General features: G+C 53.9%; 6 protein-coding genes and 1 long non-coding RNA gene across 10 annotated transcripts in view; 4 read left to right on the top strand and 3 right to left on the bottom strand.

Moving 5' to 3' along the window:
• Positions 1-3,153, top strand: part of LOC119112071 (ATP-binding cassette sub-family D member 1) — a 30,824-nt gene extending 27,671 nt beyond the window's left edge. Inside the window, exon 12 of the mRNA XM_037236055.1 lies at positions 3,062-3,153. Within this exon, the coding sequence (XP_037091950.1) occupies positions 3,062-3,072 (11 nt within the window). The 3' untranslated portion in view covers positions 3,073-3,153. The remainder of the gene's footprint in view (positions 1-3,061) is intronic.
• Positions 3,154-4,160: 1,007 nt separating this feature from the next.
• On the bottom strand, positions 4,161-7,548 carry LOC119112072 (DEP domain-containing protein 1A). The gene is made up of 5 exons (XM_037236057.1): positions 7,477-7,548; positions 6,761-6,930; positions 5,801-5,980; positions 5,185-5,349; positions 4,161-4,844 (listed from the first exon to the last, which is right to left on the bottom strand). Exons 2-5 carry the CDS (start codon positions 6,821-6,823, stop codon positions 4,695-4,697), a joined length of 558 nt encoding a protein of 185 aa, XP_037091952.1. The 5' UTR covers positions 6,824-6,930; positions 7,477-7,548; the 3' UTR covers positions 4,161-4,694.
• A 908-nt stretch (positions 7,549-8,456) lies between these two features.
• Positions 8,457-12,084, bottom strand: LOC119111470 (DEP domain-containing protein 1A). Its single transcript, XM_037235287.1, has 5 exons — positions 12,003-12,084; positions 11,343-11,521; positions 10,280-10,695; positions 9,298-9,474; positions 8,457-8,501 (listed from the first exon to the last, which is right to left on the bottom strand). Exons 1-5 carry the CDS (start codon positions 12,059-12,061, stop codon positions 8,457-8,459), a joined length of 876 nt encoding a protein of 291 aa, XP_037091182.1. The 5' UTR covers positions 12,062-12,084.
• Positions 12,085-12,930: 846 nt separating this feature from the next.
• On the bottom strand, positions 12,931-15,064 carry LOC119111743 (uncharacterized). Its single transcript, XR_005095600.1, has 3 exons — positions 14,971-15,064; positions 13,392-13,461; positions 12,931-12,964 (listed from the first exon to the last, which is right to left on the bottom strand). It is a non-coding gene; the product is annotated as an uncharacterized LOC119111743 (long non-coding RNA).
• Positions 15,065-15,209: 145 nt separating this feature from the next.
• Positions 15,210-25,050, top strand: LOC119112007 (leucine-rich repeat-containing protein 42). 4 transcript variants are annotated; one of them, XM_037235937.1, is made up of 9 exons: positions 15,226-15,265; positions 17,093-17,190; positions 20,194-20,319; positions 20,900-21,150; positions 21,623-21,777; positions 22,901-23,019; positions 23,530-23,609; positions 24,284-24,458; positions 24,947-25,050. In XM_037235937.1, the coding sequence occupies exons 3-9, from the start codon at positions 20,202-20,204 to the stop codon at positions 25,039-25,041; spliced, it is 993 nt and encodes a 330-aa protein (XP_037091832.1). In that variant the 5' UTR covers positions 15,226-15,265; positions 17,093-17,190; positions 20,194-20,201; the 3' UTR covers positions 25,042-25,050. The 4 variants fall into 4 exon arrangements, 3 of the variants coding, with proteins under 3 accessions (XP_037091832.1, XP_037091830.1, XP_037091831.1); XM_037235935.1 differs by having other exon boundaries at positions 15,242-15,303; XM_037235936.1 differs by having other exon boundaries at positions 15,248-15,280.
• Positions 17,870-19,317, top strand: rasp (protein-cysteine N-palmitoyltransferase Rasp). The gene has a single exon (XM_037235934.1). The coding sequence runs from the start codon at positions 17,936-17,938 to the stop codon at positions 18,935-18,937; it is 1,002 nt and encodes a 333-aa protein (XP_037091829.1). The 5' UTR covers positions 17,870-17,935; the 3' UTR covers positions 18,938-19,317.
• Positions 25,051-29,337: 4,287 nt separating the features above from the next.
• Positions 29,338-39,819, top strand: LOC119111469 (zinc finger protein 345). The gene is made up of 10 exons (XM_037235286.1): positions 29,338-29,343; positions 29,664-29,803; positions 30,685-30,952; positions 31,244-31,401; positions 31,815-32,021; positions 33,349-33,457; positions 34,150-34,278; positions 34,816-35,703; positions 36,198-36,302; positions 39,712-39,819. Exons 1-10 carry the CDS (start codon positions 29,338-29,340, stop codon positions 39,817-39,819), a joined length of 2,118 nt encoding a protein of 705 aa, XP_037091181.1.
• Positions 39,820-64,456: the final 24,637 nt, after the last annotated feature.

Here is a 64,456-nt window from a genome sequence, read left to right as displayed (position 1 = left end):
CACCCTGCTGACCGTCACCCACCGGCCCTCCCTCTGGTGAGTCAATGGTCAACATCACCCTGCTGACCAGTCACCCACCGGCCCTTCCTCTGGTGAGTCAATGGTCAACATCACCCTGCTGACCGTCACCCACCGGCCCTCCTCTGGTGAGTCAATGGTCAACATCACCCTGCTGACCATCACCCACCGGCCCTCCCTCTGGTGAGTCAATGGTCAACATCACCCTGCTGACCATCACCCACCGGCCCTCCCTCTGGTGAGTCAATGGTCAACATCACCCGCCGACTCTGATGAGCTGCATCCGCACCATCACTCACCGGTCAGCCGTCCTTCCCCTCTGGTGAGCTGCGACCTCGCCGCCACTCGTCGGCCCTCCCTGTGGCGAGGTTCAGCCCCAGTGATGCCCATTAGCTCCTCTGGTGAGTTACATCATCACCAGTATCCATTGGGCTCCCCCTTGGTGAATTACAGCCATGGGTAACCGATCCTTTTCCCGTTTAGCCAGTTGTGATGTCGCCACTATTTCCTGTCACCGATCTTCCCCTTTTAATGAGCTGAGGCCAATTTCACAAAAGCTGCAGCTGGCGTGAAAAGGCGAAATCGGGTTGATCATGCAGTTGTTATAAATAAATACAAATGGTTGTGTTTCAGCTCAAAGGAAAACGTGATCATGGAGGTCCAAATGACGTGCGAAACCACATGCCTATTGATGCGATCACAAGGTTTTTATTTCACGAATCAACGGGCCAATGATGGCCCACAGGCCAACCAATGATGTCGGCGCAGGTTGTTAAAATGTAACTCAAGGTATGTTTAACGGTACGTGTGAATGCATTCCTTCTAAAAAGACGATCCAGTAAAATGTAATGCGGAAGAAAGTCTATTCACGGGTTGTCAGGAGCTGGGGAATTCACGCGCACTTCAGATGAGCATAGATCTGCGGCAGAATATTAGATAGATGTACCCACCTGTACGGGCATGGCAAATGCTACGTGTCGCGGTCGTGATGCACCACAGAGCGCTTGTATGTTTAGCAGGCGCCACGTACGCCACACCGTGCTGTGCTCACTCGGTAATGATGCCGCGCTCACGGCGGTCCAGATAGCCGCGCTCACGGTGGTTCAGATAGCCCCGCTCACGATGGTTCAGATAGCCGCGCTCACGGCGGTCCAGATAGCCGCGCTCTCGGTGGTCCAGACAGCTTGTTAAAGTCGTGTAACCAGTGCTACTTGGTTTTCGAAGTTTGGTAATTGTCAGCATAAGGCCTCTGAACTCGGCAAATGATGAAATGAATAAATGATGGCGAGTGATGCAAAATTGGTTCGAAACGCGCAGCGGGGTCTGAAAATCTGAGTAGGCCGCTCCCATTGAAATATGCTTGTAACGCACTTGCGTGTTTTTGTCAATGCATTTAAAAGTGCTAGTGCATTTAACGGTTTTGCATCTATCTGCGGCTGAAACACGATGTCATCCGTCCGCGACATATCTGTTTTGCCATGCCAAAAATGACTATGATTTTTACCGTTGCATACTCAAATTTGGTGGGATAAACTTTTGACATAAGAAACGTTAGCTGCAGAAAATGTGTCATCTTTACTAGAACATATTATTTCCATCAAATACTCTGCACTCTGGGGATTCCAGTGGCATAATTTTTGGTGCTACACCTGCGACACAAGTTGTTGTACTGAGCAGAAAAACCGGCTCTCCTGAACATTTTTAGGCTTCAGAAAAGCGCGGCGTACAGTTTTTACCATTTGTGCCTCAGAGATGTACCTGTGTGCATGTTCTATGTACATGTGTGTTTGCAGTTTTTATCAAGGTATATGCTTGATCCGACCCTCTTATCCTCTTCCTTGCTTCGTCCTGCATCCTCGTGACGCTCCGCTTGTTCGAAATAGGCTGCATGTGCGGCCACAAATGGGTTGAGAGGCCCCTGGAGGGGGGCCCCGACCAGACGCCCAGCGCGTGGCCCGTAGAGGGGCCCATGCGCGGGCTAGGGTTCGTCGGTTGCCCCCCCCCCCCCCCCAGGCCCGTTTAATTCTTCCCCACCATTATCCAGTCTCCCTCATCCCGTAGCCTCGAAATGATTGTGGTTGGTCGGAAGGCTGGAATCCATGTAATCAGATAACCAACTAAGGTACATGATCCAATGTACAACCAAGCTACAGTTACAACTGGCAGCTTTTCGGATGACGAATTTGTAGGCTAGCTAGTTCGTTATTGCTCATTAAGCTGATCAGTGTTTGGGAAAGGGATCACAAATCATGCGGAACACGTGATGCGAATACCAAATCCTGCTGAACTTTACCTCATGAACCACCACAGCCACACGCCGGCCAACGCCTCCCTCCCTATCGAGATGTGCACCACCGCAGGCTGTTTCTGGCTGAGGTGGTGCCTCGTCTCAGCGAGAGACGCCGCTGTTCCCCCGGTGACGCGCGCCGCCCCTCGCCCGCAGGCCGTACCACTCGCACCTGCTGCAGTTCGACGGCGAGGGCGGCTGGCGGTTCGAGGAGCTCAACACCGAGACGCGGCTCTCGCTTAAGGACGAGAAACAGTCGCTGGAGCAGCAGCTCAGCGGCGTGCCCAAGATGCAGGAGCGGCTGCAGGTGAGGCGAGATACCGGCGGCGGCGGCGGCGGCTGCGCCAGGCCGCCCTGCACCAGTCGGGCTCCGGCGGAAACCAAGTGGGCGAGGTTTGAGGCGAGACAGCGGCGGCGGCGGCGGCTGCGCTAGGCCGCCCTGCACCAGTCGGGCCCCGACGGAAACCAATGGGCGAGGTTTGAGGCGAGACGGGAGCGTCTCGCCAGCGGGCTGAACGGCGGAACACTGTTATGGTGTGATGTTTTTGCTCTTGAGTCTCTGGTTCGGGCCTTGTATCATATAGCAGTGTCCAGCATTCAGTGCGTGTACAAATCTGAGCATCGCACTGAGCATCTGAAGTGTACACAAAGCGCCTCATGGTGAAGTTTTGCCGTGGCGGCCGCCAGCGGGCCCACTGGCGATGCCTGCCGGTCGCCGTCCAGCACCGCGGAGCTGACAGTCCGTGCGCGCCGCAGGAGCTGTGTAACCTGCTGGGCGAGGACTCGGCGGTGCTGGGCGCCGCCTCCACCGACTTCCTGTCGTCGGAGGGCTCCGAGTCCCGCGCCAGGAAAGAGTCGGAGGGCTCGTCGGAGGAGGGCGGCCGGTAGTGGGGAGGTGTCGCCCCTCGGCCGCGCGCACTAGCGGGTGGCGCGCCGGATGACGCAGCGCGGACGCCGAGACACCCGGTTGTGCCCGGCACCGGGGCAGACGACTGTTCAGTTTGAGGATGGTTACTCTGTTGTGATTTTAGTCAGATTAGACCGGTCAAGATCATGCGGGTCGGGACGGATCGCTTTTATGGTCGGAACGGATCGGATGCCAGGGTGAAAACGTAGAGGCTTCCTTGTGATTATGGAAAGTTTTTATTAGCTTTATCACGGAACCATGTGTGCTTGAGTGTCCACGCACGTTGTTCTATTCCACTATCCAACAATGTATCGGCGCGCCCGGAATCAGTGGGCGTCGGGGCTTCCGACGGCTAGAGAACCGAAGGGACCAGGTGACGCAGGGCGAGGGTGCCGAGCCGGCAGCGGCCGGCGCACCCCTATGGACTCGGCGGCGTGGGTGGTACCGCCGCTGATGATCTAGTCGCCCGTCGCTAGTGAATACTCTACTCCGACATTGATATTGGGCGTGCACGCTGTTGTGCATCACTGTGTATGCGTTCTCAGCCAGGCTGCCGCACGAGGTGGGCCTGGTTAGTGGCCATGTTGAGGATCGACTCAGGACACCCATGAAATGACAAGCACCTGCTGTTTGATTGGGCTTTGAGTGCGGTGGGGACACAATCTAGTGCAATGTGCGACGCGGCTACAGCTCGTATCCAGGCATTATGTTTGCGCAGCGCCAGTGGCGGCTGTATTCAGAAGGCGTTTATCGCTTTGCGCAGTGTGATGGTTGTGCCACCTTGAATACACTGGTACCTGGGAAGAACGTCCTGATGCATATGTTGAGCGTTACAAGGGAACCGGGCACATCAAGTGCGTTCCTTCCGTCTGGCACCTAAGCACAGTCTATCCAAGGCAGTACCTGCAACGAGTTTGGTATCAACTATTTCGGAGCAAACAGACCACATGAAGAAGTGATTGTATTGTGGCTCACACTTGCAAACACCCGAAAATGTGCCAGTGCGTGCGGCTGTGATAAACGCAGACCGTGTATTATTGCTAGCAAGATTAAAACCGGCGTGCGATATGGACATGCAAGATCGCGCAGGCCCAAAACCCTGATGACGTTGGATATACACTATAGCAGCACATCGTAGTTGACTCGCAGGCCGAGAGGCCGGTCGCTGTGGCCGCTTTGATCGCCCCGGACAGCCGGGAGCTCAAAGCGGGCGCACAGCACGGCGGCGAGGTGCGCACATCACGGCGGCTAGTGACGCGCGGCACGCGGGCCGGCCGGCACGGCGACTTGTCCAAGCGCTCTGAGATTTCATTGTGCGCCACGCGGAAAACAAGCAGGAATTCGTCCGGATATCATGAGGATGGGCCGCCGCAGACGCTGTCAGCCGGGCATTCCCGGACCTGACGACGCGTCCAGACGCCTCGGCGAGCACGTGCCGCGCGTGACCGGACCACGACACACTTCCGGCGAGCCATGTCGGCCTCAGATGCGGAGCGACTTGGAGCGGACGAGCGAGCTGAGCGATGCGCCCGAGAAGAGGGAGCGCGTGCGGCGCGTGTCGCCGGCGGCCAGCAGCTGCCGGTCGGCCTCCAGCAGCCGGCGGCTGTAGATCTCCGGGTATGTGTCACGGAACTGCGGCAAACGGCGCGCGCGCGCGCGCTCGTCAGCCCGCGCGCCAGGACACAACACACGCCTGGCGGCACATGACCAGCGCGCGCCGGCCACAGGGCGGAGACACGTCTCACGACACTGGGGCGTATGTCACTGCACTGTGGCCCGCACCACATCAGCCAGTTCAGACTGCAGCCACTGCGAAGCGCAACCCCATGTCCCTGCATCCTTCTCACGGCTTACAGTTGCAACTCCGCTCGGCCAACCAGCGCACGAGGCGTGAACAGCGCCCGTTCCGAAAGGCGGGAACCTCCCCTCCCCCACCGGGTCGGCCGGCACGGCTGCCGTCTCTCCACCCCACCTGCTGGAGCTTCTTGCGCTTGTCCTTGCGCGACATGGCCGTGTCGGCGATGATGACGTCGAGCAGGGAGAGCAGCGAGTCGGAGGTGCGCGCCAGACGGTCGCGGCCGTACTGCTCGGCAGACATCAGCTGACAGTAGGTGATCGGGGTCTCCTCGTACTGCACCTGCATGCACGCACAGGTGACAGGCTGAGGCATGGCTGCGGCCGCCTGTCCATTTGCTGCCCGTCAGTCCATCCCTCAACTACTCTCGCTTCTGCAGCCTGTCAGTCCACCCCTCGCCTTCTCTCGCTGCTGCTGCTAGTCAGTCCATCCCTCACCTTCTCTCGCTGCTGCTGTCCGTCAGACCACCCCTCACCTTCTCTCGCTGCTGCTGCCTGTCAATCCACCCTTGCCTTCTCTCGCTGCTGCTGCCTGTCAGTCCACCACTCACATTCTCTCGCTGCTGTTGCCTATCAGTCCATCCCCCACCTTCTCTCGCTGCTGTTGCCTATCAGTCCATCCCCCACCTTATCTCGCTGCTGCTGCCTGTCAGTCTATCCCCCACCTTATCTCGCTGCTGCTGCCTGTCAGTCCACCTTCTCTCGCCGCTGCTGTCAGTCGGTCCATTCCTCACCTTCTCTCGCTGCTGCTGCTGGACGCGGTCGCGGACGGCGTCGCGGATCTGCACGGCCGGCGCCAAGATCTCCGAGTGGTGGTCGAGCAGGTAGCCGACGAGGCGGCGCGCCAGCACAGTATCGCACGCCTCCCGCTCCGCCGGCGGGCTCAGGATGCGACCGGCAAACGTGCTCACCATCTGACAGGGAGAGGCGGGCGGGACGTCAGGCCGCCCGCGGGGGCCAAGTCAGGCGCGGACACAGGTCAGGCAGCCGACCTCGGGCTCGACAGAGACAGATCAGACACGGCACCGGGCCGGGACAGTCTACTCCGAGCCTGATGGAGCCAGATGAGGCACGTAGCCCGACATGGGGTCAGGCCAGACATGGGTCGGGTCAGACACGGAGCCAGGTCAGGTACCCAGTCCGGCCTGGCCGGGTCGGGCCGCGCCAGGCAGACAGCCCGCTGCGACCATCATAATACGCCGGCTGGGGACGTAAGACAAGCCGCCCACTGTCAGACTCCGCGCCTGAACGGACGCTGGGTGTCGACGGCCGCTCGGTTCTGCTCCGGCCGCCACACCACCCGTGGCGGGAGCGTGTTCACCGCGGCAGCGGCGTCTGCCGCGCTGCCCCGACAAACCAGATCCGCATGGGACGGCCCTCCAGCCCCCCCCCCCCCCCCCCCCCTGTCGTCCCCACACGCTGCATTCTCGGGCCACGCCCATTAGCGAGGTGCGAAGAGGCGTGGAATCGGCGCCAGATCCGCGGTGATTGCGGACCGCAGGAGCGCTGCGGAACGTGACGTCTAGGTCCGCCTTCAGCACGAGTGAGCGTCGGGCGCACCAAACGCGCGTCTGCATCGCCAGCGAGCAATGTCGCTCCGACGCCAGCTGAGCCGTAGAGGCCGCCACACAGCGCTCAACCGGGGCGCCGCTCTGTCCAGGGCGGCGGCGCCGTCGGCGGGCCGCCCGACTCACCAGGTCCCGGCTGCCGGCCGGGTGGGACAGCTGCAGCCGCTGGTTGCCGGCCACCTTGTGCATGAACTGGAGCAGCAGCTGCAGCTGGCGGCGGCAGGTGGGTGGCAGCAGCGTCAGCAGCAGCTGCAGGCCCTCGCGGGCCAGCTTGTGTCCCTCGGCCGTCACCAGATCTGCGGCGGAGCAGAGGCGGCCGGCCCGTCAGCTGAGAGCGACGCGGACGCGCCGGCTTCTCAGCCGGGACGCACGCGTCGGTTCGCCTTCGGCAGGTCACTGTTAGTGCGGTATACACATAGCGGGCCAAGTACTCAGCCATCGTCGCAGTCCACACATTATGTGGTCGGTGCAAATTCAAACAAAACAAACAGCCTCACTCGACGATCGGCGTCCAGACCAGGCGAAGCGTGCAAGCGCTAGCAGTAGCAGTGCGTGTCAAGCGAAGCCGGGCCGGGTGCAGCAGCGCAACACCCACCCTCACACCGCCCGCGGCGCATGCCAGAGGCGCAGGCCACATGCCATCGGCCGGCCCAGAGAAGCGCGCGGCTCGCGGCGGGCGGAGTCAGACACAGACAGACGGGCAGACAGACAGACAGATAGACAGGCAGACAGACAGACGCACAGACGGACGGAGAGAGATAGATAGAGGTGCCGTGCGAGCCGGTTACCGTGTGAGCCGTGACCGAGGTGCCGGTGCTGCCGCCGCGGGCGACTGCGCTTACTTGGCGTGGCGCGGAACCGACCCTGGTAGGTGGCGCGCGCCGGCTTGGGCGGCGGCGCCGGCTGCTCGGCGGCCGCCGGCTCGCCGCCCAGCAGGTGGCTGAGGTCGCGCAGGTTCTCGTAGTCGCGGCCCACCACTGCCGACACGCTCGGTCCGTCACTAAGCAGCGCACATCGCTATGGGCTACTGCACATGTGGGGAGGAGGCTACTACGCAGAGGTACGTACGCCAAGCGTCTGTGTTGAGTTGTGGACAACGACGAGAATCAAGGCTGAAATGGCCAGCTGAAGAGCTGCCTGTACCAGCTGACGGTAACAGGCCACGCACATGCACGAGCCGATACGCTACTACGGAGCACTCGTAGCACAAATGGCCTGTGCGGGGGGCACGTTGGTCATACCGATACCAAGCCATGCAAGAGCGATACGCAAACAGAACATACGCGTTGGCGGCTATTGTGAGTGGAAGGCGTGCCTCTGGGGAGAGAGGTGACGCAGTATGGATAGCCTGACGAAGCTACCGGAGTGGCGAAAGTGGGACAAACATGGGACGTAATGATAACTACTTTTGACACCATCGCTTTGCACCGAGCATAATCTCCAACGTGGCATGCGGAATTTTGATAATTTTAGTTTCGCCTTCCACGCCACTCAAACACTACGACTCATCGTTCAGCAGTGTAAAATCACAAACATGATCGTGTTTACGGATATATGCGTTTATAAAGAATACTCGTACCGGCCTTCCTTCATTTTCTATCCACGACCCAAATGTACCAACACTGTCATGCTGTATGAAACATAAAAGGGCACGACGCCGGAAAAAAACTACTGTCTGTAGGTATACGTAGAATGATGGGTGCACTGCCAGCAAGAGGAGGCGTGCCCCTGTGAACTGTATGAGTGTGCACCTGTGAAGTGAAGCCTGTATGCGAGAGGAGGCGGTATGCCTGTGGGAGGGCGGGTGGCCTGCCCGTGGGAGTCAGCTCGCCGCGCGCTCACCCGAGTGACGCTGACGGGCCGCCTGCTGCAGCGGCGACACGGCTGGCTGGCTGACGCGGCTGGGGTCGGCCACGCTCCGGCGCTGCCAGACGCGCAGCGCCGCCGGGCCGCGCCAGGCGGCCGCCGCTCGGCGCGCCGGCAGCGGCGGCGCCTGCGCCCGCTCCACCTGCTCCACGGCCACGCCCAGCAGCCGGGCCGCCTTCAGCGCGATCGGCTGGCCGGCGAACGGTCGCTAGCGACGCGTCCGAGTCGATCGACTGTGAGCGCGAGCGGGTGGCCGCCGGTAGCGCGCCCTCGTCGCTGGCGTGACTCAGGCCGGACGAGAAGGCGGCGTAGTCGGCGGCGGCAGGCGCCGGCTGCTCCTGCTCCTCGCGGCGGCGGCGCTGCTCCTTCTTGTCGCGGCGGCGCTCCTTGAGCCGCTTGACGGAGCGCGAGAGCGAGTCGTCGCGCAGCTGGTGACGGCGGATGGAGCCGGCCGGCCGGCCGCGGCCGTCCACGCTGTCCGTCGAGCCGGCGGTGGCCTGAGAAAGGCGCGAGCCGGGCCGGGAGGCCGGCAGGTGAAGCGCCTCGACCGAACGCTGCGGGATGAGGCGCGTCACCGGGCCGGCCGCGCCGAACACCGTCTCCAGGCAGGTGTCGGCCGGCCGGCCGTGCTCGGACGCCACGCTCGAGCCCACGGCCGAGTCGGACGGCGAGCCAGTCGCCGGCGGCAGCGCGCCCGAGCCGCCGCTGGCGTCGGCCGGCCGCAGCCGCGCCGCCGGCGTGTCCAGCTCGCTGGCGGACGCCAGCGAGAGGCAGCTGGCGCGCGGCCCGCCGCCCGCCGCCAGCCCGGGGGAGAACACCGGCGAGTAGAAACTCGACGTGGCAGACGAGGAGAGCGCCTCGGCCGGCGGCAGGCTCGACGCCGAGTACCGGCAGTCGCGCGGCTCGGGGCAAGACGCGTCCAATGGTCGGCCGCCAGACTGCGTGCTGGACACGGACATGTTGTGACGTCGGCGCTGCGCACGGGACGCGGCGGTCTGGTCCAGGCCGGACTGCAGGCTCGGCGGCAGGTACCCGCTCGTCTGCGCGTCCCGTGGCGACGGGACAGCGCTGGAGTGGAGACTGGACGCCGAGGACAGCCGGCGCCGCGAGGAGTCGATGCTTGACGCCGACACCTGGTGGCCATCCGACAGTGGGCTCGAAGTAGACGGCGCGCGGTCGAAGGGCTGAGCTCGCGACGCGTACACGGACTGGTATCCCCGCCGGCAGCACGGTGGGAGTGGACGGATTGTAGCCACCGGTCTGCGGACTGCATCCCGTCGGCGGCGCACAGCCGACGCTGGGACGGTTCGCCGCCGGTACGTATCTCCCGGGCTGAAGGCTGGACGTCGACACGTACCTGGCCGGCTGCAGGCTGGAGGTGGAGGGGAAGAAGCCAGCGCTGTGAAGACTGCTTGTGGACGGCCCGTGACCCACGGGGTGAATACTGGACATGGACGGAATATACGCTGACGGGTGCACGCTGGGGGCGGAGGGGCCGGCCGCGGCGCCCGCCCGGCTCGCCCCGAACTGACCGTAGCCGGTCGGCCGCAGCGCTGGCGCCGACTGCCGCAGTCCCGGCGGCCCGCCGGCGGCCGCCGCCTCCACCGGCGGCCGGAACACCGCCTGGCAGAAGCGGTCGGCCGCCCCGGTCGGCTCCGCCGCTGCCTGCGCGTCGTTCTCCTTGCCGTCAGCGATGGCGCGCAGGAAGCTGGCGGCGCGCGCGCGGCGCGGCGGCGGCTCGTCGTCCTCGGCCGGGTCGTCGCCGGCCGCGCCGCCCACCCCCAGCCGCATGAGGCGTGAGCGCAGCTGGGCTACGCTCTGGCGCGCCGGCGTGACGGGCGCCGGCGGCGCAAACAGCGAGTCCTCCTTGAAATCGCGGTAACCGCCGTCGCCGCGACGCAGCGCCGTCAATGGCGTGAGGACAGGCTGGCGCGGCGTGGAGGCCTCCGCCGTCGGCGACATGAGCAGCAGCAGGTTCTCCACGGAGCCGGGCGCGCGCGCTGTCGGCTGCCGCTGTCGCAGGCGTCGGTCCGCGTCCTCGGCGCGCAGGAAGGCGGCGACCAGCGGATCGTACAGGTCGTACGGCACCAGCGGGAACGGCAGCGCGGCGAAGTAGTCGCGGATGACGCAGAACACGTCCAGCTGGAAGTCGGCGTAGTCGCTCTCCGGCAAGTCGGCCAGCTGGTACTGCGGCCCTGGTGGACGCACGGACCGACTTCAGACCGACGGGCGGGCATCGCACGACCCGGGCGGTGCGTGCCGACCCCTGAGGGTCTCAGGGGACTGCCAGGAGGCTCGGCCCACGCGTCACCGCAGACTGCACGCCGGACACGTTCAGTCCCGCGCAGCATATCCTGAACAGTCGGAACGTCGGCATCATCTACTTCGTCGCACCAAAAAGGCCGTAAATTTATCAACAACGGTCAGGTAAACGCGGCAAACGCGTAGGGGATAACACTTTACTAACTATATATAACTAGGGTAGGGGATAACACTTTACGCAGGGAATAGCACACGAACTAATTTGTCTCTCACTCAAGGAATGCCTGTTGCGTCAATCGCTAAATCTATCAATACGAACGGTCCAGTTCGCGGAGGTACCTGCTCCAAACTTGCTCGAGGAATACATGACGCGATTAGCGTTGCAATGACAGGCAATATCTCTCCGTCTCTCTTGTTGTGTAGCTTTTACACTGCCTTTTCCCCAGTGGCCACACACAGCTTGGAAGCTTGCCCAGTCCTCCGCTCCCACACTCCACTCCGGCGGCGCACTGCCTCCTCGGCGCATGCCGCCACGGCTCCCAGCGCGGCACGCCGGCCGTCCAGCGCACACGGTACTCACAGTTGGCGAGTGACTTCATGGCGAGCAGGAGCCAGCGGGGCAGCGCCGGCTGTCCGGGCTGCAGGGGCTGCACCAGGCCGCGCTGCGTCACGCGGACCGTGTTGTGTCGGATCCAGGCGGGCACCACGCAGCTGACTGGCACGATGTCGATGACGGGCGCCTCGAGCAGCGTCTCCAGACTGCAAGCGGCCGGCGGCCGGCGGTCAGCGGCGCTGGCCGGCCCGGCGGCGCCCGCCGCAGCGCAAGCTCGCTCGCCACATGCCCACCCTGCGAAGCGGCGCCCGACCCCGGCAGGCTGGAAGGACGCCAACGAAGCCATGGCAGCAGTTGTCTGTTAAAGTAGCCTTGTCCCGCACTGCTCGCCAGCCGGTTTGTGGCACTGCAGCTGGTACCGGCGAGGGCGACTCCCAGATGTTCAGAGAGCGGCACCCTGACACCGCTCTCCCGGTCATGCCCCTCACCCTCCGTCAGGGCGCTTACCTTGCCTCGCACCAGCGTCCGGCCGCTCACCCGGCCCGGGTGTGTCGGCCGCTGGTCTGCGTCGTCGGACCGCCCGTCATGCCCGGGACCCCGTGGCTGACGTATGCGGCGCACCCCTCGCCACGTCCTCGTCTCATGCCGGGCCCTGACCTCGCCCTGGGCCTGAGTCGGGCCACTCACCGTGCTAGCAGTGTGCGGCTCCAGACGGCGTCGACCTCAGCGGCGTTAAGTGCCCGCATCACGGGTCGACACTCGGGGAGCGGCGGCTGCTGCTGCTGCTGCTGCTGCTGCTGCGCCTGCTGCTGTGGCGGCGGCCGCTGCTGCTGCTGCTGCTGCTCCTGCAGCGGCGGCGGCTGCCGGCTGGCGGGCCGCCGGCGCAGCTCCGGGCTGCCTCCTCCTCCGCCGGCGGCGCCGGCCATGGCCGCCGGCTCGGTGGCGTTGCCGTTGATCAGGGTCAGCGCCGAACGGCCGGGCGTGCCGTGCGCGCTTAGTCTGCCGGCAGTCGCGCACCATCAGCTGACAATCGCACTCAGCTGACGGCGACCGCGCGCCATCAGCTGACAACCGCACTCAGCTGACGGCGGCCGCACGCCATCAGCTGACAGCGGCGCTCGCACGAACGGCCCGGTGACCAGGACAGGCGCGCTTGAGGTGCCGCAGCATCAATGCACAATTGCTGACTTGCAGAAAGAGTCGGCTTTGAAACAGAAATTATGAAGACGCCGAAGTAAAGGAGAGCAGAGTAAGGACACGGTGGTGCTGGGGGGGGGGGGGGGGGGGGGGGAGAGATGGAGGAGGAAGGGCGGTACGTTCCAGTCCCAGGCAGGCCGCCACAGCCAGTGCGACGCGTCCCGTTCGCCGCTCGCCACCCACCTGTAGAGCCGGTTGTCGTCGCGGAACTCGGCCGGGCCGCCGCGGCGGCCGCGCACCTCCACCACGATGCCGGCCTGCACGAACTTGGCGAGCAGGCGGACCGTCTGCTGGCGGCTGACGTCGGCCGAGAAGAGCGCGTGGCCGCTGAGAAAGCGCTGCAGCCAGGTGACGGCGGCCGCCGCCGTGAAGCAGCGCTCGTAGCAGCGCAGCTGGCGCCAGTGGCGCTGCTGCTGCATGCCCTCGCGGAAGCCGCGCACCGCCTCCCGCCACTGCCGGTAGGGGGAGCCGCTGTCACCGCCGTTAGGGGGCGCTGCTGTCAGCGATATGTCAGGGGGCGCCGCTGTCACCGCTATACCGGGGGGACTCCGCTGTCACCGCTATACCAAAGGGCGTCACTGTCACCGCTATACCAGGGGACGACGCTGTCACCATTATACCACGGGACGCCGTTATCACCGCTGTTTGGGGCCGCCCCTGTCACCACTATGCCAGGGGCGCCGCTGTCACCGATATGCTGGGTCACCTCACTTCAATTGCCAGCTGTAAATTACAACAATGATGCGTATGAGCTGAGTGCCCCTTTAGTCCATCGACAGAATGTGAGGCACCGGCTCAACAACTGCCAGAATGTTGAAGGATGACATGAGGGGGCAAGGAATATTCTCAACAATGAAAAGACAGACAACCTTCACTCACCAACATCGTTGCTTTGTATGGTCCATCCGCTTCTTTGCTTTCCAGCTGATCTGTATCCATTTTGAGTTGCCTGAAACAAGAGGCATCTCTTCTAAGCAGGTCCTACTAATGCAAACCAAGCTTGACAGCAGTGCCATAACCATTTGTGCCTAGCCCAGTCCTGTCACTTGAAGAAAAAATGTGTAAAACTGTTTTTGCAGCAGATGCATCATCAGCACAAAAATGGTACTACTGGCATCATATCCTAGCATAAATATAACATCAATGGCATCATGTTTTTCACCTTGACCAGCCACACAGTGTGAACAAATGGAAACCATATGCATTGATTTTTTAATGAATCAGAAACTGTAATAGTCAGAAAAATCATCCATGATTAACAGCCATACCTTTTCAGAAGCAGCAAGTAACTGGCATGCATGAGTAAAGAACAACAGGTGTTATCTGTATGCACACTATCTATAAAGACAAAAATGCACATGTGGCATGTGGCATTTTGTTACACACCCCATTTTTGTAGGCTACATTTACATGGAAAATGTCATCTTTTGATGTGATGACTACCCTTTGCACATACAAAATCTTGACAGCTTGATCATGCCTCTTTGTCACCTGACAGTATTTCACTAATGCACAGCATGTCTGTGCAGCTCAGTCTACTGGAGGCGTCATTTTTAGGTTGATGAAAATTATTCCAGTGCCTCAAATGGTGACACTCATGGCCGGGATTGCTTGGGCAGAGATTGGGGTGAACTCCACTGCTATCAGATGTCACATTTGGTCAGCCATGAAAATTGCACAAACTGCAGGCAGACTCTCACCAATCAGAGGACTGCTGGTCAGATTTGTCAATCACTAGAATTCATTCACCACACCTTCCAATGCGGGCTTGACAGCCACTGGGAAATAGACATACAATACAGGCATAGTGGCCTTTAAAATTTTTACCAATCATAGGGAGGTAGATAACATGATTGCCTCTCAAGTGGAGTATATGAATGTCCTTTCCCTGCATCACATACTGTCTGCAAGAGGTGTCTAGAAGCCCAGTTTTGCCATCATTCAGCCATCCAAAGCCAAGAAGGCCCAAGTGACATCAGGTAAAATAGCACTTAAGCCTTTTTGCCTTTTGGTAGATGTGCTGACATCAATGGTTTTGGAAGCTGGGCATGTGCATAAGAAATGGCCTATCAAAGATCAATGCCACAAGCACTGCTCCTAGCCCTTGCCCTCATTGTTTGCAGATTAGTTAAGCCTGAATGAGGGGCTGATGAGAACAATGATCTGACAAAACAGCCATTGTGTGTGAAGGTTAACTATCAGCTTGGAAATATTTCAATTTCACAATTTAGCATGTTCTCCATCACAACACGACAATTTTCTCAGACTCTCTAACACTCATTTTTTAATAAAATGTTGGATGAATTAATGAGCCCGCCACATGTATACAGGGCTTTGATCGTATGTATGCGCCATGTTTGCCATAAAACATTAAAACTTCCCCACATGCTAAATGATGAGGACAACTGGAGCAAAGACATATCTTGTGAAAAGACAGTGACAAAGATGCTGTACTCACCTATTTAGTAGGGTTGAGCAGGCAAGTGCAAATGAAAAGTTCCTGTTACTTCATGACCGTCATTTTCAAACCTGCGCGAATTAGCCGTCAACACGGGATCCGGGCAACCTTGAATGCTGATTGGAGGAAACCGTTCCGGCTCGTCACGTGCTCCTGTACAGATGTCACGTGGTACAGAACAAACTCAATATTTGACGCAACTGATCCGAGGAGTGGCTGCAGGCGGGTACACTCGTATTGGTGTTTTGGGCTCGGCTTGGGGCATTGAAATGCCTGTGCTGGTTTACGCTGTTCCGTGCGAGACTCTACGGTGTGCGTTTACGTCTTTGATGGGTAGAGGCGGACCGGCCACATTGCTTTGGGTTTACTGGTGGCCTGTTGATGAATTATAAATGTGTCACGATGTTAATGACATTCGCGCGCAAGTCAAAATGTAGCTGTCTAGCTTCTTTAGTTAAGGAAACACCAACAATATTAAAAAAGAGTGAAATTTGTCGTTCACCCTTGATTATTGTGTATTCTTGCCCTGTGTCACTGAGTGTTCAGCATTACAGTTGCACCAAAAGCTCCTTGCTCACATCCCAAGTCTCGCCTATTATAGTTGTGTTTTTGTGCTGGTTTTGTTGGGTTTGGAAAGGGGTTTGGTAATCACTTCAAGTAGCCATTGTTTCTCTGATTGATAGTCATGGCATATTCCCTAATGATGAGCACCACTTGCAGCCAAAGTTAGCACTGCAATTAAATTTATTAGACATAGGCTGTGGGTGAAGATGTCAGCTGACATTAGGGAAGTTATGTAACACAGATATATGCATTAGTTGATATTGAAGAAGTGTGAATGATTTCCAATTTTTAAAAAATCACCAAAAGCTTAATGCAATATTCAGGGTTCCATATCCATAACAAGGATGAGGGGCCTGCATTTCATGTGGCATGTGCTATACAAATGTCAGCATTTCATAAGCCTCCCAGAAATTTTGGCCTCAAGTGGATTTATCAGGTGGCAGCAGTTAAATTGGCATTCCTATATGCTGTCACTATTATATTACATTATTTTTTGGCAGGTCCATATGTCTATGTTTGCATCAGCTTATACATCCACTGGTCCTTTGGCGCCACTGTAATCTGGAGGGTAGTGCCAGACAAGGCTATAAATTGCACTGTTTGGTGAAAAATTTGCAATAATTATGATAACTGAACACTGACCAAGAGGGGTGCAGCCAAGATTTTCTTAAGGGAGAGGCATAATTCTTGGTCAGTAGGCATCACAGCAATTTGGGGATGGGATCAGGGCACTTCCCCCTTCCTGTTCAGACCCCATTAGCTGCTCTCGTGGTGGCCATGGGAGAACTAGATTATTTGTGACATAAAATTAATTGACTTTTAATAATTCAAATAAAATGGTAATTGACATACAAAGCAGCCTGTATTGTTGGTTGGCACCAATGTTAGATTGGCACCAGTGATAAGATGAAGCTTCCCATTCTGTACTAGGCACATTGTGGGTGTAACTGGTACTTGCCATCTGGGCATATGTTAACATCTGTTGTGTGGAATGTACTATGCTATTGGCTGTTAGAACCCCATTTGGGTAGGTCAAAAAGTTTCTGAGACTTCACCAGGTGTGAGTTAAAAATCAGCTTAAAGAGATCAGCATTGAGACGTGATGCCTGGTAGGATAGTTTTAGGCATCCATGCCTAAATAGTCATGCTCAAATCATGCTCAAATCATCATGCTTGCTCAAATAATTCTATATGTGTGAGTTCTCCAGAATATGTTCAGTTGTGTGGCATTGTCATACTGGTGTCCTGCTCTACAATGACAATTAGCGATGGCATTGAAGTTCTTCATTTTTGTTTTTGTTTTAAGCAGGAGTCATGATTCAAAATATGCAGGCATGATCCCCACTGGCAAATGTCATGCTTCAAACATTGGCAATATCACTTAATTAAACCATTTGTCATTGCATCACTATACATGTACTTCCTCCTGCTGAAGCAAAGTAAATTTATATTGGCATGCTAGTTGCCAACACAAAGAGTGTTGCTGAACAAACACTATTCCTGCTTCTTTAAAAGTGATGCTGTGGTGTGATATTTACTGTTGCATTATTTATTTCAGACTTCACAGGAAAACTGCACAGAGACATCCTGACACCAATAGATTGTCAGCAGTACCTTGTCAAGACCTATGATATCATAGCCTCCAGGAGGTAACTGGTATGTGAATCAGAAAATCTTGTTGACTGACAGAAGTGACTATTTGACATTTTCTGAGGCATGGTGCTCCCCAGGAAATATGCACCTATGATGCATTGTCAGCAGATGACATATCCAGGTGATCCTGCTTGTGAAGCACCCTGCCAAGATTGGTGACCTGATGGAGCACCCTGTCTGTGATGATGCAGTACCAGCTGCTTCAGCTGGCCGGGTTCCAGTGGACATTGGACGCGTGTCCGTGCTGGAGACAGTCATCCACTGGTTTGGCTGGACCTTTGGCTGTCTATACTCAACCTACAGACTGTACCGAGTCATCAAAGATCACCCTGACGAACTGGACAGCTACAGCACCCCGGGCTGGATTGGCGGCCTGTACGTCGACCGATTCGACGACGAATTCGAGGTTTTGATCAAAGGTCAGCTGCCGACGTACGCAGCCTTCATGACCATTCACCTGGTGGTGGGACACTTCCTACGAGGCCTGGCCATGTTCAAAATACTGCCGCTCTTCCACTTCCTCCTGTCGGCGTGCTACATATGCTTCTCGGCGGGCGCTCGTCGCTTCTTGGTGCTGCTGGGCACGGCGCTGCTGTTCTACGCCGTGTCGCGGGCGCGCAGCCGGCTGCTGTGCTGGCTGCTGGTGCTGGCCGCGCTCCTGACGCACGGCCGCCTGCTGCTGGCCGTCGTCGGCGCCGACGCCACGCCCGACGCCGAGAACCGCTCCTACCTGGCGACGGCCGTGCAGATGTGGGGACTGTGCCGGGCCGTCATGTTCTGCTGCGACCAGGTGGAGCGGCCGGTCGCCATTGCGCACCACGACAACCTGGTCACCTACCTGGGCTTCGTGTTCTACGGGCCGGTGCTGGTGGGGCCGCTGCTGGCGCACGCCGATTACCTGGCGGCGCTGTCGCCGGCGGCCGCCGTCGGGCCGGGCTGGACGCGCCTGCGTCGCCTCGGCGCCGGCCTGCTGCGCCTCACCGGCTGGCTGCTGGTCATCGAGCTCTCCAACCACCTGATCCACTACCACGCGCTGGTCTACTCGCCCGACGACGTACAGCGCCTATTCGGCCGCTGGGAGATAGCGGGCCTGAACTATTGGGCCGGCCAGCTGTTCCACGTCAAGTACGTGTTCTGCTACGGCGTGCCGTGCGCGCTGGCCGCCTTCGAGGGCGTGCGGACGCCGCTGCCGCCGCGCTGCGTCTCCTGGATCGCCAGCTACTCGGACATGTGGAAGTACTTCGACCACGGCCTGTACCTGTTCATGCAGCGCCACATCCACGGGCCGTTGTGCGGTGCGCGGCCGTCACCACTGCGGCGCATGCTCGCCTCGGCCGTCGTGTTCGCGTTCGTGTTCGCCTGGCACGGCCTGATGCCGCACATCCTGCTCTGGGCGGCGACCAACTTCGTGTGCGTGACGCTGGAGCGGCTGGGCGCTCGGCTGGCGGCCAGCCGGCGCGGCCTTGAGTGGCGGCGCGTGGTGGGCGCCGCGTTGCGCCGCCGCTGCCACGCCCTGCTCGCGGCGCCGCTCTTCCTCGTCTCGCTCGTCTCGCAGGTCGGCTTCATAACCAACAGCGGCGAGCTCGGTTGGCTGGCCATGGTCGAGGGGCTGGCGCCGGCCAGCTCGGCCGACATGCTCGTCACGCTCGGCTTCCTCTACTGCGGCGTGCAGGTGTCGTATGACGTGAAGCGCTGGCGCCAGCTGCGCGCCCGACTGCCACGCCAGCAGGACAAGCTGAAGGAGGCGTGAGCGTCACCAACGCGCGACCGAGACGTAATTGGGTCGCGCGTGCGTGGAGGGGTCGTCGCCGCGCCAGCCCAGCCTCGGCCCCAGAGAGACGCGGACCCCGCCGCGAGGCCCGGCCGGGCGACCTCGAGCCGCGCTGGCCGCTGACCGAGCGGGGGGCTATGTGATGTGGGCTTAGGAATGGTCTCTTCCGAACGCCAGCACAAACTACAGTGATTTTTGTGTGGCTTGTTATGTTTGCTGCGTATGGACAGATTGAGTCGTACTCATGGTCAACGTTGTAGAACATTCATCCGTTCTCATCCGATGTTCTTATGGCTCTTTCAGAAGCCTGATACAAAGTTGTCCGGTGCTTTTAGACGCCTAATACAAAGTTGGTTACTTTGTTATAATTCCCGTGTTTTATTATGCAGGAGGCTGCCTGAGCCACAAGTTGGTCCATGCTTTTGTCTGGTATCCCGACAAGCTAACAGCCGCTGAGGTCCGCTAGTGGCAGTCTGCTGCCGACTTGAGACAACCGTCGCCCACAGCAGCTTATCTTGCATGACTTTGGTCCTGAAATAGCGTCTGATAGGGTGGTCTGGCGCCGCACCATCCGTTCTGTGGGCTCTCCGTTTCCTTGGAGCGCGACCGGTGGCACAGTCAGGAGCTGTTGACTCACGCATTGGTTAGACGGCTGGTCCTTCCGACGGAAGCGCGTCCCGATGTAAATGGTATGGATCTGGTTGGCACACCGCCGACTCAGTTTTTTCTTCTCTGTTTTGTCACTTTCAGAGTTTGGTATTATTTGGCACCGTGTTTAGTTTGATTTTTCCTGCAATTGAAATGCATAGGCTTTCAGAAACAACTGGCTGTGAAGTATTGAATAGTAACATATAATTGGAGATGGAATCCCATCGGATATATTCCCCTAGATGTTTATAACAATGAAATGCGTCTCACCATGTCAAAATAATGAACACAGCTGCCATGTTGTCTTTAAGTGACCTCATGCTACAAAGGTCAAATCCCTAACATGATTGTTGGGATCAGGTATGCGGAATTTAACGCCGTTAGTTCCAATGATCCCCCTAAAACACAAACTGAGGCTTGTATTCATGGTCCCTGAGGCTGCCTATAACGTCCGTTCTCCCATCACATGAGTCCGAATACCAGATATTCGTTTGAAAGCCCGCGGTAGACCAGCCTGCACGGGTGCCGCGCCCCCCGCTGCAGAGGCGCTGCAGCGGCGTCCAGTGACGGCGCGTGTGTGCCTGTAGGCGGTGCCATGGAGCCGGAGTCGAGCCGGTTGTACTTCAGCTCGCCGGGCGGAGCCCTGCGGACCTGCGCTGTCCGCCAGTCGACCCTGGCCGACCGATTCTCGGCGGTCGGGTCCCGGCCAGCCGGTGGGTACCGCCCCCCAGGACGCCGGTCCTCGGGGATCAGCGTCGTGCAGCCTTATTCAAATATGTTGCTCAACAGATCGCTGGGCTCACGCCAGATAATAGGGACCTACTGGTCAGGAGCCGAGTGCTTACTGCAGGCACGATTCACGTGCTCTGAACTTATCCTCTTAATTGGGAAGTACTGGGACCCACGATAGAGGAAGTCTGAGGACAAAGATTAACGGTGTACTATCCGACGGCCAGCAGGAAGGCATGCGTGACTTACGGATTGTATAGGGTTGGGTGCGAGGTGCATTTTAGTTGAAATTTGGAAAAATGACCTCAGCAATTAGATATCGCGGGACGTCCTCACCACTCACGAGTAGCTGCAGTTTCTGTTTTGTCTGTGCCGCACCCACTCGTCCCACAAAGACCGTCGGGCCGTTCCATGCTCGTACTGGAGAAGGCAAGGAGCTACGCCTCTGTCCACTTCGTCGAGTGTCATTGGGTCTCACGAGCCGCTACGGTCGTGGTCGTGACTGACGTCACCACTGGAAGGACCGCTCAGCGGCCACCCCCTGACGTCACTGTGTGACGGCAGGCCCTGCGCCGGAGAACCGTGGCGACAGCCCGCCACCGTTGGGCGAGGACGCCGGTCAGGTGGCGTCGCTGTTCGAGCTGTGTCTGCGGCTGGCGGCTGGCTGGCTGCACCGGCTGGAGAGCCTGCTCGGCTTCCCAGAGCTGGTGGGCGAGCAGCTGGTGCGGCGCGCCGCCCGGCTCGGCCTGTTCGACCAGCCCGGGGAGCGCTGCACGCGGGCCCTACACGTGGCCGTCGCCGCCTACCCAGACGAGGTACACGACCGCGGCGCGACCTTCGCGGCTAACCATCCCGGACATGATTTTAGCTAGACAACCACAGATAACAATACAAAATGGAAATAAACCGGGAAAAGATTTGACAGTGGCAGCTATATTGCGCGGCCCAAGGTACGCGACGCCCACGCCTCGGGCGAGGTGCACTGTCTTCTAGTGATGCGGCTTTCGGTCCAAAAGAACACGGGCCCTGTGCATACCCCTCACAAAAAGCACAAAAGTGCAGAGCCCCACAAAAAGTACGGCTCTGGGCCGAGGTTGGCCACCGGCGTGGAGGTCAACGAGGTCACTCCCGGCTAGCCCGTTCTGCACACGCCATGCCCACACTCGCCAGGTGCTGCTCACTCTCACCGGCCGAGTCTGCGTATCTGTGACCTGAGTCTGTCTTGACTCTGTGACTCTGAGACATTCTTGCCCGTCCGTTTCTCGGCTACGCCTTGCCTTCCGTCAGGTGCTGCCGAGTCTGCGCATCTGTGACCTGCTGACGCTGGGCGAGTTCGAAGAGCCGGTGGAGGTGCTCTGGGCCGGCCTGCTGCGGCTGGACCTGTCCGGCTGCCGGCTGGGGGACCGTCACCCCGCCCTCAGCCAGATCGCCGCGCTGAGCAGGTCTGTACACCAGCCGGCTGGGACCAATATTAGCGTGTGGGGGAGGGGGGACTCGCAAAGATCAGCAGTCGTTTCGGACGCAGAGAAATCTGATGCGTGCAGGTGCAGGGCTATGACGCGATACTGTCTTTAAGATGCTGCATTTGCGAACTGTGTATCCTGTGAGACGATGCTTATACAGCAAGAACCGCAGAGATGATTTACTCAGATCAGTAGGATGAAGTTGCGAAGTCTGGGTGTTAACTACAAGCAGGTGGTCGCGGACATTGTTTGTGTGAACTTCATCCGGTTTGTAGCCACCACCCAACTTTTATGTAATTTCTTCTTCGTACATTTTGCCACTATTGCCAGTTGGTGTTACGAATGCATCAGTTTTCGTCATGTTTCTGGCCGGCAGTGGCGCAGCCAAGAGCGGGGGATGCTTATGGGGATTTAGCTCCTTTCCCCTTCAGGTTCGAGTGCAGTGTTTCACCGCGATGCTTCTGAATGTATAATTCCGAAATCTGATGATCAGGGAAACTAAGTTAGTTTTAAATATCGCAGAAACTTGCATGGGCAGCGACCTGTAGAGCTCATCAGTCGTAATTTGGTAACAAGACCAGCGAACAGCCTAGTGAATATGTCCGGCACGCGGCTGAAACAACCGTTTAAGGCATCATGGAGCACACCAACATAGATGGCTCACTGACACGCTAGTTGTTTGTGGAGTCTGCTAGTCTCTTTGCAGTACGTAGTTACTATCAATGTGTCTGGAACTCGTCCGTAAACATTCTCCCCCTCCCCCATCGCAAATCACGGTAGCCCCTCCCGTTGCAAATTCTGGCTGCTCCCCTGCCAGCCGACAGCACTAAGTCAGCTTTGTGTCTCGTCGTGGCCGTGCATCGCACCTCTTGATGTGCGGTAAGCACGCTGCGTCAGAGGGCTGGTGTATTTCGGGTAGGAGTTGCCCCATTGGCGTGCTCATTCAGCAGCATTGACTCATCGGGTGGACTTGATTTATGTGACCTTCATGTGGCCTGCACTGTGATGAGCCGTGATGAGCTGCTTAACCTGCCTATGACCGGGCGGATGTAGCTGCCTAACCTGCCTTGACCGGCGGCTGTGCGCGCCCCGTTTGGGTCAGACTGACGCACCTGTACCTGCGCGGCTGCGCGCTGACGGATATCGGAGTGAGGACGCTGACTCTGCCGGCTCGCATGTCTGGCGTGGGCCTGACCTCGCTGCAATGCGTGGATCTGCGAGGTAAGGGGCCCGCTCCTGCCTGCACGTCCGGGCCGGGCCGCCGTCCCGCCCGCCCACTGACCTCAGCAGCGGCGCGGGGGGCGTGCTGGGGCGGCGCCGGCCAGGCAGCCGGTTACGGCTGTGATGGCATACTGGTCATTGGGGCAGCGAAGGGTCAAGGGTGCCGTGACATACTTGTCATAGGGGTAGCGACCTTACTTGTCATATGTGCGGTGACCATGAGTCGTTTACTACGTTGCTTAACGGCTAATGGACTGCGACCACCTACAGACCGTTAACGGAACACTTCTAGTACTGACAGACTCTGGTGTCTTCCAGTCTGAGCCAGTTTGGAGCGTTTTCCACCCATGATCTGTTTGCCTCATTCCGCACCATGTCACGGTTATGTATGATAGTGCAGCAGTGTGGTGCAGTGCAGTGCAGTGCACTGCCGTGCCATGCCGTGTCGTGTCGTGCCGTGCTGTGCCGTGCCGTGCAGTGTACTGCAGGTGACTTGTGTGTTGTCGCCAGGTAACCAGCTCGGGTCGAGGTCGCTCCTGGCTCTATGCAGACTACAGCCGGGCCAGATAGCAGCCACAGCCCCGCTCAGTGTGAGTTGCGCTCAGCGGTTCGGGTGTCCCGACCTGTCCAACTGAGCTTTGTGTACCTGTCGCCAGTGGGTTGCCTCTTTGTCCGTTGCCAGTTGCTCTGTCTCTATGCTTGAAGCACCAGTTGGTGACAAAATCGCCGGATCAGGCGTATTGTTTTAGCATAAACATTTCGTGGGTGGGTCTCTCGCCAACTGATTGGTCCAGACCAATATCACAAAACTAGCCCAGCTGATGTGTGCGGGATATAAGCCACGCGGGGTGTCGCCAGCTGTCTTCATTGCCGCCATGCGTACCATGGTGTGGCCGGCTGTCCCCACTGCCGCCGTGGGCCCATGGCGACCAGGCGACAGAGCGTCTGATGATGGAAACGCGACAGATGCCCGCGGATCTCGCGTGGCAGGTCTACTGTGACATGGTCTGCCCCGGGCAGACTAAGGGCCTCATTTCAGGAACGTTGCAGGCCTCATAACCCCGGGCTTGTCAACATTGAGTTACATCATGTGAGGCAGGTTCATATCTTTGTGTACTCACCGATATGTATCGTATGTGGTACATGGAATGCCAAGCGCGTACTCGCAACAGCGCAGTTTGTGGCTGTCTCTGTGTTTCAATGTCATTCGGTTGCTGAGTGGTAAGTGAAATCCCCATTCTACTAGCCGCTGCCGTTATTTCAGGAGGATATTCGAGCGAACGTCGAAACGAAAGGCTACCAAGTGGTGGCGCCACTGGCGTTCAGACCAGTCGCCACTGAGGGCTGGCTGAGCGAAGTTGTCGAGAGTGCGTGGAGCTCCTGCCACCGGCCCGCCAAGCGGCCCAGAAACGATGGCTCGTCAGCTGCCGCGCGCTTCTGTAAGGACAGACACTGATCACGTAACCACTCAAACAGCCACATCCGGAGCCATGCTGTCATGCGTGTTTTCGGGCGACGGGTTCTCTCCTGCTCTGACCGCATTTCCGCAGGATTAAGGCCGGACGGCCAGGTCCAGACTTGTCCCAGCACGTGCCACATCGCTTCAGAGGCTCACGCGACCGCTCTGTTCTATCTGCCTCGCACGATCAGCCAGTGCTCGATCATCGTCGACGCAGTTGGCGTCGTCCGTGCGACACGCAGAGGGACGGCGGCGGGCTCGTGCCCAGGACGTGGCAGCCCACCCATCTGGGTTCGCGCTCCGAGCTACAGTAGCCCCTGCGTGCGGCAGTGAGGCGACTGGCGAGGCGCACGGCCTCCGGCAGCGACACATGGATCCCACCCGTGTTTTGGCCGGCCGTGTTCAGTGCGATGCGTCTCTGGATGTTGTCCCGTTGTTTTGTGCGACTCGTGGCTGTTCGTTTTTCAGATGGCCAGCCGACAGTTCTCCCACGGGTGGAGCAGCGCCTGCAGCAGACGTTTCCGCCGCCCGTCTTCCTGCAGAGGTGCCGAGGTGAACCCTAGAGGTCAACACGTGATACTAAATGTGGACTGATGCGGGCTCCTGCGTAACGTACGAGGACTGAACATGATACATACATGACAATATTGGTCTCATCAGTACTGAACGGCTCATACTATTGTGCTTCCTTTGCATTTTTAGCTCGGGCAGGTGGCCTCTTATCTGTCCTGTGGCATAGTGTTACGTTTCAAATCGTGAAGGGCGTGTGTCACAGGAATACACAATACACATGAAGTGATTCGAGGATGAGTTTCCATACATGTTGCCTCCAGAGATCCACAGATATTCCAGCGCGGACGATATCACGTGAGCAGGTCGTAGCAATAGCTGAAGGGAAGGGGCTGACTGTGGCAATGCGCTCACGGTCCCAGCCAACACGCAGCCGGTACGTGGCAAATCAACAGCCCCCCCCCCCCCCCCTCATCCCAGCCAGTCCAAAACTGCCTTGAGACACCCAGTCCGCGCTGATGCAAAAGCAGCCCGCTGCAGTAGTTTCATCGTCCGGTTTTCCGTGAGTCGTCAAAGGTCACACGTCATTACCGGGAGAGATGAGGCTGGCCGGGCCGTGGCTAGCCGCAGAGGCTGGCCAGGTGGCGCCACCGTGCACGGACTCGGGGCGGCGAGTGCGGAGCTCGCTACCGCCAGCCGGCCAGCTGCCGCCAAATGCTTCAGCAGCCGGGGCGCCTTTTGAGGCAGGTACCTGCACCTGATACGCTAGGTAGTGGTATCCGCGCGGAATGCTAAGGGCTACCCACCAGCTATCGAAGGTGACGTCTGGACTGCCGCAATACTGTCGAGCCATGTGCGCGAGCCACAACATGACAGCGGCACGTCGTGGTATATAATAATAGAAGTGTAGACTGACTACAGGGAACACCTTCATGAAAAGGCCAGGTGCCTTCCAGAATGAAAACGCTCAGCCCGCATTGCGCGGCGGCTCCGCTGTGTGTCGGCGGGTAAACCTGGCGGCAGCCACGGCCGGTTTACTCGCATCCGCAACACGCTACGAAACCGGGCCGGCCTGGCGGCCCAAGCAGCCATGTGAGGCCGAGACACGCGTCACGTGCATGGAAGGTAAACACCAGCGGGAGGCTGGGCACCCACAGCATCGTCGCAGGTGCGCCACGGGCCCCCGCACGGGCGGGCTGCTGCGTCGGGACCACATGTGGCGCTTCTCCGGCAGATGGGAACGTTCAGCGCGGACATTGCGGCAGACGCGGCCAGCTTTTATGTCTGTGCGAGGCGGAAGGGCGCACGGAAAGCGTGTCGACTGAACCGTGCTCTGGTTGGATGCGTTGCATCAAGCATGTGTTGAGTGCCCGGAGAGTCTTCAGCTGCGAATAAAGCGACCTCTGACTTCCAACAGCAGTTGTGGTACGGCTCGTCAGTCAGCGCATCGAATGCCGTAGGAAGCTAACTGACCCACTGAAGACGGTGCAAAAGCTGCCAGCTTATCAGGGTGTAATACGTAGGACAAGGGCGTCTGATTGGGGTGGCGGGGGGGGAGGGGGGCAACGTTTAACATCAAGTCTATGACGGCGATAGGAAAGTAACGCCGTTAAAATCGTGTTTGCCCACTTCAACTTTGCATAACAATGCTGGTGATGAGTGACGATGAGTTGCAGGAGCCATTACATACAATGCTGATGCATAGAATGACATCCATATCCAGAGCAGCACATCCTTCCGATTCATAAGAGGGCCTCCAAATCCAGCAAAGCCTCGTCATCTCAAAGCAGGACATCCTGTTCTGGAACTGCGGCCATTTGATGCATGAAGTGGATCTTCTGTTCCAGGAAAGGGCCTCGTGGTACGCAAAGTGCTTCTTCATCAAGAACCAGCGCCTCCTGGTTCATAACGGGGGCGATCCCGAGCTAGCAAGGGCCTCGTTACAATAGCATTGGCTTCCTGATCTAGAGCATTGACCGCTTTATTTATCACGACGGTTCCATGATCTAGAAAGCGAGCACCTGTGCAGAAAATGGCGTTCTGTGCTCGTTTTGGTGCCGTCTAGTAGTCATGGAGCCTACGTTATCTAAATTTGTATCATCTATGTGAGCTACAAAGACTAAAGGTTAGACAAAGGCCTCTCAAAATGGTGAGGAGGCAAATACATGCCCTTGTTTCCCCCCCCCCCCCCCTCTTCATTCTTTCTATTCCACCCCCGCTCATCAGTCAGTTTTCAGTCTTAAATCAGTAGATAGAAAATGGGAAGAAAATGCAGTGTTGTGAAAGGAATTATCAGTAAAGTATACCAGAAAACATTTATGTGCTGACGTCATTAGATGCCGCCAGTATGCAGCATTTGAATAGTGAAACCTTGAACGCCGTCGTCGAATTGTTTACAAACCTTGCTCAGTGTGTTTCCCTTGTTTTTCTACCGCTGTAAGTAGGTGGGGTATGGGTTGGTGGATTTCCCGGGTATTGAATGCTTGAAAGCTTATTGATAGATAGCATTGCGGTGTTTTGGTGTTGATCCTGTGTTAATAACAAGCTGAGACTTGTATACTAAAACGTTACTGACAGGAGGTCATGCATAATGTTTATGTGGCTCGTGATCAAAGTAGGCCGTTTGTAAATCGCCCACGGTATTTGATATGTGTGACAGCGAACCTACATTTACGTGATAGTACTGTGCTTTTCAAAATTAGGTTGCAACGTATCTGCCTTCAAAATATTGCCCTGTTGCTGGAAAGCACATGCGTATGCAGGACATGTAGTGGTGGTTGTACATTGGGTTTCAGAGCCCATGATGTGGAAAAAATATTTACCACCTTATTGTTATTATTCCATTGCATGTGTTGCTGTGGTCTGGAATGAAGGGATGCTGTTCTGTCCTGGGTGAAATGCTGAAATGTTTCTGGTCATCAGGTGTTTCTGGAAGTGATGGGATAGTACTGCGGCATAACAGCTTAGGTAACTTATGTTGTACAGTGCACTTCAGTGACCAGCACACTGATCTGTGGCATGCTCACATTTGAAGCAAAATATTTGTGAGGTGTTTTGTGAAAAAATCCATGCTTATATGGTGGCAAAATGGTGCAGAGCTAAGGTGTGCATCTTATTGCTGGGAAACAAAACATATAGGTTATTTAAGTGCCCCAACTGGCCCTAACAATACCAATGTGTCAGTTGAAACTGTCATTGGGTATTGGTTGTTGTTGGGTGAGGTTGATCACTTGCATGATTTAGTTGTTTTTCACAACATCCTGTGATTCATCCTTTGGTTCATGAATATGATGTGTTGATTTGATAGTTAAAACATGCTATATGAATCTGAAGCATATTTGCTGTAATTTGGCAGCTAGTTATATGGTAGGTCCAATTCTCTTGAACAGACCCTTCCATATAATGCTCTTAAACATATTAATTGTCTGCATACAATGAGACATCTGTTGCGTCAATTTTCCCAATTATCAAAAGAATAGCTAGGCTTAAAATGTCACTAACATGTTTTGAACATATCAGTTGATTTAATATTTGGGACAGCTTTTAGCTGTTAGTTGATTGAAGTGTTCATTGTATGCCCAACATAAAAGTCACTGAGAAGTGAAGATAAAGACAACTAACTAAAAGCTTCAAATTGTGTGTTAACTTCTAAATGCAGGTGCAATGTTGGATTTATTATGCATCAGATTTGTGCTTGAATCTGGATCTGTGGGACCAGGTATGGATTGCTCACAACATTTGGAATTCACAACAGGCTAAGAATGTTGGGAATAGAACTCTAAACCGGCTTTAATTGTGATTTTATGGTATATTGCTCAGTAAAAAACCATTTGTATTGGAGTTAATAGTGAAAGTTCAGCCTATGATATGGACATCATAGCAGCCAATGAAAATAAAAGACATTTTATTTGGTAACAAGACAACTTTGTGGTAATGTGATGTGTGTGGTATAGATATGTCAGGCCTCATGTGCCCAATTACCCACAGTTGTGTTTCATTTGGTTGACTAATAATTTGGTCATCATAGCTCAGGCACTGCTGCAAAGGGAGCCTTAATGGAGTAGATTCTATCCTCCCTATATGACAACTTACTTGAGTCCAGAACTGCCTCTCTGACTCCACTGATAGTAAAGCACAACTCTTTTGCATGGGTGCTTGATATTCCATTGCTTGTGTGGGCACTGCTCCAGAGATGAACTTCAAAACCTTTGCAATAGGTCAATTTACCATAACTGTAACCACAATACTTTTGTGTGACCATAACAGAAAAGCATGACCTTTGTAGATTTGATTGTGTACACCATGTGTTAATGCCATCAGGAAATGGCTTTGATGATACAGATTTCCCAATGAGTGTCAGTACCAATTTGGTCAAAAGCCTCAGTTATGTCATTCATGACTTGGGCAGTATCTACCATGCCAATTAATTACTTGTCAATTGTTTGACAAGGCTTTTAAGTGAAAAAAATTACAAAGGATGGTTTGCTGCATAAGCACCCTTTTGCCACTGACCCATCCTCCTGCGCTATCTCATCAGGGGATGACGTCCAGCGCGATGGAGGAGCTGGAGGCCGACTCGCGTCGCTGCGTGCTGCTGACGCCAGTCAGCGGCAATCAGCTGCTGCTGACGTCAGAGCTGGTTAGCCTGGACGGCGTGCGACTGCTGTCGTCTCAGGCGCCGCAGGCCGCCGCCACCACCGCCGCCGCCGTCCGACCGCGCTGTCTAGTCTGCAGCGTCGATCTCTCAGCCGAACTCAAGTCCTGGAACGTGCACGACACCCGCACCAAGGAGACCAGCCTCACGCTGCACAAGAGGTGGGACCGCTCGTGGCGCGTGGCTGCCGCCTGTGACTGCGCGCACTACGTTCTGGCGGTGGCTCGCTTCCTTTCGTCTGGGATTTCTCTTTCCCTGGAAGACCTGCTGTGACAAAGGCCATGTCGTGCCTGTTATTTTGTGAATGGTTGCCACCTACAAGCTACTGTCGCTGTGGCAATGATCAGCTTTGCACTGAATGAGTGCATTTTTAAGCAACTGATTAAGTATAAGGAAGTTAATGTTGGCATGAACTTGCCCTTACCTCTCTTCATTGATGGGACAAAATGCTTTTACTAGGACTGTCATTTGCAAGAGAATCGACAGAAAGGCATCAGGGGACATAATGTGGATATAAACAGGGGCACAAGCTGCGGCCGCGAGCGCTAACAATGAGATATTTCGCCTGTAGGCTCTGTATTTGGCGTACAAAATATGACTGTGTTGGCATTGGAACAATATTTAAACTGGCACTTCTAAAGCTGATGCTGCAGCTGCCCTCGCATGTAAAAGTATTTAGAACCCGAGTACATATGTGTAATGCAGGACTGCTTGTGCATACTACAGCCAGCTTTATTTTCTCTCTTGTATGCCATGTTGCCACACTAAAGCGTGATTACATTGCGGCTGTTTTCGCGCGGATGGGACTGCTTGTCACAGTGCCATCTACCGACATCACGTGGTGTGGCCAATAGGAAGAACACCACTGTTCTCATATGGTGTCGCCAGATCGTTTACCAGCCAGTTGGTGGCAACGGTTCGTGACCCGTTTGTGTCTGCAGCCGGCCTTTCCTTACGCCATCGTGCATGGCAGCTGTTCCAAACTGGCGTGTATGGTGCTCCTCAGATGCGCATCCGTATTCATGGGCGCGCCATTTTCCAGACTGTCGCTGATACTGAACGAGGCCGTGGACGAGTGCAGCGAGTTCATCTGCGAGACGTGCTTGGGCCTGGTGAACTTCGTGGACGAGTTCGAGCGTAAGGTCCGCATGGCCGAGGCCGACCTGCGCTCCAAGTTCTTGCGGACGCGGCGCGGAACGGACGGCGGCGGTGACGGCGGCGATGGCGGCGGCGGCGGGGGAGGCGGACAGCCGGACGATGATGTCAACACCATGGTGGTGGAGCTCAGCAATCCGTCCGACAACGACCAGGTGGGCGGCGTCACCGGACCGGCACTGGGAAAGGTGCGGTAACACCGCCGGTCTGGATAGGACCTCGAGCAAACACCCGGAGAGGCGGCCGGGAGCGGCAGCCAATGGTAGACCGGCTCCTTCCAGGCCCTCTGCTGGCCGCACAGGTCTCTCAGGGCGCCCGCTTTATCTCAGCACAACCGTGCCATGTTAGCACAATTTTGGTGTGGAGGAGCCTCTGGCTGCGGCGCCTTGTCTTTACGTGTGGAGCGGCGAGACATGCCCTCAGTGCTGACCGTTGGACGACCGCAGGAGGACGAGGCGGCCGAGGACGACTCGCCGGTCGGCTCGGAGGCCGGCGATGACTCGGCCGCGGCCGGCGTCTCGCAGGACGCGCCCTTCCCCTGCAGCGTGTGCCTGAAGTCGTTCTCGACCAAGTACGGCCTGTCCATCCACCAGCGGGTGCACTAGTGAGTACGGCGGCGGCCCTGCCGCACCAGTGCCAGCGGAAGATGTCAGGAGACAGTGGTGCGGCGGAGGACGTTCGAAACCAGCGGTTCTGAGTGGGGAATGGTGGAGCTGTTCTTATTTAGGCAGTGGTGGTGTCCACTGTTATATAACGTGCTCCACGATCAGTACCCGTGCCACGATGAGGGCATGCAACGTAGAAGTCTGAAAAACTGCTGGAGCGCTCTCTGTTTTGTATTGCGCGTAACATTAGGCAAACGGGAGAGGTTGCGGACCTCGTCTGCCTGTGCCAGGCCCATGCCCAGTCTGTCACGTGGTGTGTGACTCGGGCCCGCTCCCACTCCGTCACGTGGTGTGTGACCCGAGTCTGTGCCTATCCCGTCACGTATGTGACCCCGGCCGGGTCTGCCCGCAGTGACGCCAAGAGCAACGTGTGCGAGTTCTGCAACAAGGCATACCCGACGCGCGCCAAGCTGATGAAGCACGTGCGCGCGCACACGGCCGAGCGCAAGTTCCAGTGTGTCGAGTGCGGCAAGCTGTTCCGTGCTCAGGATCAGCTGGCCGTGCACGCCAAGTTCCATAGCGGCGAGCGGGCGCACGTGTGCGACTACTGTGGCAAGGGGTGAGTGCCACCGGCCGCCGGCGCCGTCTGCCACAGCTGACCTAGCCAGGCTAGACGCTCGGCGTCGGCGCCGGGTTCACGCGAGGGTTGTGTAGGAAACAGGACGCTGTTTAGAGGACCCGGGTTTTGTTTTGCGTGCAGTGATTACATGTTCGTTTTGATCCGGCGTACCTCCCAAGCTATGTATTTCGTTGGACCGGTACGTTGAAAAGGTTGCCATTTGCTTTTTCACTTGCTTGTGCGTTGCTGCTCCTTGGGTTGGAATAGTGAGCAAGCCCTTAAGCTTCCGATTTTCGGCATTATGAGTTCTTAAGCTGGTAACAATCGACATACAAGTATAGTAATACCATGAGGTACTGGTTAAACGAAGAGATCAAATAGCATTTCGAAGGGAACGCAAAATGCTTCCAGTAGTGTTCATTGTGCTCAGGTGACTCATGACTGTGAACACCGCCCGACGTTGGCGACTCGTGATCGTGAACATTGACTGACGTTGGTGACTCATAACCGTGAGCGTTGCCCGACGTTGTTGACTCGTGATCGTGAACACCGCCTGGTGTTGGTGACCCGTGACCGCGATCACTACCTGACGTTGGTGACTCGTGACCGTGATCACTGCCTACCGCTGGTGACTCGTGACCGCGATCACTACTTGACGTTGGCGACTCGTGACCGAACACTGATCCGTTAGCGACTCGTGATCGTGAACACTGCCTGACGTTGGTGACCCGTGATCGTGAACACTGCCTGACGTTGGTGGCTTGTGACCGCGATCACTGCCTGACGTTGGTGACCCGTGACCGCGATCACTGCCTGACGTTGGTGGCTTGTGACCGTGAGCACTGCCTGACGTCGGTGGCTTGTGACCGTGAGCACTGCCTGACGTCGGTGACTCGCGACCGCGATCACTACCTGACGTTGGTGGCTTGTGACCGTAAACACTGACACGTTGGCGACTCGTGGCCGTAGTCACTGCCTGACGTTGGTGACTCATAACCGTGATCACTGGCTGACGCTGGTTACTCGTGATCGTGATTACCGACTGACGTGGACTATTGTTTAAAACATTCGTTAAGCATCTTGGTATATTGAAATGTCAGTTATTTCCAGCATCAGAACTCGAAACGCTGTGTGACCTGTAAATCCGAAGAGGCTCCAGTTTTCTGGCTGGGCCACACACATAATGTCCAAAGGAGATCAACCTTGATTTGCGATACGCCGTTGAAACAACTTTACCTTATTGTTGAGTTGGACTTGAGCCTGTGATTTCCTGTACACCCGCCATCAAACAGCGGCACGCTTAATGTTAGACGCTGGTCCTTTTCAGATTCGTGCAAGTGGGTGATCTCAACAAGCACCACCGTATTCACTCTGGTGAAAAGCCCTTCTCGTGTTTGGAGTGCGGCAAATGCTTCAAGCGCTCTGACGAGTTGAAGGTGGGTTTATGTGTGACGTTGCTGAGCGCTGAGTCTGTCTCAGGTCGGAGAGCTCAAGCTGCGGCAGTCCGAGAGTGGGTCGTGAAATGTGGGACTACTGAGGATGTGCTCGTTTGTAGTTTTAATTTCAGGTTCCAGGATCAGGCAAGCGGAGTGTAGATAACCAAGAATGTTTATATGTATATGGCAGATGGGTCTAAAACAGAACGAGGCACTTGTCTTAACTAACTGCAGGTCCGAATCTGTTTGATCGCACGGGTGATATTCCATTTTAGTCACAAGTCTGACATGAATGCTGTCGTTTTCGTGCAATACCCGCGCAGTGCTGTTGACTGATCCATCCGGCAAAATATGATGGTCCGCCACTAAGAATGGGGGGCGGAGTATTGTTCAGGGTGCTATAATGTATGACTGACAATGGCCGACAGATCCGGAGGCTGCTGCTCCGACGCGCCGTATTTTCCCAGCCTATTCTGGTGTCCGACATATGGCGTGTGTCAAAACTTATAGTCGTATGACGTTTTAACAACTATCAGCGGCTGAAAACTTGTCAGCGTTTGGATGCAACTCATCCTCACACAGGGCGTCCCCCCACTGGCTCACAGTCGAGGAGAACGGTAAGGCGCGTGGTCTTGTGTGGCCCTGAGCCGACCCGACCTGACCTGACCTCCACACGTGACCCCGCACCGCAGAACCACCAGCGCTTCCACACGGGTGAGCGGCCGTACAACTGCGAGTTCTGCGGCAAGATGTTCACACAGAGCGGCGACCTGCGGCGGCACCGGCGTATCCACACGGGCGAAGAGCCCTACTCGTGCGAGGTACGGCGGCCGGCCGGGGCAGCCCCTCCGCGTCCCGGGCCGTGGCGTGGGCCCGTAGACGGGGCGGGGCCGGAGTGGCGGTCAGCGCTGGCAGCCCTGTAGCGGCGATGTCTGGCGCCGGCTGTTGCGATGTGCCAGTCACGATTGGACTGTGTTATGACCGGCGTGGCGTGATTCGGATGACGCCGTGAGTGTATCGGTATCAGGTCAGAGTTGGACTGTGTTATGACCGGCGTGGCGTGATTCGGATGACGCCGTGAGTGTATCGGTATCGGGTCAAAGTTGGATTGTGCCGTGTGTGCCGGCCTCTGCTGCTGTGTCAATGTGAGGAGTCTGAGCCGTGGGAGGGCGCCGCCCCGTATTTGTTTTGCCGTGGCGTCGCCAGGGACTTTGACCCCGGCTAAGTCTCCCCTGCCGTGCCGGCGGCGGCATTACCGGACCGTGCCGGGCCGGGCCGGGGAAGGGGGGGGGGGGGGGGGCTGGGCACCCGGCTCAGTCTGAGCAGCGGGTAGCAACAACGCTTGTCCCTGTTGGCAGTTCTGCGGCGTCCGGTTCCGGCGAACGGACCAGCTGCGGGCGCACGTGGGCATCCACACGGGCGAGAAGGGCCACATGTGCAGCCTGTGTGGCCGCGGCTTCTCCTCGTCCGAGCTTCTGGCCAAGCACACCGTCTCGCACACGGGCGTGCGGCCACACGCCTGCCCGCACGCCGGCTGCGCCAAGTCCTTCTTCCAGGCGGAAGATCTGGCCAAGCACAGTCTGGTGCACAGCGGCGTGAAGCCGCACGCCTGCGAGTTCTGCACCAAGCGCTTCGTGCGCGAGGACTCGCTCAAGGTGCACCGGCGCGTGCACACGGGCGAGCGGCCGTTCTGCTGCGAGGACTGCGGCCGCATGTTCATCTCGCAGAGCTACCTGAACTCGCACCGACGCATCATGCACACCAACGAGAAGCCGCACCGCTGCCAGACGTGCGGCAAGTGCTTCCTCACGCGGACCTTGCTCACCGTGCACACGCGCTACCACACGGGCGAGCGGCCGTACCAGTGCGACCAGTGCAGCAAGTCCTACATCCAGCAGGGCGACCTGCAGAACCACCTGCGCACGCACACCGGCGAGCGGCCGTACGTCTGCAAGGAGTGCGGCAAGGCGTTCGCCTCGCGCTCCCAGATGGGCGCGCACGGTCGGCGCGTGCACGGCGGCGCGCGGGCTTTCGCCTGCGAACAGTGCGGCAAGGAGTTCGGCCAGGCGCACGAGCTGCGCGCGCATGAGCGGCAGCACGCGGACGTAGCGCGACCGTTCGGCTGCGCGTTGTGCGGCAAGACGTTCGCGCAGCAGGGCTTCCTGCGCAAGCACCAGCTGACACACGGCGAGCAGCCGGCGCCGGCCGTCGAGCCGATGGTGGAGCTGTTCGTGATGGACCTGCCGGTGGCCGGCCAGTCGGCGGACGGGCAGCAGCTGCTGAGCATGTCGGCGCACGGCGCGCTGCAGCTGCCCGCCAGCCAGCAGCAGCAGCACCCGCAGCTGCAGCAGCAGCAGCAGCAGCAGCAGGCGGCGCTGCTGGAGCAGGCCGGTGCGCAGCTGGCGCCACACTGACCGAGCCCTCGGTGCCGGTCGGCCGGCGACGATGGCGGTGTGCGCTGCGGTCCTACTGTGGACGGCGGGGCGCCACCTCTCAGGGGCGGCCAGCGGCGGCGCTGTGCGCGCGCCGCGGTCACCGCCAGCCAGCGTCGCGGTCACCGCCAGCCCGTGTCGCGGTCACCGCCAGCCAGCGTCGCGGTCACCGACAGCCTGCGTCGCGGTCACCGCCAGCCCGTGTCGCGGTCACCGCCAGCCAGCGTCGCGGTCACCGCCAGCCAGCGTCGCGGTCACCGCCAGCCCGTGTCGCGGTCACCGACAGGTCGCGTCGCGGTCGCCGCCAGCCGGTGGCCGAGGCGGTGATGTTTTCCGTGACGCGCGTCGCGGAGTGTGGTGAACGGGCGGACGTGCAGCTGGTTCATTTCGTCATCCCGGACGGTGTGCGTCCGGTCAGTGCTCCGTACAAGCGTGGGTGGCGCCACGGATCACTGGCATCGCACAGCTTCGCACTCACAATCATATCGTATCCGTTGCGACGTCTGTGCATCACAGCGAATGTCATTTGTTGTTATTGTAGACATCGTAGTGAGCATGCGAACTCGGTGACGGCTATGCAGACACTGTTGGTCCTCAATTTCAGCTGTGTTGTGATTTGACCCCTTACTTGTGTTAAGTGTGATGTTTTCCTTAAACTTTGGAGGAATAATAAGGTGTACTATTTGACTGGGTATGTTGGAGACAAAATTATTCTCTTGATGCGCAACAAAAGTAAGTAATGACGCCTGACGCAAGTCGAATGCATCAGCGCACGGCACCTATTGTCAGATGGGTTGGAGGGGCCCATGGCGCTCACCTCTGAGGGGAACGAGGCCCCTTTGAACCGCTTTCTGTGCCTCAGACCCCTGGCTGTTGTGGCCCCGCCCCTGTGAGCAGTGCCTCGCCTGCAGGCTCTTGCCGCTCTAGCGATGCACGTGGAGTTCATCGGCTCAGGAAAGATGAGAGTTCCATGACGAGCAAGGCTCTGTCCTCGAAGGAGCCACGATATAGAGAAGTTCGCGCCCCAGAGGTCTCTCGCGGGGACTATTCGCCGCTAGTACCACTGGCACTTCGAGTAGATAGGGCCAGGGCTCCGGAACATCCGTCTCCGACCATCCTAACGGCTCCCTGTGCTCTCGTGCTGATGGTTGTTGGCATGGCCAGGGCTGACCGTTCTAGCATTATTCGGTGGCAATTGGGGAGGTCCGGACGTGGTCGTCCGAAAATAGACCTTTCTCTAGCTGTGCCGTCCCTGTTGGGCAGAGCTGTCACGCAGTCTTCAGTTTGGGGTGTTCGCTCCCTTCTTTACATCCGCCTTTGTTGCCCGTCGCATGGAAACAGTTGGCCGTCTCCGAGGGCCTGGTGAGCTCGTAAATGTCTGTAGGAGGGATCGCAACGGCACCACTCCCTCCCTCCGATCTGATAGGCCAGTAGCCCTCGCGTCCCCACAGTATTGTTTAGATAGGTCGCGGATTTCCGTGTATTTTCCGTGTGTATAGTTATGCCGAGTCATCGTAAGACTGCTAGCGGGCCTCCAAGGAAGCGCGAGCCATGGGTGTACAAATGCTTATGATTTATCGGCACCGGGTAGGACTTCCGGTAAGCAACCATTCGCCGTTGCGCCCCAGGCCGGTCTGGCGTGCGGTTCAGCAGCACGCCTCGTGGGCAGCCCGTCGGGTTGTATGACACTTTTCGTCCGCGTTCAAGGCTCAGCGGCGTTTGCGTGCAGCAGTGGCGCCAGCTGACCGTGCGAATGCATGGATTTCTCTCCATCTGTCACCTGGTGTCAGGGGGAGGGGGGGAGGCGTACCCCCGCCATTGGGACAGACCGTTTTGGCACGGACCGGAACGGTTATTAAGATCCAAAAGTGCTCCAAGCGTTGGGGGAGGGGAAAATGCGTGCTGAGGGCCGAAAGGGCGCCTGTTTGGTCTGCAAATATGTTCCGAAGTATACATAGAAGGTATCCCGTGAAGAACAAAGGGACGTCATAATCCCCTGGACTGGAAGGGCGCCCTCCGGAGACGATACGCCCCGAGGGCAAGAAGAACGCTGCAAAGAATAGGCGGGTGCGTCAACCATAGTCAATCATAGAGGGGCGCCGGCCCCCGCCCCCCCCCCCCCAACCGCAAAGATGGTCCTGCGGTCTGAAAATATGCTTCGAAGGCTAGAAGGATGTGCTGGAGTCTGGATGCCCCACAACCTGGAGGGGCGCCCCCGATAGTCAATAGGAGGCTCCTGACGTGTGAAAACATGTTCTGAAGGTGAAAAGAACCTCTTCAAGAACAGAAGTGTGTCCGAATTTCCGAAGCGTCACCACCTGGGCTCCTACAGCACCGGTGAGGTTTTGAAAAATGTGTCTTGATGACTAGAAAGACGTCTTAAGGAACAAAAGGACACAATCTTGAGCACACGTCTCGAGTGCTCAAAGGGAGTCCCTGGGGTCTGGCAATATGTCCAATGTTTAAAAGCACAGGCAATACCCGGACGACTCACCCTAAGATCCGAAAATGGTCCATCGGGCCAGAAGGACACTCTAAAAATAAATTGTGGCCCAAATTATGGAGAGGCGCTCTCGGGGTACTAAAAGGGTGTGCCGGAGGCCTGAATGTCACGAGGGCGATAAGAAGGTCCTAAAAATAGAAGGGCACCGTAAGGATCCCAGAGGAGGCCCTTGGATGTCCTTGGTGCTTCGAATGGACGCCCATGGTGTTGAATAATACACACGTGCTATCTTCGGGAAATTCAGGCTTCGAGACATGCATGACACAAGACACACAAGTTTCAAGACAAGACATTGCAGTTTCATAGGCTCCCGTGCGGCGTAAGGGAACTTGTGGCGCCTGGTATGACAAGGGAAATCGAATACGTCGGAGGATAAAACTCCCGTCTGTGTGCTGTCGGTAACTCAGCTTCATCGTGAACCACGCTGATACGATACAAAGATTCGCTCCCGCACGTCACGCTGAGCCTAACATTCTGGTAGTTCAGTGGGGGAATTCCGTCCCACCACCGCGACAACATGTGCCCTGGGGCTAAAAAATGGCGCATCGAGCATAGCGTGATGACAGAAAGCACACTGCCAGCTCAGGCGTCGCGGGGCTCTCTGTGCAGCCTTTGCGCTTCAAAATACAAAATAATACTAAATGATAACATTTTGTAAAACTTCACCTGCCACCCAAACCATGCGTTGGTGCCCCGGAAGCGGGCGGCGTCCCCCAAAGGATGATAGTATCCCCCTGCCACGGAAAGGCATTGCATAGTAATTTCTATCGTCGCTATCAGTAACGAGCACCTGAACTCTGGCCAGGACTGGGGAGAATGCAGAATGTGACGCGAGGAACCAGGTGGACAGAGCGCGACTAGCAGAGATCAATACTAATCATGCCGCGTCACAGCCCATCATCGACACCACCCTGACGTGTACCCGCCAACACATCACCAGGACAGGACACCGGGACGACGGCTGTCTCAACGCGGAGGAGGAAGAGCCGCCAAACAACGACGGTAGCATCCGAAACATCCTTTTGTCGATCATGCGGCACAGCGACGGCGTCCTCAAAAGACACATTGAGACATCACCAAGCAATGCGACCCACATCTCCAAATATGCCCAAATCGATGTACCTGACTGCGCCGCCACCTGCACCACAAATTGCTTCAGACGAAAGGCGAGAGACAGCTTCTTCAGTGTACTAATGGGTGGAATAACTGACCGAGCTGGATGCAAACAGATGGCAATGATACTTCGGTGCGCATCCTAGCAGGATGGACTTCGGGACATTCACGATGATCCTGTTCGCTTCGTTGGTCTGCTCGAAGAGATTGACACTTGCTGCTCCAAACACGACAACGAAGACGACGACGACGACGACAACGACGATGACGAGAGCGTGGAGGAAGAGGACGATGATGTGTACGAGACAAGATGAGTGAAGTCAACACCAGCAGTGTCATTCTGAAGAACATGCATACCCCGGATTGGTGAACGGCTTAAGGAATGTGATCAGCTGCGGGTTCGGTGGAGCTACTGCCATGGCCAGTCAGCTGTGGGGGCAGCAGCTGAGCTCAAACGCGACAACGACCTCTGCGAGTTTGTCACCGCTTGATGTATGTACTTAAGTCGTGCATCAGTACCAGCTGCAAGCAGCAAGACATTCGAGAATGGCTTGATATCGCAGGAGACATCACCACCTTAGTCATTCACGGAAAGCGCGGCAGAGCCTTGAAGAAGGTCAAGATAGTCGTGCCCAAAGAAAGCCGGGAGACGCTTATCACGCTCTGCGTTACGCGCTGTCTGGAGCGTCACGAGGCAGTGACGTGTATCTGCCAGTTGCTGCCAGCAGTGGCCCATTGCCTGACGAAGATGAGCGCGTTTTTCAGAAGCGCGGAAGAACGCGCAGGGACTGATGCGTGCAACCGCTTCTTCCAGAATTTCTGACGGCACTGTAGGCGCTTGAAGCTGCGACCTCTGTGGTGCGACCAGTCGCCCACGCAGTCAAGGCCAATGGCGTGGACGTTTCGGAGGCTGCAGAACGCATCGTTATCTGCGTCAGGCTCCTCCAAGGATGGAGAGAGAAGCCAGGGGAGAAGTTTAGATTTGTGTTGGACAGGGTAGGTGAGGCAGCTATGTTTCTGCTTACGCCGTGAAAAACTAATGGGATCGAGTCCCGTGGCTTTGTGTTATAGTGAGATCATTGCTAACGTCATTACGAAAAAAACGCTTATGGTCTCCGAGATATGTTTCAAACAATATTTTCAAAGCAAAGAAAAGTTGCAAGACCGCGAAACGCTAAAAAGCTTTTTCGGAGTCCACAAATAGCGGACTGCCCATACGTCGAATTAAGCGCTATGCTTGAGAGCAAGTCTTTTGACCTCGGTGCATCAGCTGATTTTTTTAAAGGACACGTTGAATTATTTATTTTGACTCTGGTGAGCGTGTTGAGCAGTGGACAACGATCGGCCGGTTGTTTTTAGCCCGCTGGGACGTGTGCGGCGCTCTTCTCTTCAGCCGGGCAGCAGGTGCAGCGGCCGGCGGGGCCGACTGGCTGACCGGCCGCCGCCGCTCCAGAGAAGCTGATTCGGGTTATGGCAACGTTATCAGCTCGACCGGCCGCACCGTTCGTCGCTTTTCTAGAGCCTGATGACTGCTCCAGGAATAGCAACGGATTTACTGCAGTCGTGTTTAAGATGTGTATTTGACTTGTAACACGAATGACGCATCGATGTAAAGAGCATTCGATGTAAAAAGCATTCAATGCAAAGACAAAGACGAAAAATGCCATGTCATGTTTGTCCGGGGACGCCCATCTTCTCAGTTATCGACTAGTGCAACAAACTGCATACAAGGTTATCAGTTTGCGCGCTCGCAATCTTAGGAGCAAGAACACCGATAGCCGGGGTGTAGTTTACCTAAAACCGAACAGCATTGGCCGGTGCAGATCATACCAGACAGCGGGCGGCGGGCGCACGAGAACGACCGTCGTGAAATAGTGCTTCCGAAAGTGGATTTATATCAATTCGTTTCCCTTAGAAAATAAACTGGGTGTATATTTCACCGTTTTGATTTGGAGGCTGTCCTCTGAGCAGATTAGCAGTTGTAGCAATACGAAAAATAGAGATTATACCTTTACTCTTCCAGTTTCATCACCAAATTCCAGCCCCAATTCCCGGTGCTAAAATGGCAATCCGTTGATTTATAAATATGGCAATTGCACAGGTGAAATATTCATTAGAATTGCCTACTAAACGTACAAATTGGTGTCTTAAAGCGTCCAACTGCGCGTCTTTCTGATGCGTCATCTTTTTTCGTCCGGTCACTGACCGCCACTTTGTGTTAGCCGAGGGACTGGCGCCGCACGGCCAACGGAGATTGCAACGTCAGGTATCGGGGTTTGTTTGAAGGGGGGATACTTGCGAGCGGGCATGTGCACAGCTATGTTACAAATATTTTCCCTCATCGATTCTGAATAAGGCTGCACATTCCCCAGGCCAGCTTGGGTAGGCTAATAGTGGAACACTTTTTGAGACGACGATTATTTCGATCTACAGTCGTGTTCATGGCGTCATGCGACACCTCTGCAAAACCCAGAATAAAATGTTTGCAAGTTCTTGCTTAAGTTTAAGTTCAAAGTTTAGGCGACTTGGCGACAGGTGGAAGTGTGTAATTAGAACGTGTTTGGGGGATCGGATATCGCCGTGTGCCCGTGTTTTGGCTCTTCGTCGTCGTGTTCTTGCACATAAGCCTGTGCTTTTATATTGTTTACTTGCATTCACCTGCTTGGTTATGGCGCTTTTCTTCTAAGTCTAGTCTAGTTCAAAGTTCTGAGTTCTGTCGGCTTAGAAAGAGTGTGCTCAGCTACCGTAAAATGAAAAGCGTCGGTGGTTTATTATTCAGTCCAATAGCACCCGCTTCCTAGATTTTATTGATTTCAAAATAGAAGCAGCATTGCATGTCCCACGGCTTCTGTTTCAAGGCCAGGTGAGGTCAGGGGGCAGGGTTTACCGTGCCGACCATTGTTGTTCGTTAAAATTTCGTCGAAAAGTTATACTGTTGACCAATTTTACAACCGGATGGTAATGTCGGATAGTTATAGGGAATGTTCCACATTTGAACACGTTGGGGAATTATCATATCAGATCTGATGAAATAATCTCTCTTATAACCACTGGTCTGCTTTTATGTGTTGAAGATTGCTTTAGACAATTTCTATTTAATAAATGTTATTCAATACCCCATCGCTTGATTACGTTATGGAACGTCGTTGTGACGTCATGTCGCCACCAGACTGGCCGTATCAGAATTGGCACTGTAGCCGACTGGCTGATTCACATGTAATATTTCAACTTTTCGAGAGGTGGCGATGTGTTGCTGCAGCGTGTTTGTGGAACCGAATATCGCCACACGCTGTGTTTCAGCTCTTTCTCGTCGTGTTCTTGCATATAAACCCGTCACAAGTTATATTTGCTCGCCCCTTTAACCACCTGCTCGGTTGCAGCGCTGCTCTTAAATTATTCGATCTCCGGTCTTATCTCCGTCATGAATCGTACCACTGCCCAACTTCCCGTAGTACGTAGCACAAAACGTGAATCGTGTTCGAACCTTGCTCTCAACGCATTACATTGACTAAGGGCAGCTGAATCCTCAACGCCAAAAATAGCGCTGGCTTACGCCAGATAACTCGACGATCATATTTGTTACTGGCCTTGAGCACTACATGGCCAATGAGGTGCCAGTATTCACGTAATGATTGTATAGCATCATCCAAGCCTGGATGACCTTGGGATAGCCTGCACAACAGTCTCAACAAATTTACGCGTGTCAAGCTAAGCTACAGGGTTTTCAGTGTCAAGAGGGCAGGGCTCTGAAATGCACGAAATCATTTTCAAAATGGCCATCTCAGTTCAGAGCCCCTGCAGGTGTGGAACAATCACCTTAAAGAAGTTGAATATAAAGGCAAAACGGAAAAATCGCGCCGCTCGAAATCGAGTGGGTCTAATCCGGTGATTTGTTTTTTGGGGAAAAACCCTTTCACTATCAGGGACCCTTTCTCAACCCTGGGTCCCCCCCCCCAATTTGAGTGATTAGAACCAACTGAAAGAAATGCGATAGGCATTGATTTCGGATGAAACTAAAGAGCCGTGGTCGCACCACCAGCGATCCCTGAATGACGGCGATGGCGGAATGGAGAATAATTTTGATTATACTCTAGTCCAGATGACGCTGCCAACGTCTTGCCACAGCACTCGATATATTTATTTCTTGGTAGCATCAGAGTGTAGCCCTAACCTGCGACAGCTGCAACTGTCGCGACTGCCGTCGCCACGACAACTGGCGTCGTCATGACTAGACACAATCCGCAAACTTCGTGTGTCGATTTGGTGGTTCAAACGCGTTGCTTTCGAGCTTTGGATGTACGGCTGGGTACGTGCAAAGACTTGACAATCTGCTAAGGGCTGTCGTCAGCAGCCACTGACTAGAGGTACTTCTTTTCAGCTGTTTAAACCCGCACATCACGGGCCTGAGGGCTCAAAATTGGTACCCCATAGTCATGCATCAGTATGATTGCCTATACTAACGAGCCTTTGTGAGTCCCATGACGAACGCCCGAGGCCATTTACCAAGCATTGCTATGGTTGAGTTTGAGCCAGCGTTGAACTAAAGAGCATGTCATACTCTGTTTCCCAGAGCCAGTGCGTCTCGAGAAAGGCCGCCGTGTTACAATAGTTATTTTATCGAAGGTACATCCACGTAGGGGTTGTTCTGCGTCAAGTTGTACAACAAAAAACCCACACGCAGTACACAGAGATGCACATACTCGCATATGTGAAAGCAGTTTCAGTCAATAAGTCATTGATTTCAAGCTCAAGAATGCGCGCGCGAGGGGGGCAGCCGGTTCCACGCGGCGGCGGCGCGGTGCGGAAAATGCCCCCGGGTGGTGGTCAGTCGGACGCGTGATAGATGAAGCTAGCCGACACCGCCCGAAACAGCCCGAGTTCGACGTTGGGAAGACTCGACACGCCTCACGATGGAGCACCCAGTGTAGTCGGAGATTCGGGGACGTGCAGTGTGGTCGCTGCGGTGGACACCCTCGCTAGCCTTGCGAAGTGCATCGCCCTTTGCACCTTGTCTAGGTGTCGACTCTCGGCCGCTCCACCCAGATAGACAGGCAGTAGAGTATGTGGCGGAGGGCATGAATTTGGACAAGGAGCTTCAGAACCTCAGAGTGAAGTGATGTCGAATTTTGAACAGGGACACGAGGATTGCATTATGGCGCCGAAACGTGAGAGGAGATGTGGGTTCCCAAATGGGTTGGTGGTCGAGGAGTACGCCCAGTGCCTTCACTGAAGCTGATGGATGGATGTCTGTGCTAAAGATGGTCATGTGGAAGTTGCCGATCTTTGTAATAGAGAGTCTGGTGCCAATCAGCGTGAGGTCCGTCTTTTTGGGGTTCATTTCAGGGCTGTCTGGCTGAAACCAGATTTAAAGGCACTGAATGGACTCCTCGACACGGGCTTTCAGGTTGGACAGGCTGACGACATCGAGGGTGGCGGAGTTGAGGAGCTGGGTGTCATCGGCCTAAATAGAAGGCGGCCGTAGGGTAGGAAGCTGATAGATTGTTGACGAAGATGAGAACGGATTGGGCCGACAAAGGGATCCCTGGGTCACCCTGTGGGATAGGGATGGGGTAGCCGAACCACCAATGACCCACCTGCTTCTCCGCTCAGGAAGTCCCGGAACCATTCTCCGAAGACATCCCGCGCTATTCCAGCTTGCTCAGGAGAGATGCCGTAATCACAACGTTGTCAACGGTCGTGCTGAGGTCAATTGTCGTTATCAACGCAACATGACCGTTGTCGACAGCCCTTCCGCCACCCTGCAGTCGTCGATCAGGGCGTCCTTCGTCGAGTGACGCGTGTGACCGCACATTGTGCGATATTACATTACATGGTTGCCAAGGAGGTGAAAAGTGAGCTACGAGCAGACGGCCTTCTCGGTAACTTTTTCGACAGCACAGAGAAACAGAATATACCCAAAGTGTTCAAGCGGTCTGATCGATCACCCGACTTGAACACCGGGATGACGCACGCAATTTTCCAGACGGGCGGAAAGGTGCGTGATGTGATGGAAATGTATGTGGCAGCTGAGCATCGATTATATGGCAACACTTTTCCACCGCATGGAGTGCAACGACATCCACTCCGACAGAACTCGACGCGCTCATCTTCTCCCGATGGCTGTAGAGAGCTCCGGTATAGTGGGCTGGGTTAGGGAGAACGCCGAGACACGATAGGTGCGGGTGCGGTCCAAGCGCGGAGCGCACCCGCTCACCGGCACGCACGGCGCCACGTCCCAGCGATGCGGGGGCCAACGGCAGCAAAGTGGGCATTGAGTGCGTCCGCCCGGGTGTTCATGCCGTAATCGGGTATGTCGCGCCCGCTCCTTGGCTGCAGTCCGGACTGCTTGAGCGCGTCTCCAGAAGTCTTGCCACCCTGTCGGCAGACCGCTGCACAGGTAGGAGCGTCGCGCGAGAGTGATCAGTCCCTTCACCCTGTTACGGCACCGCTGTAACACGCGGTGCGCCAGTTTGGTACGGCAGCGCTCCCAGGCCTCGCGGGCGCAGTCGTCTCATGGCCGCGGAAACTTCGGTGTCCCCATGCAGCCAAAGACAGCCAGAGCGACTGACGTCACGGCGATGGTCGGGCAGCGCGTGCCGGCCGCGACGTTCCACATTTCCTTAAATGTGGCCACCTTGTCACCGGCGGTGCCAGAGGCATAGAACGATTCCCAATTGGCGAGCAACAGACTCAGGTTAAACGCGTCCCAGTCGGCGCGTCTCCACGCTCGCACGGTGGTGGTGACTGACCGTCGACGCTCTCTGGGGACGGCAGCGCGGAGCAGCACCGGTCGGTGGTCCGCCACAGGCTCGGGGAGAGCCTCGGCGGGATCCCGGAGACCGGTTCATTGGTGACGATCAGGTCTAACAGCGTTAGTGTCAGGTGGAGGTGGATGGGCTTAACGACCAAGCTGCTGTTAGAGACTTATATCTCTCTGGATGGTCTGGAAATCGCTCACATCGGGGCCGTCCGGGTTGAAAAGATCGATATTCTAAAAGAAGTCTCCCAGTGCGAATACAGGTTTTTCCTCAGGGTAAGATCAAATCATTGAAAAAATGAGAAATGCCACGCGGGAGGAATCAAAGCCACTGTATAACGCTTCGTTGAATTCGCGTGATAATAGTCTCTGCTTGTACATTTATTTCTCGTAATAGTGTTTCAAGCTTTATGTAAGTTGTGAAGTGTATTTGCAAGGAATATTATGCATAAAGATGAGACTGTAGTAATAGCCTTATTCCTCGCAGAAAAGCCAGGAGAATGGAGATATAGATGTGTTGATATTTCGGCAGCATGCCTCGATCGAAACGAATAGCCGTAGTCCCAGTAGCAGTAGTAGACTACTGCTATTCGTTTCGATATGCTGTCGAAATATCAACGCGTCTACCTCTCCATTCTACCGGTTTTTTTTCTACGAGGAATAAGGATAGTAATTCTGTCTTATCTGCAGGCTTCAAGCTTCCGTAGCATCTATTACATAAGCATTTGAACGAATTAGAGTATGGCAAACACTACAGAACAAACGCGGTGGAAAACAAAGTAAATGAAAAACAAATCTGGCGTGGCGGTGAGCAGAGATACCAATAATATCTTTCCCGCCGACACGGCTACTTCAAGTGGAAACTCTGAATTATTCAGAAAGATTTCGATGAAACTAGTGTCACCGATTAGAACCGATGCGTTTGTTTTAAGTGGACAGTGCAAAAAGGTGGTACAGTTCCTTTGGGAGCTCAATGGAGCACGAATGCATGGTTTGTGTAAGATATCTCTGTCCACCAAATTGTGAGTCTCTGGGCCATGGCTTACGTAACCCGGAAGACCAATAGTTCAACATGTATACGCGCGCAGGTTACATTTTGGCACTGGTCTTGATAAGTGTAGGCAGCCTCCATGTCAGAGGGGCTATGCGTTACGTTGGGAAGATGCGTTATCCATTTCACACGCCTCAAATTATGGAGGGTGCAACGTAGCACGAGCGTCCCTTACGCCATAGGTTGAAGCTATTGGGTTGCGAAACAGCCACCCGTCACCTTACATACACTTAACGACCCTGCGTGGAACATTTCATCGTGCGGGTAGGTCGGTGGCAATAACGGTATAGGTCGGTGGCAATAACGGGAGGGGACAATCTTTGGTCACGCTCCTGTGTGCGAGTTGCTGTCACCTTCTGGCTGGATTCGATCGAAACTTTTCGCCCTGCCGCCATTCTATCTTCAAGCTTATCAGCGCACCAGACCGTGCCGTTGAGCTCTGTAGCGGAGTCCCATGTAAAAGGGGTGCACACGTTGAGCACCCACGCTCCAGGAGAACTTTGTAACGAGCACCCATATGTCCCGCTCAATAACTATGGAGCATTAACTCCATCCCCTAATTCAGTCGGCTCGCTCAATGTTTCTGGTGCTCGGAGAACCCCGAGTCCAAAGTTGTGTACGCGACTGCAAGTCATGTTTCGGACGACACCCGCGCTCTTACGGAGTGCGGCTGCCGACGCAAAGGCACGCCGCATCCCGAAAGGAGGACTTCACGACATAAGTGTTGTAACAAATTCTCCTAAAGACAGGAGTGCTGCGACATTACTTCTGCCATCACTCATGCACAACATCAATGCCTCGCGACAAAACTATACTGTAAATATGTATGCTTATCATTGCTTCTAATGTAAACACGCATACGGCATTACTTATATGCGGTATTACTTCCACTGCAAAGATCATGCGCGACATCAGTGTTACATGACGAAACTTATGCTTAACAATGTGTAATTGCCTCGAATTTTACAGCAAAACTTGAATAGTCTACGTAACGCGAGATCGCTTCTACTGCTGACACATGCCATGGAGTGCTAAATATCGTGGACACCTAACAGGGGTGTAGGAACAAGTCACAGGTTAGAAGAGAGCCCCAGCTGGGAATACTACAATTACATTGTCGTGGTGCTGATACGAAACATATTTATTTACTATGCTACGTTATTTTGTCGATTATCTGTACTTGGCGTCTGAGAAGACTATAGTTTGGGTGGCCAAATCTCGATGGCGGTTTTTTTTAGTACAAGTGATGTCGAGTTTCATTGCACACCAAGCCAGGAATGTAGTTTCATTTCACTCGGGCTCCATCCGCCCCTCATCTGTGATAGGAGGTATGCCACATTCAGGGCTAACGCCGTGTTTCATGTATTTTGGAGCAGGTTTGGCAGCTTTTCTCTGCTTGGCCACCAAACTTGTTTTGCAACACTATGACTGTGTGCCACACATTTTTCAGAACAAAGGTCGCGTGAAAATATTGGCGTTGTGGTTCTGTCAATCGCAACATTTATGGCAGCAATGATGTATCGACTGAATCGGCACCCACAGTGGGATTTCGCCCAGCCAAGTCCTTCCATTTGTTCGTTCCCTCCAGGATTTTGATGAGGCTGTACTTGAGGCACAACCTGTGGGTTATGAGCTAATGTACTGATGGTTGTACTTTCTGGATTATGGCCCGTATCTTATCGCTGTCGCAGACAAGCAAAATGACTGACAAGAATAAACTGCATAGATTTTACGGTAAACATAATGTCGGCCATAGGCTTTTTAAACCTAAGTTCCCCATTATTTTTCAAGTTTTTGTACAGCATTACTGTCACCTATAACTCGTTGCAGATGAAGTAAGTTGGCATATAAGCAAAGGTTTATGAGTCTTTGCTGCAGAAGCAATGACTGGTATATTTTTTGCAATAAAAGTTGTTTCGTGTGGTACTCATGAGTTTTTGCGGTAGACGTAATGCCGCTTGTGAGTAATGGCTGCGTAAGTAATGATGGGTATAAGTCGTTGCAGCACAAGTTTTGTCATGTAGCTCTCATGTCGTGCAGGACCTTTTGCTGTGGGAATAATGTGTATAAGAAAAGCACGACCTTATAAGTTTTTGGATTTAAAATAATGTCGCGTATAACTGATGTAACACTACCGCCGGTAGGAGTTTTGCCACAGCACCAATGTCGTGGCACGTGTAGGGAGGCGCGTGCTGCCACCGGGCCTTGGACCAGTGGCACTCTCCGTTTGACCAGAGCTCCTGATTACGTAAATTATGCAGAGGTCCGGCTGACAGCGCGCGGCACATGCCACGCGCCTCCGATCGATTCAAAACCGGCGCCGCAGCCTTCTTTGTCACGATCAGGCCACGCACTGTTGTAGCAGCACGCTCGGAAGCATGGACACACACACACACACACATGCGCACGTGCACGCGCGCGCACACGCGCACGCGTACACGCATACGCACATACGCACACGCACACGCAAGTGCGTACGCACACATACATGCACACGCGCAAGGACACGTACACACGCACGCGCTTCAGACAAATATCGGATCTTGAACTTCTCTGAGTGATCACAGTGTAGGAAACTTTCCGTCGCTAAAAGCGCCCAAACATACTTACCCTAGACATATATGCAACAAATACATGAAATATCCTAGCTTCTTTAAACATCCTTATGAGTATTGGCAGTGCCCGCAATGCTCTGGTCACAATCACCATACGTCATTGAAAGCTTATCACTACCGTCAGTAGAATGACAAGTCTAACAGTGTCCACAGCCAAACAATATTTGACAACACCGTCCGTGAATTAGAGCGAGAATGCACAGTGAAAGTCTGCCTGCCAGCGGTGTAGCTTTCCATGCAGCTGGGCATCACCCGCCTTGACGTTGAGGGGAAAGTGTTCCAGATCAGGAGGGAGCCCCCTTCTTGGTGTAGTTGTGGTTAAGTTTAGACATTTCTCGCTGCTTAGCCCTCCAGTTTTTTTTGCAAAACTATATCACTGCCCCAGCTATTATAGTGGTGCTCTCCAGCACCTGGATGAAGGCCGCTGGTTCCGTTGTCCAGAGCAGTCCGGCTCCGTAAGCTCAGCTTCAGCACCATGTATGTGATAACGGCTAGCAGCTCACGCAGCTGTTACCGTCTCGCTCGTGCCAGACCGGGTGAAGCGTAAGGCGTCTCTGGTGCTGTTCTTTTAGCAGCAGCAGTGATGCTGTCGAGGGTCCCAGCCATGGCCGGCATGGACGTGATCACGCCTGGCATGTTGCTGCGGTCCATGCCTGTTTTGTTTCCATTTGATGCGACCAAAACACAGAAACAGTCCAATCAGCCCAAAGGTGCCGACAGGTGGGCCGCGTCGACCCCAGCGGCAGCACGTCCATGATGACCAGCAACGTAATGTAACGATCGAGCCTGGTCGAGAGTGCTCGTTCCACAGAAGGTTCCCACTGTGAATGAGCAGAGGTCCTATGGATGCAAGGACTTAAAGGGTTAGGAGCTAAGATACGACAGAAAAAATACGCCGTCATATTTAGGAAGCCCTAACCTAGCACAGTAAACGGATTAGTAGTAGATGAGCGCAGTGATTTCAAACCACTGCAGAAGAGGTCCCTGTTCCCGTTGAAAGTAGGTACGTGTATACCACTGACTTTCCAACGAAGGTCCTGTCAGGCACGAACATTTCCAACAATGTAATGATTTTGTGTGATGAATAGTCAGAACCGAATCTCGTTCGGTAATGACCGGGAGCACTTCACTGTGATCGTAGGATCCTACACGCTGGTTAGCCAGCGCTTCAGGGAAGTGACAGTGCTCTATGTTAAAAGCGTTACTTATTTCGTGATCGTCGGCGTTCATAGGAAATATCCATACACAATTTAGCATTATGTTTCACAACAGCTACAGGTTTAAGCATGATTGTGAGGCACTGTGAGCAGGCTGGGTTGAGTTCACAAAAAATTATCTCCCGTCTGAGGCAGTGTGCTATTGGAGTACGTCAACGAAATTAGGGTAATCGGTGAAATTCATAAAAACTTAACAGAAGCAAAATTCTTCGTCAATTTGTTAACTTTTTGAATTATTTTCGGTCCCGGATTTGCATCCGCTAAACCTCCAGCTAGTGATGTAGATCCTACGCTGGGCTATAAATATGTGTGCACCTCACAACCGTGCTATCGTCCAGAAAGGTTATAAACTATGGTTAAGGATTGGCTGCGGTTTGGGTTTGAAATCTTGTGGTGGGTGGATTCTGATTCTGATTCGATATTCAAATAAACTACACTGGATTCGAAAATTTGAGCCTTTTTATAACAATTTAAAACATAAATGTAGTAACATTCCTTTTTTAACCCGATTTTATTGGCTACAGTCTAACTCGCCCAATGCGTTTGTCAAGGGTACATTTCTAACTGGGCCAGAGGAAAAAGAAGAGGCGTGGTGCCAGCCCGTGTTGGTGTCGAAGTTTTGGTTTCTGACTAGACAAAGGCCAAGTGTTATACGTCTTCATACGTCTAGTAGAAGTCTATGGCAATGTATAAAGCAAGGTGGGCGTGGTGCCGCACAATTTGTCCCGCATACTGCTGTATACGCAACACAGATACCTGGCCCACCAAAGGCTTGTTACTGGGCTGCGAGGGGAATCGTTGCAGAGGAAGCCTTTGGTACACGGGGATATATTTCAATCGACGGTGGCTGGTCCCATTCACCATTGTTCATTCGCCGGGCTGAGTTTCAAAACGTTCGCGTCCGGGGAATTCGGTACATAAGACGCGCATTGGAGATGGAGTTGGCGCGTTCGTGTTGGTGCGCGTTGGCGAGGGGATGGGGCGTCAAATCCGCGCCCGCCCCCTAAAACCTCACAAGCTGTCAGGGCTAGTGAAACAAAACTTGCAGAGCATGAACTTGAGGCACGAAGCTCACAGGGCATAATATGCGCGCAATGTCCAGTTGAAGCCTCGAACATGTCACGATGGGTCTTTTGGATATCTGTATATGTTTCGGGATTCGATAATCTTTTTAAGTGTTGAGATCTTAACTTGCAGGGTTTGAATGTTCGTTGTCAAGGCTGGAGCATTCGCTAGATCTGGACCTATTCAAGCTATTCGAATGCTTTGAATCCGAACCCTCAGCTCTATTATAGGTGCGCTCGCTCTCGAGCTCTCCGCTCTAGTTCATGCACACTTATTTTGTCACTTCCTGAACAGCCTTCATATCGTCGTGGCTCCAGCACCATCTGGCCTCCACCGCCATCTGGCCTTCACTGAACGCATGGGAATATTGCAGACAACATCCATCTGCAGCTCCCTACCGTCAGTGATGTGAGAGATTCAGAACTGGCCCATGAACAGATTTATGAAAATTTTGTTTCACTTAGTAAAGAAAACATTTTGCTGACAAAAAATACGCATACAAAACCTCAGACACATGCACCAGGCTACATACATCACATCAGAAAATTACCGTCGCTGTTATCGCGTTCTGAGTGTCAGGCAGGCAGCTGAGCAGCTGGTCCATATCGCTGTCGTGCTCGTCTCGTCATAACCGTCGCTTTTAAGACGTTCTGAGTGTCAGGCAGGCAGCTGAGCTGGTCTATATCACTGTCGCGCTCGTCTCGTCATAACCGTCGCTGTCATGACGTTCTGCGTGTCAGGCAGGTAGCTCAGCAACTGGTCCATACCACTGTCGTTCTCGCCTCGCCAGGGCGTCCGCACCGCTACATCTCCAACAAGCTTTTCTTGGAAAATTTGCGAATTTGCGTTACCGTATTGACACAGATACCAACAGAAGATTACCAATATAGACAGCTCAGGACAGCTGACATATAATACCGCGGTCGGAAGTCATTAGTAAAGGAAGTAACCATCAAGTGAAAAAATGGATGCCTGTAATTACGAGGGTGCCTGGTTGCTTCATGACACAGACAGAATGATAATCATTTTCCTGAAACTTCCTTGGAGGTACTTCAAGCTGCTTATTGTTTTTAGGCTCAATGTTAAGCAAAAAGTTTTGAGGTAACAAGATTTCACGCCATTAATGATGAAATGTTGCCATTGAAATCAACTTGTCTTCACTGCAGTACCATGGATTTCGCCCAGGAGGTGCCAGGAGGCATACCTCACACCACCCCTCCCCCATACGTGCCAACAGAAATCTTATCAACACGCACCTTCGCTTCCCCATAACCCATGTCCCAAAGGCCCAATCTCTGACATCCCAACACGCTAAGAAGCCCCGCCCACCACCTGCCTAAGGGCAAGCGCTCCAAAGACGACTGAAATTTGCCTAAAATGTGAACGGTCTCAAAGTCAACGGGCGATAATTCATCGGGATTTCAAGAATCCGTTATTGTTTTGACGTCAACGAAAGCGCTAATCACTAGAGCGAATGTGATTAGTTGACTAACGCATTAATGGTTCAACGGATTCGTGCTCCTCTGACTGTGGGGCGCATATCAGTCCAAGGCGGTCCTTTACGGTGGAAGTCCACTACGAGCACCCGCCTGCCCATCATCCAAAAAGTCGGTGGCGCCGCAGCTGCGGGCGGATCTGCCCGCTGGTGTTCCGTCCATCAGCAGTTGACGCCAGCTGTGGTTTCCCAGTGACCGACCGTGAGCTGCGGCCTGTTGCTGACCAGAGTGGCGTCCGTTGTGTGAGCCGGCTTGTTATATTCGGCAGTTCGGCGCGCTCTGAATGCTCCCCCGTGCCTGATCGGTGCTGATGGTGCGCACACAATGCCTCGTTGGCCACACTGGGCGCCTCGTGACGGCCTCGGGCCGGTCAAGACGCCGCTCCCGCCGGCTTGACGACAGCGTCGCGTGGCCGCAGCTGCCGGCCCGCCGGGCAGGGAACGGCGGCGACGGATGCCGACAGCTGGATCAGCGGCCGGGCATGGTGACAGGTGCCATGCGCGTTCGTGTCTTGTCAACAGTGGGCCCAGGAAAGTTTTTTTTTTGAATTCGTGTAATGGCAGTACGTTTAAGTAAACGATTGATCGTGCAAAGAGCCCGGTCATCGTATTCATTTGGTGAAACATGGCGCTCAGTATACTATAACCTTAGAACGTTTTTCCTGTGCCAACAACGCTAATTAGACGTGAAGTTAATTTTAAAATAACAACGGAGTTATAAGCACCGTAGTTGAAGACAGCAGCTCGCTCGTCTAGTGTACCTTTTCAGTCTGTTCAGATAAGCGCAATTGTCTACCCTGCTTCTAATCGCCAACCAGCATGATCACCTAAAAGCAACACTGCTGGGAACTAAAGCGACCACTTCGACAGCGAGATTTCCAGGAATCATGCAGTGGGAGGGCTGAAGGCGATGACAGCAGCTGGGCTACCAGTCGCTGGAGCCTGTTATCCGGACTAAGGCTCGCTCGCAGTGTCTCTCATGTGCGTCTGGTAATCTCGGTCTATCACCCACGTACGGCTTACTAGATTTCATTTAAACGGCCTGGCTGGTCTGATGAACGTCGTAATAATTTGTGAATTGGCATGATAACCTGACATGGCTCTCATTCAGCCATGGCTGAATCGAATGTGCGCTTTTCAGTGTTTCCTAGACACCGAACTCCTGATCTCGAATATTGGTCGTTTGTTACATGTTATAAAAAGGCAATAACTATTGATGCTTTTGCTACATGGATATAAGATGTGTTGACCCCAGAGCACAGAAATCGCAATAAGCTTTCATCTTAAGTGAGAACATTTTGATACGTTCTTTAGCCTGCATAGCTTAAAGAACTTTTCATGGATGAAGTTAACTCATATACTTTAATGCGTAGAAATCCTTGATCACGGCCGACAGTAAAGTCACTCGGTCACGGGAGTTCGTGGGGAACTATCAAAATATGGTGCAATGTCCAAATGCCTGTGACTGGTTGCATAATAGCCTATCTTAGGTTACTGATGTGGTGAAATTTTGCCCGTATTTTATGAAGCTAATAAGGACATCAATTGTGCAAATTAAGCTCACGCTCGCGGGGCTGGAATAATGGGCTAGTTTCGAGTTAGCCCCAGGCCGTATTTCTGCATTAAAAGGCTTTGAATGTCCGTTGAAACAACGGAAGTGTTGTGTTATGTTTCGCAGATCACTCGGTGCAGCCTACAGCCCCGTCCCTCTTAAAGGGAATGCTTCACATTTAAAGGTATTGAAGCCAGCATCAGATGTGATGAAATAAGCTCACTTACAATATTGATACACTTTTTAAGTGGAAAGGAGTATTCAAGACAGCACAATTCTCTGTTTAGTAAATATGCTTGTCAATGCATCATGGTTTGATAACGTCATCGTACCTTGTACAACATGATTGAGAGTCATTTGACGGCCGTTATATCAGGGAATCGCGCCCGCGAACGCCACATATGAACCACTCGATATTTATGTTTCTCTTGGCCTTACCGTCGCATGGCTTAGGGAATGGAAGGATTTGAATGACGTTATTACGGCGTCATGAATGCCAAGGCAACTTTGAAATGCTCTCCCCGATATACCTTTTCCCATTTTCGCGGGCGTGTACCTCAGAAACTTAGGCTTAGGTCTTGAAAGGGCAGGATTGTGAACAGCACCGAAACTAAACCAGGGCTTAAGTCTTCAGAAGGGCAGGATTGTGAACAGCACCGAAAAGCCTTCAAGAGGGCTGCTTCAGTTCAAAACCCCATACAAATGTGGAACACTCCCTTTCAGACGTATTTTGAGCTAAACGCCCGAAAAGACGAGCAGCCTACTTCTGGGAGACTATTTCAAGGTCATCCAGGTACTCATAACGTCATAATAATACCATTCATATCCCGCCATTTCGTTGGCCATGTGGCGATCAAGACCAAGAAACTAGAATTGTCAAGTTGTTCAAATCTGGCGTTCCTGATTACTATCTCCAGATATGGCGGCCATTGATTGGCTCTCATTCCATGTCGTGCAAGGCATGATGACGTCATTAAACAATAAAGTATTGAGCAGTAATTTACTAACCAGAGAACCTTGTTATCTAGAGGAACCTTCTCAACTTAAAAGTGTGCCGATAGCCATACTTGAGCCTAATTAATCATATATAATGTTTGCTTCAATATCCTCAAATGTAGAGCATTCCCTCTAACCAGCCATCTCCCTCAAACCGCGCTGGTTCAGCTGCTTCATGTTAAAATCGCAGCATCTCATCCTATTGTACGGCGACCTGAGTTATATAGGGGACAACTCTAGGCTGCTCTAGTGCCAACGGCTCCGCTCTGCCTTTTCATGTGCATGTGAAGCCTAAATGCCTGCTTATAGTCCCTTCAGCATAGGTTCATGGAGCTCAAGGCGGGTATGTCATAGACGGTGGTGTAGCATGGCATGGCAGGCAAAAATAAGGCCTTTATTTAATGCCGGTGTTTCATGTAACTTTCTGCCTCTGTTGCGTTATCTGGTTGACAACTTAGCCATCGTTTTGAATGCCATGAGTTGTCATGCCGCGTGCCCTGCCATTGCCACGAAATGCCATTTTCGCTTAGTCGCTTTCCCTTAAAGCGTCACGAATGGCGTTTCGTTGAATTCGGCGTATAATAACCCCTTGTTTGTGTATGTTTTTCTTTAAAAAGAGTGTTTTCAGCTTTCGTAGCATTATTGCACAAGCGTTTTTGCGCAAATCAGTGTGTTGCAAACATTACAGAATACACACGTTGAAAAGAGCACGGCAAATTAAATATATTACTCCCATAGCGGTGAGCAGGGCGCCAAAGAGAGTTCTCCCACACGAGTGACTCATCAAATCAAAATTCCGAGCTATTCAGAAGGATTTCCAAAAAGCTGGTATTATCTATCAAATCCGACGAGCCCGATCTAACAATAAGCGAAAGCACAAAAAGGTGGCGTACTGCCTTTAACACGTGACCGGCTGGCTGATTGTATACCCTTCTCTCAATTTAAGAGAGTGAGAGACACCAAATTCACGATGTGGGTTGGCCTGTATGTGAGCTTACTTGTGTCAAAATTTGATGTTCCCAGATCACTAACTTCGGGTCGGATAAGGTCGAACGAGGTGAAACTCAAGATTGGTGCCCCAGACAAAGAACAAAGTACCCCAGATATTTTCCATGCAGCCGCCTTGAACATAGATATCTGTTCTAAGCAAAATGTAATTATTGTTTATTAAGGTCAGTGACCTTATATGACATATGGAAGGTCATGTTGATCATAATCCGAGGAGATTTTGTTTTTGTATATTGGTGTTTGTATTTGTATATATTTGCGATTGTGTATATTCGGATAAGTGTCAAGGATTACGCTAAAAATATTCTCCTAAAACGAAATTTTGACCAGGTTCATTTTAGCTCAGTGACCTACTATGACATTAAAGAAGTCTAGAAGGCTATGCTACGGTCCTGGTTGTTGATAAATTCAAAATGAGCACCAGAACTATGCCGCACTGCAGGCTTTCGAATAAAAAAGCAGGTTGGTTTAGACCTCTGTCTGACCTTCAAAACACACTCGAGGTGGATGGACTTTGTTGTAGTCCTAAATTCAATTGTGTTGTTGCCTAAGAAACTTATCTAAAATATCTAGGGGTCAGTCTAACATTCCGTTGTCGCGTCAGATTGAATAATTCCCTAGAAATAGCCTTCGCTGACAGCCACGGCCTGACTCACCTGTCATATGGCAGTGACCTTGCAAGGTAGATCTAATTTTACACACCAGGAGATCTGATATCCAATTTATTTCAGGTATGGCAGGGCGCCGTTCAGAAACTATTCGTTAAAAACCTCCGCGGGATCAAATTACCCCCCCCCCCCCCCCGCCCCCCCCCCCCCATTTTGACGCGTATTAAGGTGGTACAAAGGTACGCAAACGCAAATTAGATATGTAAAGGGAGACAGTTAACATTGTTCCACCCCCATGAAAAGTGCGGGGTCATGTCCTTGCTCCCCCCTCCCCCCATTCAGCCAGCCCAGGTTCATGCCTGAGCTAGCTGAAAGCAGGGCCTAGCCCGAGCATAGTACATGACCGGATGTGCATCACACAGCACATTCGGCCTGGTGATTGCCCACTGGTGGCTGTTTTATCGGTTTGTCTCAACATTACTGTTCGGTCCCATCGCCGTTTGTCTAAAATGGTATCGATAACAAATGTCCCAGAGGTTTAACGTGGTAAAATCGATAATGGCTGACCGTGAATGAACACCGCAGTACCAGCGCGCATTTACAGCTGGCCTTCTCAGAAAACCAACGAAAAACACATACGTACATCACATATACATCCGCCGCCTGCCATCAAAGCGCGGCGCACCACGCGGAAGGCAATATCTGAAGCGGACTGCGCGAGGACTGTTGCCGAAAGACAGACGGGATTTAGTCGAACAGAGTGCGTACTACGCACGGACCACGCGCTGACTGCGATTGACAAACAAATGACCGTACCCTCGCGCACGGCACTGAACTGTGCCGCCCGTGTACTGTGCCGTCCAGAACTGTTCTGTGCACTTCCCAGTCAGAAGGCCCGCAAAGTCGTACGCTTGTGCTGTCGGCAACTGCTGGGAAGTCTCCGCCAGTGACCTGACTGGCGTCCGTGCGCACAGGCGTATGACCTTGACCTTGCGCTGTGCAGGTCAGGCGTCAGGCGTACGGGCGTATGACTTTGACTCATGACCGCGCGCCGCGGCACAGTGGCGCGCGGCTCGAGCATGGAGCGGAGGCGGTGCGGAGCGGCACAACGTCGGCCGCGCGGACGCAGTGAGGTCGTGCGGCTGCCGCGGCCGGCTGCGGGACGCCGACTGCCGCGGGCCGCTGGACGGCCGGCGGCGCGCCGGGCCAGCCGGCCAGCCGACTGCGGCGTCGCGAAGAGCCCCTCCCCGCGCACATCGATCTTATCTGGTGAACGGCCGGCGCGCGCGCTCCGGTTGCCGCCGCCGCCGCCGGTGCCTCAGTCGCCGGCCACGTCCTGTGGTTACACGTGCCCCGATGACGGCGTCATCCGGCGTCCTGCAGCATGTCATCATCAACTACCGCTGGGTGTTCGTCTGCTTCTTCCTGCTGCCCGTTTCGGTGCTGTACGATGCTTGGATGTACGCGAGGAACTGGATCATATTCCGGCTATCCAGTGCTCCCAAAAATCATGACAGCAAAGTTCGCCACATACGAATGCAGGTTAGAGCATATTTCAGGGCTACATCGTAGGTCGGGAGCGCAGCAGGTGTTTTGTCACTGTCCCAGCCAATTGTCTTGAGAACCAGCTGATGGCGTTCAAGGTCGTATCGACCTCCTTTTTGGTGCGCCTCCGATTCATGATGGTCAGGTGGGTGGCAGCAGGTGGATGCGGATAAGAAAAATGGAGTGATCATGACTGAGCAAGGTATATTCTTGCTTGTACTTATAAAAATAGCACTGCATAAAAAGCCACGGCTTTGTTCTGAATTTTGCTTATTTATAAAATACGTTCTCTTGCATTTCTTCAGGTTTGTAAAAAGGCTTGTTTTGCTACTTTACTGCTTGCACTGCTAAGAGTCCTGGTTTGCGTGCGCAAAAACCGAGTTTAGTCTGGATGGTAATTCCATATATTCAAGTCATTTATCAAACACTTTTATAGGAGTAAAACCTTTTAGAAGCTTTTTGTAGAAATGTAGAATCTCATATCGTTCTCGACGTCCTTAAGCTAAAATGTTCCTCCAAATTATGGAAATAATTTGCAACGTGACTGAATCGTACCCTGCTAGTCAACTCGAACGTTTACCTTGTTATCCAGCCACGGTTTTTGGAAGCATCGTAGCATGTTATAAGGATCATTTCTCGGAACAAGTGCTCTTGGAAATGGCCAGTGCCTTGTGCCAATGGCCTTAATTTAACTAACCTTCTCACGCAGTGTTAAATTTATTCAGAACTTTTAGCCTCCTGTTGTATACCATTTTGAAGACATTGCACTAATTTACCTTGCTACCTATCTGATTTTATATTCTTAATTGCACCAACTGACCTCACTACTCTTTCCAGTTGCACAGCATGGTACATATCTGAGGCTGTGAGCTGAGTTTGCCTTTTAAGTCACGGCTATAGACTGCTGTTGACGTAGCCGCAGGCACTGGAAGTCGCCCTCACATCTTTAAACGTAAACCTCCGCGGTTGCCGACCCCTTGACTCGGACCTCCGCGGGTCTAGTCGACGGTTGAGCCGTGTTGCTCGTAGTGTCGAGGACGTTTAGATTTTTAAGTGTCGCTCTCAATCCTACCGCGGCAATTCAACGCGCGAGATCTCTCGCACTGAATCAGCTGACGGATTCGGGGTTGATGAATGTATCGAATTGGTGTGGATGGGGAAATCCCTAAAGCGTGTGGGTAGGGATAAGAATGCATCAAAAATGCCCCACGAGAACAGAAGTATGTAAAGGCAAAATGTATGTAAGTATGTAAAAACCAATTTAAATTAAAAAATAACCAAATAATCTCGTTCATGATGCAGGCTTTATATTCGGTACAAAATGTGATTCCTTTTAATGGGCTGATTAGTGAGGAAATGATTTTCCTCAGATGGCCTGGGCTTTATATGTTTAAGCAAAAAAGGCCTTCAGTTCATGGTATTTCGGCATTATTGAGCTTGGAGTTCCTTTCGTGAGTTGTTTCCCTCAATATGCGGGGAATTAATGCTCAAACGCCGTTAACGAGCAACCGTCGGCAATGTTGATAACAATCAAACTTTTACTGTATACCTAAACAGTCAATTGAGTTCATGCTGGCTCTATAACGTCATTCAATAACTATCTCTTGGTGTATTGAAGGTCGGCAACCTAGCATCAGTACGTCCAACTCATAGGGCTGGACTTGATTGGATTCGCGATGCATGAAGAAAACGGGTTGATGGATGGTGGCATTGGGCAGGATTCGGCACGGTCCGGCTGTCAAGGTTTCGAGAAGCTGATATTTTGCAACCACTGACTGCAGATCCACGCAGCTTTCAACAGTAGGGGCGGGTTTTTTAAATGCTATGAAATTTAAACCGTTCTACATTTTCGTACGAGATGTTCGTTCCGGATTGATTTTTCAGCAACACGGAGACTTAAACGGGGCTCGCCCTTACTCATTCTTTGAACAAAAGCAGCCTAAAAAATTTTGATCGCAAAAAACGTACTCAACGGTGGGGGGATCAGGGTCAGATCTTAACAGCCTGGCGTTCCAATGACACGAGACCGACGCACTTTAACGGAAGAGAGGACAAACAATAGCAGTGACAATAGTGAGAATCCATGTATGCAGCCGATCACGATCTCTTGAGCGTAAACCATGGAATCGCCTGTTCTTAATCATTGTTAGGGACTGCCATCAAATCTCATTTAGCAAAACAAACCAAGGTGTGAAACCAAATGTGTGGTGCGAGCGAATATATCGTGTGTAAATCATGGCGCGAGCCATACGTACGGCCCATGGTTGCACCAGCAGGTAATCCGGAAACGGCTAGTGTCTTCGTTTCCAAAACCTATCTTGAATACAACACCCCGTGGTCGTAACCGAGAGAGATTTGGCTTTCAAACTCTGTGGGCGTTTGATCTGGTTTACTATGACCTTTACTCAGCCAAAACACCTTTGGTTTTTGCATCGTTGCTGCCAACAAAACCGGAAATAAATTCCGTTATTGATTTAACCCAGTTCTGAAGCTAGCCTGAAGGCTTTTTCGAGCTGGGATATTATGCCTGTGTTAGGCTGCCTTTTATTCAGCTGCTCAAGCTCTGAGGAGCTACGTTTGCCAGAGCGCTTTACAGTTTAAATAGTGTTCCACATTTGCACGGGATTTTGAACTGAAATAGCCATCTTGAAGATAATTTGATGCACTTCAGAGATAAGCTCTTCTTAAGGCCTAAACCCTTCTGGTTTCTGAGATATACGTCAGCCAAGACGTGCGGACTATTTCGGGAAGACTGTTCCAAGGCCATCCGGGCAGTCATGACATAGTAACGTCATTCAAATCCTGTTATTCTATTAGCCATGTGGTGATCAAGACAAAAAAGCAGTTGTCTAGTCGTTCACATTTGGCGTTCGTGAGCACGATTTCCAGACATAGCGGCCATCAGTCCGCTCTCAAGTAATGTTGTGCAAGGTGCGATGACCTAATCAATGACATATTGAGGAGCATTTTATTTAACAGAGAAGTGGTGCTGCCTGACGCGGTCTTTTCCACTTAAAACCATACCAATAGCTATAAGTGAGCTTATTTCATTATATCTGTTGGTGGGTTCGATGTATTCAAATGTGGAACATTCCTTTCAACGATATCTTTTACCTGATAGTGAGGGAAGCTTTGGTCCACTCACCAGGATTCGAACCTTGTCCATCGAGTGGCGGTCCAGTATGCTCACCATTATACCACAGGGGTCTGCGATCTGCCGGTCCGGTATGCCCACCATTATACCACAGGGGCCTGCGATCTGCCCGTCCAGTATGCTCACCAGTATACCACAGGGGCCTGCGATCTGCTGGTCCAGTATGCTCACCATTATACCACAGGGACCTGCGATCTGTGTCGGTCCAGTATGCTCACCATTATACCACGGGGGCCTGCGATCTGCCGCCTGGTGCTGGTTATGATGCTGTAGATGTCACTGATGGGTAAGTTTACGGTTTCTTTCAGTTTTTGAAAATTAGGTTTGTGTAAGGCTGTTTTTAATTCAACTATTCCAGACTCGATGCCACCATGCTGCAAAGTCCCCGTGAAGCGATCCTGGTTCAGCTGGCATCAGCTGACATGAGCCGAAGGCAAATTTGCGTATCATGGCGTGCAGGGACAGAAAACCCAAACACATCGGAAAATGTTCAAGGGAACACGGTATGCGGGTTGTATATCTGCTTTCATTGCCCGCGCGTCTAAAGCAACGGCATTCAATCTGTCCACGGGGTGGTCAACGGTGGCATCACATTTAATGCATCCACTGGGACCAACATACGGAAACTTTGATGACTGATATCCTCAACACGTTAAACATTCGCACCGAACGGAAACAGCGTTGTCCGTCAGTATGTCCCTTATCAGAGCCGGCTGGCAGTGGCCCTGTTTACATTAGAAAATAAATGGTTGCCAGATTGGAACAAAAGTGTGCCAATGATTGCGATCTCGGTAATTCTCTTGCACAAGTGTGAGAAATCATCCAGATTTGTGCAAGAGTGCGTTTGTGCATTTTACTTTACAACCAGGCTATGCAGCTGATTGCAATAACTTAAACATCTTGTGTTATATATCTATGTATGGAGAATATGGTAGCTTGGAACGAGCCTGTGCCAAGCTACCATATTCCATATGGTAGCCTAACCGTCCCGGGCTGAACAGCCTCGCTGCCACATAGCCATTTTTATCGGCTTTGATCTTTGAAAGCTCTTCGCTGATTGGTCAGGTTTAGTTTCTGCTGCCAGGAGGATGCTGGAAGCTGCGTGTGTACGAAATTTAAGGCGCAAAAGCACCACGTGTAGGGTGACGCCGGCTATTACTTTGCTGCCGTTGGTGTTGTGCGTCGTATTATTGCTATTACTTTGCTGCTGTTGGTGTTGTGTGTCGTATTATTGCTCAAGTTGTAGACGAGAACACGAAATTGGCGATGATTTCCCAGAAAACAGGTAAGGTTTCGATAATAGGTACTTCAGTGCGATAACAAAGCGCTGCACAGCTGTACTCGAGGTACTGATTCCGCGGCGGAAAACACGGCGAAGGTCTCAGCGGCATTCTCCGGACGTGGCGCAGCTCCCTGCCAGCGGGGCCGGGACGAGATGGGGGTCTGGATCGACCCACCGCCGCGGCAGAGGTCATGCGGCCCAAACCGGGTGCGGCGGGCTGGTCCAGTCACGTGACCACTGCGGAAGGCTCTGCAGCCGGCGGCGCTGTCGATCAGCTGCTTGGTGGGTGGGAGATCAGTTTGCCTACGTTATCTTGCCGCGGGATGATGGGGTACTTACAAAAACGGCGCGCTATCGTTGAAGGAGCGGCGTTGGCCAACGCTTTATTCAGTGATGTTCTACTTGACAGGCACGTGCCAACCAATTATGTTGTACTGCAAACTACCTACTCGCTTCAAATAGCTTTGTTAAGCGAAACTTTTGTAAAATCATTAGTGTTGATAGCGTTCTATTCTCGATAGAGCGCACAAAGACTACTATGAATGCGTGTTTGTCGATGCTCTTTCTCGGTGGTTGACCACGCTCAGAATACCGAGAAAGTGTATT

Source organism: Pollicipes pollicipes, unplaced genomic scaffold (assembly GCF_011947565.3).
Source record: "Pollicipes pollicipes isolate AB1234 unplaced genomic scaffold, Ppol_2.1 Scaffold_7261;HRSCAF=8764_pilon_pilon_pilon, whole genome shotgun sequence".
Taxonomy (NCBI): Eukaryota; Metazoa; Arthropoda; class Thecostraca; order Pollicipedomorpha; family Pollicipedidae; genus Pollicipes; species Pollicipes pollicipes.
Note: the sequence above shows the minus strand (reverse complement) of the source record. Positions and strands in the feature narration are given on the sequence as shown.

What these genes read in the sequence shown, in the direction of transcription:
- LOC119111470 (XM_037235287.1), bottom strand. Translation starts at nt 12,061, where the DNA reads ATGCGGGCACTTAACGCCGCTGAGGTCGACGCCGTCTGGAGCCGCACA. An exon ending in CACGCCTCATGCGGCTGGGG is followed by an intron (nt 9,475 to 10,279) that starts GTGGGCGGCGCG and finishes TCCCGTGCGCAG; the next exon opens with CGCCGACGTCACAACATGTC. An exon ending in TGTTCTCCCCCGGGCTGGCG is followed by an intron (nt 8,502 to 9,297) that starts GCGGGCGGCGGG and finishes TCGCCGCTGCAG; the next exon opens with CAGGCGGCCCGTCAGCGTCA.
- rasp (XM_037235934.1), top strand. Translation starts at nt 17,936, where the DNA reads ATGTGGGGACTGTGCCGGGCCGTCATGTTCTGCTGCGACCAGGTGGAG.
- LOC119111469 (XM_037235286.1), top strand. An exon ending in AGCCTCACGCTGCACAAGAG is followed by an intron (nt 29,804 to 30,684) that starts GTGGGACCGCTC and finishes GCCATTTTCCAG; the next exon opens with ACTGTCGCTGATACTGAACG. An exon ending in AGCGCTCTGACGAGTTGAAG is followed by an intron (nt 33,458 to 34,149) that starts GTGGGTTTATGT and finishes CCCGCACCGCAG; the next exon opens with AACCACCAGCGCTTCCACAC.
- LOC119112072 (XM_037236057.1), bottom strand. Translation starts at nt 6,823, where the DNA reads ATGCACAAGGTGGCCGGCAACCAGCGGCTGCAGCTGTCCCACCCGGCC. An exon ending in CGGCCGGCAGCCGGGACCTG is followed by an intron (nt 5,981 to 6,760) that starts GTGAGTCGGGCG and finishes TCTCCCTGTCAG; the next exon opens with ATGGTGAGCACGTTTGCCGG. An exon ending in AGCAGCAGCAGCGAGAGAAG is followed by an intron (nt 5,350 to 5,800) that starts GTGAGGAATGGA and finishes GCGTGCATGCAG; the next exon opens with GTGCAGTACGAGGAGACCCC.
- LOC119112007 (XM_037235937.1), top strand. Translation starts at nt 20,202, where the DNA reads ATGGAGCCGGAGTCGAGCCGGTTGTACTTCAGCTCGCCGGGCGGAGCC. An exon ending in CAGATCGCCGCGCTGAGCAG is followed by an intron (nt 21,778 to 22,900) that starts GTCTGTACACCA and finishes CGTTTGGGTCAG; the next exon opens with ACTGACGCACCTGTACCTGC. An exon ending in GTCAGCTGCCGCGCGCTTCT is followed by an intron (nt 24,459 to 24,946) that starts GTAAGGACAGAC and finishes TTCGTTTTTCAG; the next exon opens with ATGGCCAGCCGACAGTTCTC.